Below are 72,089 nucleotides of genomic sequence, written 5' to 3'. Positions count from 1 at the left end.
GTTATTTGTGCATGGAAACATGAGCCTATATGATCTTGGTATGGTGTGTCCGTTAGGAGTGATGAACATAATGCCAGCACCTGAGCCATGTTGAGTGTAGGAACCATCAAAGTATAGGGTCCATTGCTTGGTGGTAATAGTAAGAACATCTCTATCTGGAAATTCGATCTTCATTGGTTGTTTATTTGGTAGTGGTGCATCAACTAATTGATCTGCAATTACTTGTCCTTTGATAGCTTGACACTCTGTGTAGTGGATATCAAATTCACTAAGAATCATTACCCATTTAGCCAATCTGCCTGTGAGAGCTACTTTGCTGAGTAAGTATTTCAGAGGATCATTTTTTGCTACTAGCTTGATTGTATGAGCTAGCATGTAGTGTTGGAACTTTTGAGAAGCAAATACCACTGTGAGACAAGCCTGCTCAATGAATGTATAATTGAGCTCATATCCATTCAAAGTTCTATTAATGTAATAGATAGCTTGTTCCTTGCCTTCTTGATTTTCTTGTGCTAATAGTGCCCCCAACGATATGTTTGTTGTTGATATGTAGAGAAGAAGTGGCTTCCTTTCTGTGGGCGGTACCAGAACTGGTGGGTTCGTTAGATATTGCTTGATTTGATAGAATGATTCTGCACATTTGGCTTCCCATTTGAATGGTACATTCTTATGTAGCAAATGATTGAATGGTAGACTTTTATCTGATAATTGGGCGATGAATCACCTAATTGACTGGAGCCATCCCTACAAGGATCTAATTTGGCTGATGTTCTTAGGTGGTGGCATCTCCATGATGGCTTGTACCTTTGCTGGATCTACTTCAATGCCTTTTTCTAAGACTATGTAGCCTAATAACTTGCCTGATGTTACCCCGAAGACACACTTCTCAAGGTTGAGCATGACTTGAAATTTCTCCAATCTTTCAAAAAATTTCTCTAAGATGCCCAGATGTGCTGCTCGAGTAAATGACTTAGCTAGTAAATCATCCACATAGTCCTCCATGAAGGTATGCATAATGTCATGAAAGATTGTTGTCATTGCTCGTTGATAAGTTGCCCCCATATTCTTTAAGCCAAAAGACATGACATTCCAATAGCACATTCCCCAAGGACAGGTAAACGATGTTTTATCTTGATCCTCTGGAGCTATCTTGATTTGATTATAGCCAAAAAAACCGTCCATTAGTGAGAGCATTGCATGGCCTACTGCGAGGTCTACAATTATGTCGATACTAGGCAAAGGAAAGTCATCCTTTGGACAGGCTTTGTTGACATCTCTAAAATTAGTGCATATCTGGATACTGCCATCTGGTTTTGAAACTAGCACAATGTTGGAAATCCATTCAACATAGTCGATAGGTCGAATAAATCCGACATCTAATAGTTTCTTTAGCTTAGCTTTGACCATGAGTGTTATATGTGGATTCATCTTTCTCAATTTTTGCATAACTGGCTTGGCTCCTAGAGCAATAGACAAGTGATGCATGATTAAATATGGATCAATCCCGGGCATATCTACGTATGATCAAGTAAAATTGATTTGCTTTTCTTTGAAAAATTGGATAAACTCTGATTTTTCTTCCTCTATCAAAGATTCTGCTAGGTGTATGTTTTTGGCTACTTTTGTTGTACCAATGTTGATTGATTGAGTGGGCTCAATCAATATGGGTGATCGCTCCTAATAATATTCAGGAAGAGTGTCAAGTCTCCCATCTTTAGGTGCCTCAAAAAGGTTTTCACTTGTAGATGCGTCCTTTATTTTTACTTTTTTGTGATCTAGTGCTGCCATTGATTGGTTTTCAGTAGTAGATCCTTTATTTCGTTCATTTTTGTGACTGAGAGACTTGGCACTCCCTTGATTGCAGATGTCGTTACTTTGTTCACTGGTAGAGTCCGTTTTCGGGTTGACGGTACATAAGTAATGGATAATAGAATTATCATTTGGGAAAATTGGTATGTCATGATTTTTAGGTTCATCCCAGTCTATGAGGTCAGGAAACATAAGTGGTAAAGAGTCATTGGGTGGGTCGAGTTCAACCACTGTAAGTGTTAGGATGGAGGTATCATCAAGGTTGGTCAGGATATTAAATAAGTTAATGACTTTGTCGAGGTCTTCGATGGTATCATCTTCCATGTAAACTTGCTCGTAATGTCGTTGCTCATTTTCCTTGGCGTCATAGATATTTTGTGGACCAAATTCAAGTAGTCCAAGCTTTGTGTCGTGTTCTTCTTGAGAAAGGGGTGTATGACCAACATTTGCAACAATATCTTTAGTAACATTGGAACAACTGCCCCATTCATATTCATTGAATCAGTCTCGAAGGTATTATCCCATATTCTTTCAGTGTTGTGGACTGGTATGTTGTAGGTTGAAAACAGGTCCTTGATGATTGATACTAGTCTGATAGTTTTCTATGATTCTGTATCAGATCCTGCTTCTACTCTTTGCATTTGTTCATATACTGTCTCTCTTCAGGGAGTAGTGATGTTGTCAGGGGGTGATTCTTCTTTGTTTGAAACAGGTTCCTAAACATGATGTACTTCTGTACAAGGTGTTTCTTTTGTTTGAATGGATGACTCCTCGTGTTGTTTCTCTTTTTCCTGGTATTCACATTCCTTTCGTATTGTTTCTGTTGATTCCAATAGTGCCTCCTTCCATGAGTCTTCCTTGTATTTCTTTTTTGCCTTCCACTGAGTTCTTTGATATTTATTTGGTGTCTTCTTTGGGGGTAGAGTGTGTTCATAGTCCAATCCTGTTTTTTCTTTAGAAAAATGTGAAGGAGGATCCAATGGTTTTGTGACACCTTCTTGACGCTTGCTGATAGGTCCTTTGCCATTGTACCCCATTTGTTGCATGATTAGGTAGCCTTTTCCATATAGCTGTGTTGGTATAGCTACTTCCATAGTAGTTTCTCTGTCTTCTTCTTCATCTTTGTATAGCCAACTAAGGATGTCCTTTTCTTTTGATTCATGAGCTAGTGCACCTAGTTGAACAAATTTGCCATCAAACTTGGTGATGGGCTATGTTGTTTGATGGATTGATGTTGAAGGTTGCCCATGAGATTTAGGTGATGCTGGCATGTTGATTAGACACAAGGGTTCCAAAGAGTATTCTCCCATGCCTTGTTCTTTGATTTTCATCTTCTGTTTGAAATCCATAGATAAAGATTTAGGCTTTTCTTGTTGAAGATCTGGTACTGAGGAAATTTTTTTTTCTCTATTATGTGGAACCAAACTATCTTGGGCTGCCCCCATAGCATTACAATGTTGAAAAGGGTTATGATCTGTTGATATAGAAATTTCTTGTCCATTGTATGGGAACTTCACACATTGGTGATAAGTTAAGGGTACTGCTTGCATTTCATGTATCTAAGGTCGACCTAATAAGATATTATATGTGAGGTCTATGTCTAAGACTTGACACATAGTGTCCTTTTGTATTGGTCCCACTTGAATTGGCAACAACATTGTTCCTTTGGATGATCTTTCTTCATCATCATATGCTTTGATAGTGATCTTTTTGTGTGGATCAATAGACAACTCAGAGAAGCCTAATGCACAGATAAGTTTTAAGGTACAAATATTGAGTCTAGCTCCTCCATCTATTAATACGCTTTTGACTCAATGCTTGTAGACTAAGACTTCAATGTGGAGTGGAGTATTGTGTGGATGGCTTAATGAAATATTATCCTGTTCAGAAAAGGTGAGATTATGAGGCCCTGTCATGTGAGCCACCATGACTTGGAATTTGTTAGTATCCAGATCCTGGGGTACATTTGTTTCCAATAGTGCTTGTTCCAAGATGTCCTTGTGTTTTGGTGAAAGTTTAAGCAACTCACGTATAGATATTTGAGCAGGAGTTTTGCGCAGTTGACTGACCAGGTCATATTGAATCTTGGGTATGGTGTTTGCCGCTGACGTATGCCCCTTCAAGACATATTTTTCAGCTCTGGTGGTTACATTGATTGATTCATTTTCACGTTTGTCCTTGATTGTAATGATATTTACTTGATTGTCATCGGTTGATATATGATTGATGGTGTTATTGTATATGTGATTGATACAAGCTCCACGTGTATCGTTTGAGGTTGAAGCTCCATCCTTGTTGTATTTTGGAAGAGGATTCGTAAAGGTGTCATGGTCACCATTTGTCTTGAGAGCATCGACTGTTAAATCACCTCTATCAATCATGTCTTGAACAATGTTTTTCAGCCTCATGCAATCATTTGTTTGATGTCCTTTGTTTCGGTGAAAATCATAAAAGTGTGAGTCATTCCACCAAGGTGGTTTGACTTGTGGTTCAAAGTTGTTTATTGTTGGTAAGGAGATAACTTTGTTTGCTAGGAGCTCTTTGAATGCGGACTCCAATGATTGTCCTAATGGTGTGTAGACACGTTTTGGAAAGTTGTTGGTGTTACCTCGTGAGTTTGTATTAGGTCCTCGATTGGTGTTATTATTTTGGGCATTGTTGGTGTTGTTTGTGTTGAGATGATCTTGATTGGTAGTTGGTGCATAAGTGTTAGTACCTTGGTTAGCACCCATTTGATTCTTGGTAGTCTGAGGATTTCCTGATAAAGCTAACACTGGTTGTTTGCACTTCACATCATTAGCTTCGTTTCCTCCTTCATTTCCAGTATTTTTGTTTCTGGTCCAGAACGTGGATTTGTCTAATTTATTGTTGTTTTGGTTATTGTAATGAGAGTTAGATGAATTTGTTCCTTCTTTGAAGAACTTTAATGTTCCTTTCTTGACACATGCCTCCTCTACTTGGATGCCATTTTCAATCAATTTGGCAAAAGATGGTATGCATTGGAGTTTGAGTATGTAACTCATTTCGCTATTCAAATTGTCGATGAAAATTTCCATCTTTTCCTTTTGAGGCACATCCCGAGGATATCTCAAGACCATTCGTCACCAATGTTGAAGGAACACCATGAATGTTTCGTTGTTCTTCTGTTTGGTATTGCAGACATCTAGCATGGTGATGGCATGTTGAATGTTGTAGGAATATTGAGTGATAAATTTGTTGACTAATTCATCAAAGGATCTGACAAGAGGTGTGATTTTGGATAACCATTCCATTGTTTGCCCTCCCAAGCTTCTTGGGAATAATCTCATTAAATAAGTGTCATCATGGGCAAATTCTAGGCTCATGGTACAAAATTCTTGGACATGATCACGTGGATCGCTTTTCCCATCATATTTGTCAAATTTGGGAATATCTGAATTTGGGGGAAAAGGTACCATGTTTAACCTTCTGTCAAAAGGATAAGGACAAATTTCATTCAAGGAATACCGTACTGTTGATCCTTGTTGCATGTCTTGCATTTGTTTTTGCAGCATTTGCATTTGTCGTGTAAGAGTAACCAAGGGTGCATTTGTTTGTCGAGGGAAGAGTTCTTCCCTCTCATTGTTTCTAGTTTGGAATGGCGTGTGTAGCAGTATGTTTTGCTCGGGGATGTTTTGCTCGGGCATGTTTCGCTCAGGGATGTTTTGCTCAGGGTCACATGCGTCCTCTTCTCTTTGTTGTTCTTGATAAGTATAGAGTCGAGACCTTGTTCTAAAAGTGTTTGAATCAAAGTCTTCAGGAATTTTAACTCCTTTGCTTGCAAGCATGAGTAGGTATTTTTCTTTGTCAGCCTCTATGAGTCTTTCCACAAGTCTTTGGAACAAGGCACTTTCTTGGCATTCTTGAAGGAGTTCTTCAGTGATCTCTGTGTCTTCTAGATTTGGATAGTCGAAGGGATTTCATAATCGTCGCCCCATACTGGACTCTGGTTGTGTTTCCCTTTGTTTGTTTCGTTGAGAGCGAGTGATAGCGGGTACCTAGTAGAAACTCTTTGTGATGAAGGGAACAAATTCCTCTTTTGTGTCTTGTTCAGGTGTTGGTGGCTCTACTTGAGGTGTGTTGTAGGTGATGCAAACTTTTGGGAAGAAAGCCAGATTGATTTTTCCTTCATGATTCAAGCGTTAGCTGAATGTCGCTTTTTGACATAATGCTCGACTCCTCAATGGTTCCTCGTCAAATTCATTTGTCTTGTCTTGAAGATATAAGCGCATATGACAGAGGAATGTTCAATGAAATTTGAAGAGCTGGTGATTGATGTATAAAAACTTATTCCATTTAGCAAGTTTTTGAGAACTAGGTTGTTGTTTCCTTAACTTGGTGTTGTGATAAATACTCTTTCTTCTCAGAATATGTGGATTAGTCATGCACGTGTGATCAATGATTTCCTTTGATTTGTTTTGGATTCAAGATATCTTGTTTGGGAACTTAAGTCTACTTTTATCAAATGAAGGTTTAGATGCCCCCTCACGACAAAGTGCGTCAAATGTTATGGAATAAGAGCTTTCCCGATATGGAAACTCGATTTGACAACTTGGAGTTTGAAACGAGTATGTTTTTGGAATAAAATCCATTTGATTGGAGGAGCTTTTGATACATGTGATGTTGTTACCTGATTTTGATAGGAAAGAAGTGTTAATCCTTTGACTAGTTTTTGGCTTTTGACAACTTTGTTCTTAGAAAATCTTGCTTTTTGAGTAGTTTTGATACTCTGGTTTTGAATTTCTGCCTGATGGAGTTCGAGTGAGGAAAAATGGCTTCCTAAACTATTTTTAGAATTTTCAAAAAAAAGTTTCTGTTTTGCTCTCTGTTTTCTCAGTTTCGGCTATGCGCTAAGCCATAAACCCAATGTGCTACCAAATGTTTTCAATGCGCTAGAGAATGATCTCAACGCACTAAGCTGCCCTTCTGATGCACTAACTTGGATTGTTTGATTTTGGTTTGGTTTTTAAAAGCTATGCGCTAATATGTCCTATCAATGCGCTAATGTTTGATCTTGACGCGCTAAGCTATTGCTCCAACGTGCTAGGCTGTTTTCAGCAAACGCTAAGGTTTGAACTTTTGAATGTTGGGATTGTTTATGCGCTAAGTTGAAGCTTGTACATGCTAAAAGATGGTTTAAAAGCGCTAAGATGTTGCTTTTACGTGCTAAACTGCTCTGGTTATTTTGACTTGGTGGTTTTTCTGTGATTCTTGAATTTTTCTCAACTATGATGGATGATTTTCTGAAGTATAACATGAAAACACAACATAAAAGAGATAACCATTTTTCTTAGTCTAAAGAAAGAGTGTATATTCTGCGAGGATGTGTTCAAATCCCTAGTATTTTAATAGGCTTTGACACAAATAATACAATTCAGTCAAACTCTTTATTCAAGGGTCATCGACAATACCATAGCCCACTAGTCTCGATACTCTGTTAGCTCAAACAACCTTGTCACCCCCCAGGGGGCACCCATTTTTTTGCCTTTTGCTAGAAATTAACTCAAAGTGAATTGCTTCACAATTGAGTAGTTATTTTGGGAGATATATGGTGAGTAATCTTGGGGGCAAATTCTTCCTCGCCCTTGCACTATGATATTGCAAATGTCTGGATACTAACTCAGCTCAAAGTTTCTGTAGACGTATAAAAATGACCATATTCCTAAATGAATATTTTATGTTCATTTCTCTATTCAATTAAATCCAATTTAATTAAATTACCCGCATTCCTCTATTTAATTAAGTAAATTCTTCAATTTATTTAAATTAAATTCACTATACCCATTTAATGAATAAATCATTTTATTCAATTAAATTCCCCCTATCCACTTTTAATTAAATTCAAATTTAATTAAATAGTTATCCTAAATTAAATAAATCTAATTTATTTAATTACAACCAAATTGAATGAAATTCATTAAATTCAATTAAATCCTATTACCCCTCCATCCACTTGCAAAATCCTACATCTCCCACTTGCCTTCCTAAACCCCTTTCTAATCCCTTCTAGACTCTTCTAATCGTTTTTAATTAGCCTAACCCATTTTCTAAACTTTTTCACATCCCTAAGCAAGGGGAGGTCACTTCTCAAATCCTCAAAGTCTTTGATAACCATTAAAGGCTTCAAGCTTTCAACCACTTAATTCCCCAAAGTCTTCATAACCATTAATGGTTAACTCAAACCCTCTTACATGGTTAAAGAATTTCTTTTAACTCAACCTTCATCTAACCCAATGGTCTCATCAGGCCTTTAATGCTTTGACCATGATTATCTCTTAATCATTTGTACAAGGGTTTATCTTGGATTAACTCTTAATCCAATGGGTAATCTTAATTTAGACTTGACCCTTACCCTCTAGATAACCATAAGGTCTTCTCAGGCATTTAATGTCTCCAACCCCTTCTCTCAACCCAACCCTATGTTGACATTTGTCACAATTTCATTGGTACAAATTGCAAACATGGATCCCCAACTTTCAAACTCAACCCTTGATCAACTCTTTCAATCTTGGCCATCCATTGCCCTATTTTTGCTATAAATAGAGCTCTCATTCCTCCATTTGAAAACATCCTCCAAATTTGTAGTATCACACTTATGCTCAAATACATTCAAGCTTTTATATATCATTTTTATGCTCATCATTTTAGCCTCTTTTAAATCAGGAATTAGTCTAAATATGCATGTTTAGAATATTTTCTTTATCATTTAGCTCAATCATAGACTAATATATCATGTTAGGATAGTACTCATACTAACCTTGTCATCTTATCATCTAGTTTATTGCATTTCTAAGATCATGCATAGCTTAGGATGCATTTCATTTTAAAATCTATCAAAGCATCCCTCGTTCTTGCATTTGCCATCCCTAAACCATTTTGCTAAGTGATCTGAGAGCAAAAACATTGGTTTGAGGGACATTGTGAGATAGAGAACCATGGGACCAACCTTGGGAAGCTGAGTTATACTTCATGACTCCATAGCTTGCACCAAGAAGTCCTGTGTGTGTGTGTGGACAAGTCTTTTAGAATATTTTCACATATTGAGTTCTATCGACCCACTTTTTCCGCATACAGTTTCTAATGCTAAGGTTCATAATCAGGCTTCTTGTTCGGCTGTCAGTGATAAACTCCCTCAGGAGGCTTCCCAACTTTTAGAACAAAGGCTTTACGTATCGTAAAGATACTAGGGGAAGGCTAATCACTGCGTGCAACCGTTGAAAATGACTTTCGTCACCTTCCACTTTTGATTATAGTGGGTTGGAACACTTGGCGTCAAAGTCATTCCGCACTTAGGTCGTTCCCCTCACACTGACCAAAAAATGGCTTTAAGAGTTGTTAACTTCTCAGGAGGGTAGACCTGCTAAAGGATTTAAATGTTTTTAAAACACTGAAAGCGTAAGAGTGGTTTGGCTTTTTGATCACCCAGTTAAGGGGAGAGCATATACCTTCCACTTTCAAAGCAAGGCACACAAGTGTTCTTTTTACCCTTTTATCGCAATGATTTGTTAAAGTCTACATGGAGGTATTGCTCCACAAAAACATGGTGTTTATTTTACTTCCCCAAATCAGTGATTGTCTAATCTAGTGAAAAGAAACCTAGTCAACAAAGCAAAGATTTCGACTTTGGTCAACAAAAGAAATTGACAAAGGGGAAGAATTCCCCTCTTTTACTTTGAATAAAACTTGACAAGTCAGGTTCTTTTACCTTGCAAAATTTAAAATTGATCCTTTTAAACACCAAAGGATGGTGAGGTTCTTTTTAAAGCCTTTTGCAAAAATGAAAATTTGTTGGTTCTTTTTAGAGGCCCAAAATGAAAATTTTCTCCTAAGAAAGCAAGAAAGATTTTTGTTGTTGATCTTTTTAGGTGCCCAAAACGAAATGTGAGTTCAATTTTAGTTTGACAAGGAATGAAAGAAATTTTAATCTTAACTAACTTAGCAAAGTTGGTAAAATTTAAACCACTTTAATCCTAGCTTAAATAAAATAGATTGCAAACCTGCAATCAAACTGTTAGTAACCTGCAGAAAATCAGTTAATCAGTTAGCAAAAAAGATGGTTTCGCAGACTTCCACAAGTCTATTTTGAGGTTTTTGTTACAAATTATTTCCTGCTTTCTGTATGTGATGCACTACAGAATGCACTGGATGCGCTACAGAATGCCCTAAATGCGCTATCAAAAATACCCGTCGTGCTGAACTATTTTCCAGATGCGCTAGACTGTTAAATTTTGACGCTGAAAGCTACAGTAAATATTAAAAAGTCTATGCACTAAAGAAGGGTTCCCACATGCTAAGAGATGAGTCCAACGCGCTAAACAGGAGACTAGATGCGCTATGGAATATTCCCCACGCGTCGATTCTCATTTCCCGCGTACCTGCAAAGTTGGTCATATTCAAAAACTAATTTGATTAGTGGGGTTATGCCCCATAGTGGGCGCCATAAATGTATGCGGGAAAAGCGATGCAATGAAACTGAAATTATGAAAATTATTCAAAGACTCGCCCACACACCAATGAGACTCTTGGTGCAAGTTATGGAGCTATGTGGAATAGCTCAACTTCCCAAGGGGTGTTCCATTGTTCTCTATCTCACAAGATCCCTCAAGCCAATGCCTTTTCTCTCAGATCACTGAGCAAAGTGACTTATGGATGACAAATGCAAGAATGAGGGATTCTTTAGATCAAATTTAGTATGAATGCATCTTATCTATGCATGATTCTAACAAATAAACTAAACTAGATGACAAGATTAGTAAAAATACTATCCTAACATGATATACTAGTGATATGATTTAATCTAAGAGGGTAGAAATGCTTCTAAAATGATTATTAGATTTATTTATATTGTAAAGAGAGGGCAGATGCTTGCTAAAATTGAGTATAAGTATGATGCTAAAGACTTGGATGATAAAATGGAGGGATGAGGACTCTATTTATAGGAGAAACATGGCAATGGATGGTCAGGATTGGATGATCCTAGTAAGGATCAGGATTGAAAGTTATTAATCCATGTTTACAATTCTCACCAATGAAATGGTGACAATTGTCAACATAAGACTGCTTGAGAGGAGATGTAAGAAGCATTAAATGCTTGAGAAGACCTCATGGTTACCTTAGGAGGGAAGGGTTAAGGTTAGGTTAGGGTTATCCATTGGATAAAGCCTTTACCCAAGGGGTAAACTCTTGTGCAAGGGTTAAGGAGATAACCATGGTCAAAGCAATGAATGCTTGGTGAGACCCCTGGGTTAGATGAGGGTCGAGTTAGGCAAAAAGTCTCTAACCATGCCACAAAGGGTTAGTTAACCATTAATGGTTTGAAAGACTTTGGGGACAAATTTGTAAGAGTCCTTCCAAATTCGGGGGTATTCAACAAGTTAGCTTGTTGAAAGCATAAAGGCTTTAATGCCTTTGGATGACTTTACTCCAAATTTGAGAAGTGACCTCCTCAAATTTAGGGAAAGGGGATAATTGAAGGGTTTAGGTTAATTGATTAGGATTAGAAGGATTCTAGAAGAATTTAGGAAGAGGGATAGGAGGCAAGTGGGAGATGTAGGAAAATGCAAGTGGGTGAGGGATAATAGGATTTAATTAAATTAAATTGCTTTATTTCAATTTGGTTGCAAGTGAGGGATTTAAATAAATTAGATTTATTCATTTGGGGTGAACTTATTTAATTAAATGTAAATTTAATTAAAAGTAGAGAGAAGGGATTTAATTAAATAAAATGATTTATCAATTAAATGATATAAAAGGCTTAAGTGAATTTTAAATAAACAAATTGAATAATTTATTTAATTAAATAGAGGAATGTGGATGATTTAATTAAATTAGATTTAACTAAATAGAGGAATGAGAATAAAATGAACATTAAATATTCATTTAGAAATATGGTCATTTTTATATGTCTACAAATCTAGATCAGGGGAAACCTGCAAGGTTATTCATAAAAGAAAGCAACATCAAAACCAAATCATCAGACATAACAATAGCCGAGCCACAGGATGGAAATATGGCCAAAAAAAAAGAAATCAACACTAAATTAGTCAAGCAATTTAAGAATGAACACGTTGAGATGGTTGAGTCGAACACTTAATTTTTCAACATCACTAATGCATTATTATAGATGAAAGTTTCAGTCCCTCTATTGGAGATGATGAAATTCCTTGAATACATAGAAAAAACCATGAAGATGATATCTGCAGTTTCCAGGGATTCGTATAAAGAACAAAACCACCAAGGTCAAACAAAGGAGCAAAAAGAAGAAGTTGCAACTGTGGTGTACTTGGGCACCATAATAACAAAAGATCCTTCACAAGTAGACCCCTTTTATATGACATTAATGATTATTAATAAATTGGTGAGAAATTGCATGCTAGATTCAGGAGCTGCCATGAATATTATGCCTTTTGGAGTAATGGAAGAATTGGGGATGTGGGTGGATACTACCTATGGAATTTATTATGCCATGGACAATAGGTTTATCCTAGTGGTGGGTGTCATGAAGGACGTAGAGTTTAAAATTGTTTCTTGTCCTGAGGCTTCATACAAAATAGATATAACAGTAGTGGATGTTCCTCCTAACTATGGGATGTTATTTTCTAAACAATGGTCAAGCCTGGTGGGAGGTCATGTTCAATTAGACCTATCATATGCTACTATACCAATGAATGGGAAGGGAGTAAGAGTAGATAGGGAGCCAAGATCCTCTTACATCATTGAAGACATAGACCCTAACCAAATAACTTGTCTTTGTCATTCAGGCATGGAAAACTTCACAGTACAATTAAGAAAGCTCGAGATAAAAAATACATAATCCATTAGCTTTGGTGCCCATGAAAGCATGAATCAGATATGGCACATGTATTTTGATGGAGCTTGTAGCAAGGAGGGAAATGGAGCAATAATTGTTTTTATTTCAAAAAAAATCAAAATATTCATTCCTTCTATCATTTGATTGCACCAACAATACAGTTGAATATGAGGCTCTTTTGTTAGGATTAAATTTGGCATCCAAGTATGGGATAAAGCTCCTCGGTGTTTATGGAGACACAAAATTGATCATTTCATAGGTCAAATCCAAGTATACCACTAAGACCACCATACTAAAGAAATATAGAAATGAAGTTTGGGATACTATTGAATGTTTTGATGCCTTTTCAATAGAGTGGGTTGATAGATCCCAAAACATCATGGCGGATTTTCTAGCTAATGTAGCCATCAAACAAGATGATATGACGTGTTCTGGTATATCCAAGGTGGAAGTTAAAACTAGACCTTTTGTCCCAAATAACATATGTAGTTGGCAAGTTTTTGAAAATGATGAGGATTTACTGAACTTCCTACGTTGTGTAGATAAATATGAATCCTAATAGATTGATTTTAATGCTTATGTGGAGGAGATTGATGAGAAATAAGTAGTACGACTGAGAACAAACAAGATCCCTAAAGGTCTTGTTGCCTTGGAGAGGATTTTTGACAAAGATGACAAGATAGAAATTAAGGCAACACCAATTAAAGATGAGGATGTTGAAGCAATCAATATTGGAACAAAGAATTCCCCTAAAATTGTGCTCATTGGGAAAAGGCTCACACCAAAAGTAAGGGAGGAATTAATAGCATTGTTGAGGAAATATGGACGTGTATTCTGCTGGTCGTATGATGATTTAAAAGTTGATAGGGAGGACTTATTTCAGCATGAGATCCCACTAAAGTCTGATGCAAAACCATTTAGACAGAAGCAAAGACCTATTAATCCCACTTTGTTGCCTAAAATGCATGAAGAAATATTAAAAATGAAAGAAGTGGGAATAATCAAGCCAATTAGATACTCAATGTGGGTTTCAAATCTTGTGCCAGTACGAAAGAAGAATGGTGACATTAGACTATGTGTTGATTTCAGGAATCTAAACATATCCTCCTTAAAATATAATTACCCACTACCAAACATGGATGCACTATTGCAGAAGCTAACAATATGTGAGCTATTGTCGATGATGGATGACTTTTCTAGTTATAACCAGATAAAAGTCAAAGACTCATAACAGTTTAAAATTGCATTTACCACCCCATAGGGAACATATGTGTAAAATAGAATACCTTTTGGTTTGACAAATGCAGGAGCTACTTTCCAAAGAGCTATGGATGTAGCATTTGCAGAATTGATCAATGTGATCGTGATAGTATATCAAGATGACCTGATCGCACACTCAAAGAAAGATGAAGATCATTGTAGCCAGCTTGAAAAGATATTCATAAAAGTTCTAGAATACAGTACCTCTTTAAATCCCAAGAAGTCTCATTTTGGTGTCACAAAAGGGAAACTACTGGGACATATAGTTTCAAAGGAAGGGGTGAAAATTGTTCCAACAAGAGTTGCTGCCATTGATAAAATTCCCATTCCTAGAACAGTCAAAGCCATACAGTCATTTTTTGGACAAATAAACTTTGTGAGGAGATTTACATCTAATTTTGCAGAGATTGTGAAGCCTATATATAAGATGTTGAAGAAGGGTGCAAAATTGGATTGGAAGTGTGAAGCTAAAGATACATTTGTGGGTACTAAGAGGGCAATTAAAGAAGCTCATGTGCTAAAATCTCTTGATTTCTCCAAGTCATTCTAAATATTCTCTTTTGCCTCTTATCATACCATTGTTGTTGTTATGTTGTAGAAGAATGATGAAGGTCATGAACAACCTATTGCATTCTTTAGCAAAGCCTTGTAGGAAGCTGAATTGAAGTATGACATTAATGAAAAACAAACATACACATTGGTTAAAGCAGTGAAAACTTTCAGATCATATCTAGTAGGGGCAGAAGTGGTGGCATATGTTCCTAATCTAGGAGTCAAGGACATATCCAGACAATCAGAGGTGACTGGTAGGAGATGTAGATGGATAAATTAGGTACGAGAATTCAATATAAACATCCAAATAACAAAACTAGTAAGAGGACGAGGACTAGCCAAGTTGATGGTCGAATCAAATTTGGAAGCTGTACAAGTTGATAATGTCAGCCTAGAAGATGTTGTTATGAGTATAGAATAGGTTCCTTGGTACTCAAATATAGTCTATGATTTGAAACACATGCAATGTCTTGAAGGTCTAGATGAAAATCAGAAAAGATCGCTCTAGTTACAAGTAGCTAAGTATGTCTTAATAAGAGGAGATTTGTATTGGAGAAACATAGATGGTGTGTTGTTATTTTGCTTAGACCAACATCAATCACAAGTGGTATTAAAGGACGTGCATGATGAAGTGTGTGGAGGATATTTTGTAGCTAAAACTACTACCTACAGGATCCTTAAGGTTGGTTATTATTTGCCTAATGTCTTTACAGATTCTTTTACATACGTGAGGAAATGTGAAGCATGCCAAAAAAATTCAAGGAAATTGAGATATCAAGGAACCTTGCCATTAAGACCAATGCATGTTGAAGATCCTTTTCATTAATGGGGGATTGATTTCATAGGAGAAATTACTGACAAGTCGAGTGGAGGTCACAGATGGATCTTAGTAGCCACTGATTACTTTACTAAATGGGTAGAAGCTATTCCTACTAAACATGCAACCAGCAAAGTGGTAATCAAATTTTTGATGGAAAATATTTTGACTAGGTTTGGTGTCCCTTCTAGATTTATAACAGATAATGGTATGTGTTTAAATTCATTGAATTCAATAAGTTTTGTGAGGAATATGCCATTACAGCGTCTCATGCTTCACCATATCATCCTCAAAGAAATGGTCAAGTTGAATCAAGAAATAAGAACATTTTAAAAATCATGAGGATGATGCTTGATAACAACAAAAGGGCTTGGGATTCCAAATTGAACTTAGCTCTTTGGGCAGACAAAATTACCACTAAGAAATCCATAGGAAAATCCCCATTTGAACTAGTATGTGTGAAATGAGTTGTGCTACTATTGGAAAATTTGTTGCTATTCTACAAGTTTGTGAGTGAGGAAGACCTCCTGGATCCAATGGAGGAAAGGTTCATACAATTGGCAAAACTAGATGAAATGAGGCGAGAAGTGCAAAAGCTAAATCTTAAGGTCCAAAAAAGTAAAATGAGGGGAAAAGCCTTTTTTGCAGCTTATATCGCAAAGAGGTTCTAACCAAAACCCCTTTGCCACGCGATCGTCACGTGACTGCCACATTGGTCCGATCGGAACCATTCCAACTGGATCGTACAAATTAGCTCTAAGTGCGACATAGATATGTACTTTTACCCCTCTTCTTCATGATAGACCTATTCACCCTCCTCATGGTGGACCCGTTCTCCTTGCTACATCATCTATTCCTCCATTATATGTTGCACTTCCACCTCCTACATCTTACAAAGGAAAGCGCTCAACATCTTTTATCTTTCAACCTAAAAAACCTTCTCTCGTGCATCCTTCTTTAAAAGAAGATAAGAAGCCTATTCCCATTGATCCTAAACCTTCACAACGCTCAACTAAAACTAAAAGAAATTGTTGTGTGAAAGGACATCGATGCAAACATTGTGCTGAGCCTTGTGAACTTGCTTCTCAACCCATTTTGTCCCCAAAGACTCCAAATATTCATACGATCCCATTTATCCAGCCTTCGCCTAACCTTAGGGAGGAAGTTCAACCTAAATGTCCAAGACATAAAATGCTCAAGAAAGATGATGGTTCATTTCTATTCCAATTAAAGATCCTATTTTTATTAATCTTGATGAAGAGATAGATGAAAACGATGTTCATGCTGATGATGTTAATGATAATGATGACAAATATGAATATGTTGATGTTGACACTGATTTATCTAGAAAATTTTCACAAGCATTAATTCTAGCTCCTAGAAATAGACAAAGTGATCCGTCATTAGAGCATGGTCCTTGTTTGGAACTTGTGGTAGATCTATCTTTCATTCTCAAAGTTGATCCTCTTGCATGTCATCAACCTTCCCAAAATAATGTCGAGCGAGATTGGGAGGTGGATGACTTGCTTTTAAGATTAGCTTCATCTGTGTCGTGGATTCTCTCTCTCTCTCCTCTCTTGCTTGTTAATAACCTTCCTTTATTTGTTTCTCAATTCTTCTATTTGTTGTTCTTGGTGTTGTCTACTTGAGGACGATGCAAAGCATTGAGATCTCTTTTGGTCTCTCCCATGTTGACTCAAAAGACACATTTGCCCTTCTTCCATCGTGGCTCCACTACCTTTGGGGATGAGGTCAATTTGATGCAAATATATACATTATTTATCATAACAACATATTGACCCCAGAGTTAAGTATAACCCTGATGTGCTTTGTGTTTTGTGATCATTATCCTTTGATGCATCCTTCTTGGGGGCACATCATTATGATTATGTACTTGTCTTTTGGATGAATGTATACCACCTTAAAGCAATTACTCTCATTGTGGCATACGCAATCACTTTAATGTGGGGGCATACACTCCGCTCAATGTTTCTCTCTTTCATATCTCGATGCTTAGGTTACTTTGCAAATTTATCCTTTCGCTTGGTAATTTTGGTATTTTTCTTTTCATGACTTATGGTAAGTGAACATTACTAGACTAGTAGTCATGGTCCTCTTTTTCTCTCTTTCTCTTTGTAAAGCGGAAAAATCGAACCCTAGTTGTTCTCCCCTCCCCAACTCCAAGGAGAGAGAAGGGAGAGTCACTAGGGTTGATGGTTTTCACTTAGGAGAGACTTTATATTCAAAAGAGGGGTTGAAACCCACAAGATCCAATCCCACACAATGCAAGATTGGATTCTAAATGAGTTTCAAGGGTTGTGATAGCAAGGATACCCTCTTTTGTAAAGAATGTAGATAGAAAGATTGAACTAGGAATGCATGTAGAAGCAAGAAAGATTCACTTATAAACAGAGATAGGGATATGGGATGAAGCTGCGGACTTGGAATTAGCAGTAAAATGTCGAGACGGTACTGTTCTACAAATTTGAGCGAAAGTTGACGGGACGATGGCGCCCGACGTGCACACGGTCCTCCGAAAAATCCATGAAACGAAGGTGGATCTGTTCGTCTCTGCACAAGGATTCCAGATCTTCAATTACAGCTGCGTACCTGCAACCTACACACAGAAAAGAGAGGACGATTGGGGGGTTAGGGATTAGGGGTTTGCCTTTAGGTCAAACCCTGGTTTTGGAATTAACCAAGAAATGAGAATGCTGTAAATGCAAATGTTTGTAATGTAAACAAGTATTGATACCTTGTTGTAAGAATGTTTGTATTCTTACATGCGAAGGTGTAATGTATGTAGTATGTTGTATGTTGTATATGATCTCCTCTTCAATGGTTGAATCCTTGTCTTGAATGCAACACCTAGCCTTGAATAGAGACTTAGAATGCTCAATTGCTTGAAGGAATGCTTGAATGCTTGAATGCTTGAATGCTTGAATGCTTGAATGTTTGAATATCGCTTCCGCGTCTTGCTCTTGCTTATTTCCTTCCTCCCTTTCTAGGAGAGGAAAAGTAGTTTATATACTTGTCAATTAGGGTTGATAGACTGATTTTTCCGACCTTAGGCTGACCAGGAAACATTATTTCCCGAATTGCAAACTTAAAGACCCGATGCCCAAAAAAGACCGGGCCCAAAATAGGGCCAGGGACCAGGGCACTGGGCGCCATGGTCCCACCTCCCGGGACAGCAGGTGCAAGGAGGGATCATGCCAAGATGCAGAAAAATGCAGTTTTTGGTGTTACAAGCAGGTTTCGGGGTCTCCATTCAGGTTCAACGTTGCGCCGCCATCGTGAAGACCCAAATGCAGTCGAAATTGCAAGTGTCGCAATTTTAGGACGCTACACTCTTATGATGTCCCTTTTATCTTGATCTCGAAGTTGTAAGATACGTAAAGCCCATTGGGGGCTTAGTGTGTCTTGCCTCCTTAGCATCTTGATAAAAGCTTTTCAATGTGAACATTTGTACTTTACCAAGAGTATGCTTAGTCTCATACTCCGGGTAAAGTGGGGACTAAATGTAGCATCCTAAATTGTACTCCCTTACAATTTTGTTCGCATTTCGGCCCTCACCTTGGCGTTTGTGCCCCGAGGCCTAAATAGGACTTGATTTTGCTCACAATATGCAAATTTATCACCATTTTCAATGCACACATCATCCTGCCCCTTGATTCTCGTCTCTGATTGGGCAGGACCATGGCGTGATGCCCTGGTCCCCTCAGGACTAGAGCGCCTAATGCCCTTGTCCTCCTAATTAGGACCCCTTAACGGTCATGAGATTTGGGCAGGAATTATGGCCCCATGTCGACTCATGTCGGAAAATTAAGTTTTTTTTCGACGAGCAAGTATGAAAGGAGGCATACAAAGTTAGATTGAATCCTATGAAGTGTGTCTTTGGTGTAACATCATAAAAGTTGCTTGGGTACATTATTTCATGCAGAGGCATATAGGTTGTTCCAACAAAAGTCAAAGCAATAAAAGAAATACCTCCTCCTACCAACCTGTCTCAATTACATAGTTTGCAAGGAAAATTATAGTCCATCGAAAGATTCATTGCTTAATGAGCGGATAAATGTCAACCATTCCAACATTTGCTACATAAAAGATGTCACATTTTGATGGGATGATAAGTATCTAGAAGCTTTTTGACAGTTGAAAATCTAATGTCACCACCAATTTTGATGCTTCCAATGCATGGGAAACCATTAGTCTTGTATATCTCAACCACATCATCAACACTAGGAGCTCTCTTAGCACAACATGATTATTCTAAGAATGAAAGAGCTATTTATTACATTGGTCATACCTTGGTGGGGAATGAACTTAATTACACACCCATTGAATGAGCATGTCTAAAATTTGTCTTTGGTTCTTAGAAACTCCGACACTATATGTTAATTCACCAGACAAAGCTCACTATAAAGATTGATCCCCTGAAGTACCTATTGAGTAAACTCGTACTTATAGGAAGATTAGCTAAATGGGCCACGATCCTCAGTGAATTCAACATTGAATATGTAGAAACAAAAACAATCAAAGAACAAGTCATAGCTGACTAGTTAGTAGATGCACCAACAATCTCAGACCTTCCATTAGTATCAAACTTTACAGATGAATCGGTTTTTACAATGACATCCTCGACACAATGATAGTTGTACTTCAATGGATCATTTGCTCAACATGGATTTGGAGCAGGAGTCTTATTTATCACACCACATGGGGATTGTATTCCTAAGGCTTACCAATTGACATTTCCTTGTACCAACAACATTGGTGAATATGAAGCCTTGATTACTAGGTTAAGAATAACTTTGTAATAGAACATTCAAGAACTTCATGTCTATGGTGACTCATATTTGATCATAAAACAAGTCAACGATTAATATCTTATAAAGGATGAGGAGCTTATCCCACACAAAAGAATGGTTGACGATTTCAAGTTGTAGTTTTCCTCCATTGAGCTTGGCCATATACCTAGAGCAAACAACAAAGAAACTACCGTTATGGCAACAATTGGAACTCTATCAGATATGTCACGAGGTGTTCCTCATTATTAGTTTCTAATGGAGCACATGCTTACTTCTAATTTTGAGGTTCTTCATATTGAACTTGCGTTCGAAATTGTTGGTCTTAATTCCCCTTAGTATCAAGACTTTTACAATTACCTTTATGGTCAAGTCCTTCTGCTTGACCTATCTACCAGCTAAAGAAATAAATTTATCTATCAAGCCTCCCATTATGCTATCATTGAAGATACCCTATATCGAAGAAGTCTTGATAGTGCCCTCCTTAGATGTTTAGATGATGTCAAAACACAAACTGACTTATGAGAAGTGCGTGATGGTATATTCATTACTCATTCTAGTGGTCTTACCTTGGCTAAGAAATTAATGCAGACTAGTTACTATTGGCCTACCATGGAATGTGATGCTTATCGCTTTGTCAAGAAATGTCACCAGTGTCAAATTCATGAAGATCTTATTCATGCACCCATGCAAGAGCCTCATCCTATCACAACACCTTGACCTTTCTCTTAGTGGGGACACAACAAAGTGGTAAAAGGATAGATTTGGGTAATTGTCACATTGAACAAACAAACAATATTTAGATGTCTAAAATGAAGACAAATTATAACAAATAGTAAAAATATAAATTAAAATAATAGTAAAGAAAACCCTCATACAATGTATTAACTAAAACTAATATATATTGAATCCTACCCATGTAAAATTATAAAATGCTACAATCGAGTAAATCCTAGTGTGAAAAAATAGTTGTAAAACCATTTCGAAACAATAAACCCATTAAGTAAGTGACAATGATGCTTGAACAAAACAATTTATTTTGTAATAAAATTTAGTGTGTTTATGAACACAATATTTTATAGTGTTCACAAACACCCTAATGTAGAATGTTGAAGTATATTCATTATAAAAGCACTTACAAAGTGACAAAACCTCTAAGATATGCAAACCCAGATAAATCATATAAACTTTCATTAGACATAGTAGATGGCGAACTATTCGATTGCCATGCGACACAAGGATCGAATAACATCACGGTGCCATGCAACTTGTGGAAGTGGACCTCGATTCATTAAACAAACAAATTTTAGACATGCTAAACGAACCAACAATTTACACATGACATTACATTCGACGATAATAAAAAATATTTTAAAATTTTTTAGCACTCCTTATATGCCATGATGATATAGAAAGAAAAAAAAATATTTTAATGTCCACGAGACTTAACAAAGTCTATGGGGCAGCACATCAGATCTAACCGATTTCTGCAAATCTGTCTGCTTTTTGTGTAAAATGCTAACAAGTGGCCCCAACCTCTCGACAAAATCCTTGTTGAAAAAATCATACCAAGATCCCTCAGTCAATAATTTATTATACTTGTCCCTAACATCTTTGGAGGCATTGCACTCTAAAATGAAGTGTTTTTCGGTTTCAACTTTCCCAAATGTGCAAAAAATACACACTCTTTCCTCCCAAGTTTCTTTTGGTCTTTTCCAATTACCAGTTTCACTGCGGAGCTGATGAGAGTTAGTTCTTACTTGAGCAATAATATACTTAGCTTTCCACGAAATATTAGCCCTTATATAAGCTTTTTGATGATGATCAAAAGTAGGATTGAAATCCGTGATATAATGTTTTTTCTTTCTCGCTAACTCATTACCCCAAGCCCACTTGTGAAACTTATCCATAACAAAAGCTTTTATCTCTTTACTATTTGTGGGGCACAAATTTAGGTAGATATTCCATTTACTCAACCATTTGATGTTTTGTTGCATCCAAGTCTTCTTTCTTTTGCACAAGGTGTCATTGAAAATCGCTTTAGGCCATCTATCTTCCTCCATTTTGCCAATTCTTTTGAGATAACTAATGAGACGAACCATAGCAATAGCTTCAATAGAAGCAGCCCCGATCTCACTCAGCATGACATCATAAGGAACTGTATTTTTAATCTTGAACTTGCTTGTTATCAAGCGCTTTTGGATTTGCTTGATCTGCTTCGACTGTGAACCTAAAGTGCTGCTGACCCATAATTCACAACCATAGAGAATAACAGGAAGAACTAAAAGCCCAAAAAGAGTTTGGGAGGCCTTCCAATCCCAAAGCTCCGCTTCTCTACATCTGTTCTAAAGAGCATACCGAGCTTTCCAACCACCTAGGATTCTCTTCTTCTTGCAACCATCCCAATTTAGATTTTTGTTGAAGTCAATCCCAAGATATTTATAGTCTGAAACTTCTTCAAGAATAATGCCTTCAAAGTAAAACTTATGCTGGTTTTGTTTCCTCTTATTAGAAAAAAACATGATTTTTGACTTGCATCTCGACCGTTCTTCAAAAGTGCTCCAAAACATACAAATGCTCTTGCAAACCAAAAATTGTTTTAACAATAAGAATGAGGTCATCCACATAAAACAAAAGTTTAATCACAAATTCACCCATAAGAACACCATCACCATCCTAGAATTTAACCACTCTTCCAACTTGTCAATGTATATATTTTCTTTTTATTTTAGATCCACATGACACTCCACGTATAACCCCCCTAACCCCTCCAAAATTTACACCACCGACAAAGAAACTAGTCCCACCCAAGAGTCCCTTGAAAGGTACAGTGCTCATAAATCCGTTACAGACCGGATATTTAAGAAAATAAAAAATGCCGAAAAGGCGGTGATAGTAAAGTTTATAGTCGTCGTGGTCTACTTTTCAAAATTTCAAACCATCCCACAATGGCGGACCAGTGAAGAAAAAGAAAAAGCTTTCTATCTGCTCTCCCTTCTCTCATATGGTGTACAAATGCGTCGAGCGAGTGCCTATTAGTAAGGTTCTTCCATAGACTGCCTGCTCTAGTAGACGTTATTATAAATTTTCATTTCCAAGTAATTCAGAGGCATTTACAATGGCACGTACAGACTACGAAGAAGCTGAAGAAGAAGAAGAAAACATATTGAATTCGCAATCCTCGGATAACAATTACATGGTGGGCTTTGTCATAGCCAACATAGTAGGCCTGCAGTACTACACGGGTTCAGTAAACGGTAGAGAAATGGTGGGCTTGATCCGCCAGCCAGAGAATCCCTACGACCCAAATGCAATTAAAGTGCTCAACATGAGGGGGTTGCAGGTTGGTCACATTGAGCGCTCAGTTGCAGGCGCCTTAGCCCCCCTTGTGGACCAGGGGCTAATTCTGATTGAAGCAATAGTGCCCAATGGAAGGGGCTTCAAGAATGCCTACAAGATGCCCTGCCAAATATACATTTTCAGTCAGAGGGAGCTCATGGGTGTGGCCCTAGAAGTCTTGACAGAAAATGGGCTCAATGTCATCACTACAGCTGATCAAGAATTCATGACTACGCAGTCGGTGGCTGCAAAGGAGAAGATTCAGGAGGAGCCCGTGAAGAAGGCCAGGGATTTGGATGAGATATTTGGAGCGGCTGTGGATGGAGGGGCAAGAAAAAGGCAGACCATGGAACCGTCGAGTGTTATTGTGGCGGAGCTCTTGCAGCACCAGAAGGAGGCGTTGGCTTGGATGGTGCAGAGGGAGAATTCGCTGAAGCTGCCTCCATTCTGGGAGGTTTGTAATAATCAAGGTAAAAAGGTTTACAAGAATATTTTGACAAATTTTGAGTGTTTCGAGAGGCCTGACCCACTCAGGGGTGGAATTTTGGCTGATGATATGGGGCTTGGGAAAACTCTAGCTTTGCTTTCATTAATTGCCACAAATGGGCCTGGTGCCGAGCTTCCTCCTATTGTGGACATTGAGCCCTGCCCCGGAAACCCAAATCCTGAGAACTCTACTTTTGCAAACCCACATTCTGAAAACCCCAGTTTTGGAAACCCATGCCTTGAAAACTATAGTCTTCAAAACCCACATCCTGAAAACCCAAAATTTGAATATCACGAAGCTGGAAGCTCTCAATCTGGAAACTACAATTCTCGAATTTCTAAGTCCTCTTCACAAAACCCTAAACCCTGCCCCGAAAGCTCTAAGCCAAGGGAACGTAAGAGGAAAAGGGATGGCTCAAGAAAGAAGACCGACACTAATGCAAGCAGAGAGTCAGCATTCTCTAGCAGGGATTTGGCTGGATGCGAATTTGACCCACCAGATCCCCATGGGCCCAAGACCACTCTTGTTGTCTGCCCCCCTTCGGTGATTTCCAATTGGGTCACTCAGCTTGAGGAACACACCAAACCAGGAAAGCTGAAAGTTTATTTATATCATGGTGATCAGCGCAATAGGGAAGGTAAGGAGCTTTGCAAGTTTGATATTGTTTTGACAACTTATAGTACTCTCGGTTCAGAATTGGATTGTCCGGGTTCCCCCATGAAGGAGGTGGACTGGTTGAGAGTTATCTTGGACGAGGCTCATTTCATCAAGAATGCTACTACTAAACAGGCCAAGGCTGCAATAGCTTTGAAGGCACAAAGGAGGTGGGCAGTTACTGGAACTCCAATTCAGAACACCTCATTTGATTTGTTTACTTTAATGTCCTTTTTGCAGTTTCAACCGTTTTCAATTAAATCTTACTGGAATAGCTTGGTCCAACGCCCTTTAACTCAGGGCAATGCCAGTGGCCGTGCTCGTCTCCAGGTTTGTTGCCTATCCTTAACTCCCGTTTGCCATCTTTGTTGGTTTTATGATAATCTTTAAATGTTTTTCTGGTTTTAGGATTGTACTTATCTTGGTCTGCCAATTATGGTTGTACATCATGAATTGTGCACCTTAGGCCATAAGTAGCTCAAGGAACTGGTAGCCATTCTTGATTTACTCAGCTTATATGAATTATCAAGTACTTATTTGCACCTGACGTGTAAATTGTAAGATATTTTTTGATATATGGATACAAATTTTTGATTGATATTAGTTATTTTATAAGATGATAAATCTAACCAATAAATTGCATGTATCATATGCTACTTGTGAGATGTTTCAATTAAAAATTATGTGAATGTTATGGATTGCCTTATTGGTACCTTCATGAACCAGGGAAAACATAACATCCCTGATTAGGCTTGTAACATGCTCATGGTAAGGTGTTATGAGGAATCTATGAGAAATTTCCTACTAAAGCCTTGAAGAATGTCAAGAGATATTGGCTTCACCATAGAATTTACACTAGAAGATTTAACAAATTAAAACATTGCATATTCATTAATACAACACAACCCACATGTCTAAGTATAATGTGCATAGACTACAGATTCAAACTTGATTGGACAAATTCCTAATTTCGGCTGAAAAGAAGAGTATCAAGTGGCATCAGCAAACAGTGAGGCTTTTCGAATCTGATTTATATGTATTATTAATGGATTTGAGTCATTTCAGTTTTAAAGGTGATGTTCACTGATTGTTAATTGTTGAGGAAAAATACAGGAATTTTTCGCCAAATATTTGATGAATTGTTAAATTAGAGAAATTGAATGGCTTAAAGTCTTGCAAAATGTTGCTAGCTGATACTAAATAGATGCATCTGTAGATTATCCACTTTATGGGGCAATATGGCAGCTATTGCAAATAATTTTTGAAATTGATTAATTAAATTCCAAATGGAATAAAAATGTTTAAATGGCATTCTTACCATGTGACTTTTTTACATCAGCTCAAAATCTTTCATTTGTGTTTTTCTTTTTTCTTTTTGATAGATAGATGATTTTCTTTTTTTTTTGTTCTTAAAATTGTGACCTTGGGGGTTGCTGCCTTTTATATTAATGATAAAATATACAAAGTCTATACAAAAGGGCTATACAAAATATGACTAAGCCCATAAAATAGCCAGGTCAATCACAAAGTCTTGGCAGTAACATTCTACCATCCTTCGTCCTATTGCTAGCAGCCAAAAACAAAAGGAGACAAATTGTCACTGTTATATTGCCAAGAGGGGACAGAGAAAATTGTTGTTTAATTCTTGGAGGATTCGCGTGAAAGCCCTCAACGATTCCACACCATCTGAGGCCACCAAACCCAACACTTTCTTTAGGAAATTAACCTCTTTGGTAGTCTTCTGGTGCTATTGAAGAACTGAGGTTCAATGGGAAGAGGAAATGAATGGGAACTAGTCTACCATGTCCTTGTTGGTTAGGAGTCTAGAGAAGCTTGACAAGACATGGACTCTTGTGCCATATTGCACCACTTCTAGCACCTCATTCAAACCTCCTAGAAATTGCCTTTTGATTAATGCTGTAGCCATCCTCTTCATCATGTCCTTGAGTTCCTTGAGATCTCGAAGAGAACCCATTGGATTGCAAACAAAATTTAGACCATGGTGAGTCTTGAAGATGCACTGTAAACTCTTTTCTGATACCAGCCCCATGAAAGCCATTTGTCATTGAGTGCAAACCAGATGGATGGGGGTATCCATGGGGCAACGACAGAGAGGAGGGAGTGAGAAAAAATGAAGTGAATGCATTTTCAAACCCTTTGAAATGGGCGAGGCACAAATGAATTCACATGAATTGAGGTGGTGAGAAGTGATATACATGAGTGTTTCATTATGATTCACCACACAAATTCACACATTTGCTAATGAGAGGCTTGCCATCAAGACTGTCTAATTAGTAACTGATAAGTCCTTGCCAACACCACATGATTTCTACTTATGCTCCAGGAGTGCAGACATGCCCACAACCAACTTCACATCCCATTTGACAATGGAGTTGGTGAATTTGTCAATAATAGTGTATAGCTTCCCTATACACACGACTTATAAGATAGGCTTCCGAGTTCGAGAGAAGGGAAAATGCTGAGATTAGAAAGGAATTTAGTTTCCACCTGTGTATATTCTTTGACCTGATTCAAATGACCTGATTCAAAGAAGAAGAAGAAAGTTCTCTCCCACATCCAATGCTTTAGATGTGACAAGTTTGGTCACTTTGCAAGAGATTGTTTGACAAGGCCTAAGCAACAAGTGGCAAACATTAATGAAGTCTCTACTCAAAAGGAAGCAGAAGACAACTTTAATGGATTCCTCTTCATATTTGTCTTATCAAGTAATGTTCCCATGGATAGTGACACTTGGCTAATTGATAGTGGGGCCTCTCGACACATCACAGGCTATCGAGATCATCTTTCAGATCTGGTGGAAAGGGAGTCTAACCTTCAAGTAATCATTGGAGATGATGCACACTATTCAGTGAAAGGATTTGGTGCTACATCACTCAATCTAGAATCTGGAATTTCTCTTCATCCAAGTGACGTTCTATTCGTGTCAGAAATCAAGAGGAATCTAATATCTATTTCAGCCTTGGAGGATAAAGGTTATCAAGTGGCATTTTCAAAAGGGAGAGTTCTTGCATGGCCAAAGAACTCCAACATCAAGACTGCATGTGTTATTGGGAATCGACATGAAAGTTTGTACAAGCTTTCCACTCATCCAGTTCAAGCCTTCCTTCACGACTCTTCCATTTCAAGTGAACTATGTCATAGAAGACTTGGACATCTACATTTCAGGGCTCTTCCATCATTGGAGAAGACGGTGAAAGGTATTCCTAAACTTAGTCATGTTCATGATAATACATGTAAAGATTGTGCTATGGGTAAAAACACTAAGAGTCCATTTCATAGTAGTGAAAGTAGGTCTAAAGAAATTCTAGATCTTGTACATTTTGATTTATGCGGGCCAATGTCAATAGCATCCCCAAGTGGATTTTTTTATTATGTAACTTTCATAGATGATTACTCTAGGAAGACTTGGATTTATTTCTTAAGGTGTAAAGAGTCTGATGAAGTCCTAGGTAGATTCAAAGAGTTTAATGCTCAAGTAGAAAACTTATCTGGGAAAAGAATTAAAATTTTAAGATCTGATAATGGAGGTGAATACACCTCGGGTAGCTTTCGTGATTTCTATATTGAGGCAGGGATCAAGAGGGAGTTTTGTGTCCCTTACAACCCTCAGCAAAATGGGGTTGCAGAAAGAAAGAACAGATCTATTGTTGAAGCTGCAAAAGCCATGATCCATGATCAAGACCTTCAAACCTTTCTTTGGGCAGAAGCTTCTAGAATAACAGTGATTGTTTAGAACAAATGTCCTCACCGGATATTGCAGAATAACTCTAGAAGAATCCTTTTCAGGGATTAAGCCTGATGTCAGTCACTTGAGGATTTTTGGTTGTCTAGTGTATGTTCATATACCCAAGGACAAAAGAACCAAATTGGAACCTTTTGGCAAGAGAGGAATATTTGTGGGCTATAGTGAAACCTCTAAAGCCTATCGAATTTACATTCCCGGTTAGAAGTGAATAGAAGTGAGCAAAGATGTTACATTTAAGAAAGATGTTGCATTAAAAAAATCTAAGGGTTCATGTGTGGAGATAGATGATGAAAATCATGAGACTCCTCAAGGCATGGACATTGATCATACTCTTGAGATTCAGAGAGAGTCCACTGAACCTGTAGTAGATGATGATCCAATTGAACCTTTAGATCCTATTGATGGGCCTAGAGATATTGTTGTGAATCGAAAGATACCTCTTTGGGCAAGGAACACTATGCAGGAAGCAGAAAAGTTCGAGGCTCCTAGAGGCACATTTAGAGAAAGTAAAAGACCACAAAGATTCTCTAGTTATGTTGCATTGATGTGTATTCTTATTGAGACTGAACCTTCCAGTGTTGAGGAAGTCTCAAAACAACAAGTATGGAAAGATGCTATGGATGAAGAGTATCAATCCATTATCAAGAATGACGTTTGGGATGTTGTTCCTAGATTTGAGGGGAAGTCAGTTGTATCTTCCAAGTGGCTATACAAGATTAAGCATGCAATAGATGGAAGCATTGAGAAATACAAGGCTAGATTTGTGGCTCGTGGCTTCCCTTAGAAAGAAGGAATAGATTATGAAGAAACATTTGCTCTAGTTGATCGATATACTTCCATTAGGACCATCATAGCCATTGTAGCAGCTAAAGGATGGAAGTTACATTAGATCGATGTAAAGATAGCCTTTCTCAATGGTGTAATTGAAGAAGAGGTCTACATTGAGCAACCAAAGGCTTTGTGATTCATGGGAAAGAGTCTTGTGTGCAAATTGAAGAAAGCATTATATGGCCTTAAGCAGGCTCCTCGTGCATGGTATGAAAGGATTGACAAATACTTGGTGAGTTTGGGTTTTTGCAAGAATGATGTGGATTTAAATCTTTACTTCAAGGTATTCAATGGTGAAGTTTTAATCTTGGTCCTATATGTTGATGACTTATTTCTTACTGGAGAAGATCATCTCATCCTTAGATGCAAGAAGGAGTTGACTTCAGAATTTGAGATGAAGGACCTAGGACTTATGCATTTCTTTCTAGGTTTGGAAGTATGGCAGAGGCCCAACGAGATAATCCTGAGTCAAGGAAAATACACCATTGACATCTTGAAGAGATTTGGAATGTTAGACTGCAAGTCTATGTCTACACCGATGTAAACTAACTTGATGAAATTGAGAGAATCTGCAACTAGTTAAGATCTTGTGGATAGTACTATGTACAGGTAGTTGATTGGATCCTTGATGTATCTAGTTAATGCTAGACCAGATATTTGCTATGTAGTGAGTGCACTTGGTTAGTTCATGTGTGAACCAAGACAAATACATTCAGTTGCAGCCAAGCATATCCTGAGATACTTGTGTGGCCCATTTGGATATGGCTTGAAATATTCTTCCAGTGTGGACCTAAATCTGGAAGGCTATCTGATTTTGATTGGGTAGGGAGTGTTACTGATTGGAAGAGCACCTCTGGTTGTTGCTTCAGTTTGGGATTTGCTATGATTCCCTGGTGTAGCAGGAAGTAGTCTTCAGTGGCACTGAGCACTGCAGAGGCAGAATACATTGCAGCATGTGTGGCAACTCGTGAAGCAGTGTGGCTTTGGAAGCTCCTTGCAGGATTGTTTGGACAATCGTTGGAGCCTACAATTATTCATTGTGATAACCAAAGCTGTGAGAAGCTATCTATCAATCCAGTGTTCCACGACAAAACAAAACATGTTGAGATCCAATATCACTACATCAGAGATATGGTACAGAGTAATGCTGTTCAGTTGAGATACCTTTGTACCGAGGAACAAACGACTGACATTCTCACCAAGCCCCTTGCCAAAGTGAAGTTTGTGCATTTTCGAGACAAGCTTGGAGTTGTGGAGAATGAAGCACTTATGTAGAGGGAGTCTCAGCATCAGTAATTTCTTGAGATGTACTATAATGCATTCTTCTCTGTGAGAGAAGTTTGAGGTGCAAGCCTTTGTTAATGAATTTTTCTCTGTGAGAGAAGTTTGAGGTGCAAGCCCTTGTTAATGCATACTTCTCTGTGAGGGAGAAGTTTGAGGTGGAAGCCCTTGTTAATGCATTCTTTTCTGTGAGAGAAGTTTGAGGTGAAAGCCCTTGTTCCACCCTCTGGGAGTAGCCATGGTGGATCCACCCTCTGGGAGTAGCTATGGTGGATGTCATGTGAGAGACTCCATGACTTAGCACTTGTGTTTATGCACCCTCTGGGAGTAGCTATGGTGAACGTCGCGATGAGATGACGACATCATGTTGAGTGATTCCGTGATGAGCACTTGTGTTTATTTGCATTTCCATTCATGGGAGTAGTCGTGATGGACCCATCCTTTAGGAGTAGCCATGGTGGATGTCACTATGTGACTCAGATATCAAGAAGGATTCCTCCCTAGCTAAGAGGGAGTGTTAATGTTATAGCTATGGTGGGATCCTTCAGGCCGACATAGCAAATGAAAATGTGTGTTTGGCCTATCGGCCTTACACATTTAACATGTTCGAATTCTATCTATTGTCGACTTTCATATTAAAACAGTTTGTTGACAAAACATAACTAATATATGACCCGCCACCTTGAAAGATGTGTTAATGAAGAGACGTGCTGGTTGATTGGATGCACACTTTTGTGGGTATATATATTGTTGGTCTCCCTCTTTCCAAGATGATCGAATAAGTTATCATCAAGCAGATTAAGCATCAAACATTCAGCAGATCGTATTCCTCTATCAGCATATTGATATCCTTCAGCAGTTCGTGTTCTTCAGCAGATTGACTCCATTCTTCAGTAGTGTGCTTTCATCTTCAGGCAAATTAATTGATATAGAAGATCGATCAAGATAGATCATCATACAGCAATTCACATTCCTACAGCAGTTCGAATTGCATACAGCAGTCTAGGGTGAATCTATATCATCATACAGCTTCAAAGTGTGAAGCAATTCTTTGTAAAGATACTTATCATATTTGAAATAATAGAGATATACTTTGTTGCTGGGTTTTCCCAGGGTACATTCTGTGCAATTATGTTTGAATTATTGTCTATCTAATCTGATTATAAAACTTAACAGGATCACCTTGGATCTCGACCTTGAGCAAGTTGAACTTGATTCGCAGTTGCAAGCCCAAAAGGGAGCTTGAAATTTTGCCTCGTTATTTGTTCTAGGTTTGAGATGCTTGGAAGCCGCACACACAATCTCCTCATTCCAATCTCAAACAAAACATCTCACCCTTGACTTCTTGGGGTTTCCTTTGGAAGCTCCGTTGAAATTAAATTTGTACCATCCCTCCTAAGGTGATTGCCATTTCGCATCTAGATGGTTCTTGAAGGAATCAACTCTTCTAGTGCCATTAATGGGGGAATAGATAGATGAATTTTATTGTCAATAGTAAGGCATCAAATTCTACTGTCAATAGTAAGGCATCAAATTCTACCTTCTAAAGAAATAGGATTTTGTATTGTCTTGGTTAAATTTATACCTGGGTAAAATTTAGTACACTTTGAACAAAATTCATACTATTTTTTTTCTGATCATTAATAGTTATTATTGTCAATATAATTGCAAGTAAATTACACAGAATTCAAATTAGAAGAAAAATGTTAAACGGGATTATTTGTTTTGAGACAACATATGGATATTTGGTACCATTCCAATAGGAAATGATATTGAGTCTTTAATAGCTTCTCTTGTTTGGTGATTTCATACTACTTGTGTGCTCATCTAATACTACTTTCAGTGATTCTTGTAACAAGGTGAGAGGGTTAATATAGAATGTTTAGACAAATTTGTGAAAGCTTTGAGAGCCCCAGCCTAGTTGGGGGAGGAATTTTAGCAGATGATTTGGGGTTAGGAAGACTTTGGCTCTATTTTTGTTGATTGCCTCCGATTAGCCTAATCTTGAGCTTTCACCTGTTGTGGATGTTGAGCCTTCTTTTGGAAATCCAACTTCTGGAAATTTTAATCTTGAAAATTCAAATTTTTAAAACCATAATTTTATCCTGAATTTCTACTAGTTCAAAATTTGGAAACCTATTTCCCAACTACCAAAAATTTTAAGACTCTAATTTTGGAAGTCTTTAAAACCATGGAACCCAACTACCATGTTTAGAAAGCCTTAATCCTATTATGAAAGTCCTAACTGTGAAAAATTCAAACCATGGATCCCTTTTGTCAAAGCCTAATCTTTAAAACCTCAAAGCCTCTTCACAGAACACTAATCCTGAAAATTCTTTAACTTTCACTTGAAATCTTTAAATCTAGAGGATGCAAGAGGAAGGTTTATGGCCCAAGAATAAGAGCCAGGTTCATCAATGAATGAAAGCACTGTCTAGCAGGAATTTGGGTTTGACTATTAGATTCATGGGAATCCAAGACTACCCTTGTGGTCTGCCTGTCAGTGGTAATTACTAATTAGTAATTTTAATTTCCAATTGGGCTATGCAACCATGTAGAGCCAGGAAGGTTGAGGGTTTGTTTGTACCATGCTGATTAGTGCACCATGGAAGCTAAGGAGATTTGCAAGTCTGCCATCGTTTTGATGACTTGTAGTATTGTTTTGCACCATCGTTTTGATGACTTGTAGTATTGTTTTGCACCATGTCTTTAAGTTGTTGGATTTCATTTGATGTTTGCCTACATTATATGTTGTTAGGTAAATAATGCAGTCTAGGAAAGGAGTCAACTGAATAATCACCTTGTCCTAACAGCCTGAAAACTTAACAACCAATTTATATGCCAAACAGAATCAAATAAGATATTTATGGCATTACATTTATGCAAAATCTGCCTTCAAAAAGGCTTGCAGAAACTCACAGAAGGAATTTAAAAGTTGTCGTGCAACACTAAATTGAGCCTCTGATGAATCCACAGTCCTCAAGGCATCAACTTAGGCCCAAAGGAATGCTATCCAGACACCAAGCAAGGTAGAATGCACCAATTTCTGATTCTTCATGGACTGTACGTTTGATTTTGGCCTAATTAACACTGGAAATTAGGCAACAGACTGTTCTTTGCTGCAAATGGATGAAATCTTGTTCTCTCAATCTCTATAGATTAAACATTTTTCATAACATTTGAAAGCAACCCATATCTCTGAATTTTGCCATTCATTTCCCAAATGTTCCAACCTGTATGCCTGGGCATCTTCCTTAAGGGAAAAGATATATTTTTCCTTTTATTTTTATATCTGTTTCTTCTGCAACCAATGCCTTGTCTCATAGTGGCATGCATATTCTGTTTTTCACACTCACTCCTCCCATTTTTCTTCCTTCTTGGCTGAATATTTCTTTTTTCCTCACATTTCTGGGCATGACTTTGCCCAAAAATGTCCTGCCTGTGTATCTGATCATGTCCCTTGTTCTAGCTGAGGTTTTGGCTTTGACTTTTGGCCCTAAATGATCTTGTGAATTATTGGATAAGCGATCCTAATCACTGAACCATGACCATTCGCCTTCTGAAATGGTTTTGGCTTCTTGCTAGGTTGTTTTAAACAAGGTTTGCTTGAGTTTGAAATTCCCATTCACCAGTTTTTGGTTCCAAACGAATCTTTCTGCATCATCTTGAGACAAAACCCATTTAATCCACATGATTTATTTTGCTTGAGGTGACCTAAGGATTTCCAACCACCACTATGCACATGTCAAGTGTTTGAGACGATGCCTACTTGAAACCTCATGCATAGCCATTTGAAATTTTTTCTCAGCAACTGAAGGATTTTGTGTAGCAACTAGGATTTGCTACAGCCACTAAGAGGGTTTGCACAACAAGGATGTCTCATACCACAACTTGGATTTCCTTGAGTAGTCACTGAAAATTTATTTTTATATTTTAATTTTTTGTGATGCAAGATTGCTTGCAGCAAATTAAACAACGGGGACAATATTGCTCCACTACAGATAGAAAAAGTTGAATCAAAAGTCTCTTTCACTTCACACTAAATAAATATGCACTACATTTCTACCAATCATTGTAATTAGCTAATTCTCTAGATTTCTCTTTGTATGTTTATATAATGCTATTGAACAAGAAACAGATATGATCTTGTTAAAGGCAAAATGCTTATCTGTTTGGAGTAAATTGATTCTAGCTGAAAACAGACTGTAAATACTATAAGCTGCATGCAAAGGTTGAGTTCTTATCATATTGATGTCGCGGACTACCTTAGTGATATGTCCACCAACTATTAAAAACAGCAATCCTTTTCTAGATGGGAGCAAAGTTGCATAGACAAAGATACTGATACAAATACGGATACGGATACAGCCATTTTTTAAGATCCCCAATATGGATACGACTGGATACGTCATTCATAAAAAACACATATACATATATTCAACACAATTTTCTAAGTTATTCGAGGAGATTTTGATTACTTCAAAACCAATATAGACACATAATTGCTACATAAATAATGATAAGTTGATTTAACATTTTACAATATGAAAAAAAGTAGAGTTGCATTGGAAGATAACCCAAAAAATGGGTCACTGAAATAGAAAAACATTTCATTTGGTGTAGGTTTTGTTAATACCAATTTTTTAAAAAAAGAATGCATGAATGAAGGTTTTAAAAATTAAATTTAGGAAGATTTATGTCAATTTAAAAAAAAAATCAAATCACATAGTATCTAGCATGGTTGGTAATTGAGGTTTTTTGGGCACACATGGGTACAATATTTGAGGTGTATCCAGGCTGTATCGGATATGTGTCCGTTTCGGAAATAGGAACGGATACGGGGATATGCGTGCCCAGGGAGGGACAAAGGAGTTTCTGACTACTTTGGATGGGAGACATTCTACGCTCCCGTCAAGCATTATGAAGAAACGATTAGCAATTCCCTTTCAAATCCAACAAAATCCAAAAGATAAAGACATTTCATATTGATCTGCCGTCTAGAAAATAAGTATTAACAAATTAAAACAGTACATAAATGGTTATCTATGAGAACATCTGGGGAATGAATTATGTAGATTATTGACTATGCTGGACACATTACTGACTAGATATGTAAAAAAGATCATTGATAAATGCATTTCAAATGTATACAGAGGTTTAAATGGCCTAGTCACCATAAGACTTTTGTAACTATTGTCTATACTTAAAATCAAGGCACTCCCAAATTAGAAGCTCCTCCTTTCACATTCTTTTGATAGTTTTAATGATTGTAAATCCACAAAGTACACTAATTGTACCCTCTAGGGTACAAATTTTTTCTTTTCTTGGATTTGGATTCTGATTTATACTTGGGGGTATAATTCTTTGCATGTTTCACAAAATTAGTATTATTAATTATCTGATCGTTAATATTTTTAATACCATGTTCCTAAATAAACCATAGAGAGAGCAATGTAGAAATATATTGAGCAATGAACAATATGCAAAGATGGGACCATAGAAAGAGCAATGCAGAAATGTATCGAACAATGAACAATATGCAAAGTTGGGAAGCACTTGCTTACTTGAGATTAACACATTTGCAAATTTGAGTGTAACTCAAATTACTCAAATAATGGCGGCTTATTTTTTTTATTCACCTTATGTTTGGTAGAGATAAGAAATACAATTTTTAGGGCTTTCCCTTGCAATATACTCAATTAAAAATTGTAATGTCCCCTTTTTATTTGGCCTAGAAATATAATTAAGTAATTAAAATTTTTAAATTATTTAATAAGGTCATTGATTCCTAAGTTAAGTGACCGCATTGTGTCAACAAGAAATTATAAGTAGGCCACTTTTTCCCAAGCTAAAGTGAGAAATTAAAAACAAAAAGAAATATGAAGAGAGGGAACTTGAAGGGGTGGATTTGAAGAGTTTCCTAGAAGGTTATAAACGAGTAATGAAAGGCTAAATGGAGATATGTTGACTTCATTCCTTTTCTTTGTTGCAACCCTTATGGTTAAGGAGTTTGGAAATTGTTCCATCTCGCCTCCTGAGTACTCAACCTCTCTTAAGAAGATCAGCTTTGAGGGTGAAAGATTCCTCCCTAGCTAGTGTTGGGCGGAATCATTTAGATTTCATAATTGGAGTTCAAAGATTGGTTTCAAAAATTGTAAAGTCTTCAATGAAGATTTTTTGAGTTTATCAAATTTGGACAAGGTTGCATGGGTGCGCATACCTAGTCCCTTGGGACACATATCCCGCACTGGAAACGTGGTGGGAGTCCTCACAGAGAGGAGACGTCTCCCTTGACGTATTCACTTGTCTCCCTTCGTCTCTTGCAAAAGTGGGGGAAAAAATCCTAAAAACGTCAACCCTTGCAAACACGACCCTAAAAACACGTGAAGAGGAAAAATGCGACGTGACGCATGAAAATAAAGAAAAAACACTTGCAAATACCAACAACATCCTCTTTAATAGCACACACCTAAAAAACCCTAAGAAAACGTGATTAATAGCTTCATACACTGTAGTTTGTGCACACCTTATAGCCCTGATTTGCTAAGGTTTTGTTGAGTCGATATTAAAAATTACAAGGTGAAGAATATTTAATATCCTAACGATTATATGCACAACATATTACAAGGATTATATACACAACAATATTTAATATCGTAAACTGTAGAGTCCCTTATCCTTAAGTAATCATTCTGCTTGTAAGTCTGTGTGAAAGATAAATAGTCTAAAATATTTGTATGGTATAAACAAAATCATAAAAAACCTTCACATATTTTATTGTATAAAATATAAATTTTCTATATTCATATATTAATATTTATTATATTATATATTTTATATTATTTTATTATGTATTATATATTTAAAATATTATTTAATTATTTTTAATTATGCCGTCTCCAACTACCCCCGTCTCCTATTTTCAAAAATAGTTGTACCAGTACCAGTACCAGTGTTTGGAGTTCCAAGTAACCTTGTTTCCGTGCAACCTTGAATTTGGATATTTGATTTATGAGAAATTTGTTTGAGCTGGATGCTTGTAAGATGTTTGATTTCATAAATTAAGTTAATTTTCAAAGGAATATATTTTTTTCTAGAGATCAAAAAGTTTGCCTCTAGGAGAAAAGTATTATTATATTCATTGACGAGTTTCTCTTGAATATCATATTTTCTAATATTAATGGATTTGGTTTGGCATGAAAACTTATTTGTTGATCGATTGCTCCATTGAAAAGCTGCGCCAAGTTTCATATATAATAAAAAGTATCAAAGCTATTTTATCTGCCGTTGTCATTAATGTCTTTGGTGTTGGGCGAGCTTGGAGGGTTGATGGTTATTCCTTTGTCTTAGCCGATAGTTATTTTTGCTCTTTCAAGCTTGGGAGCATGGAATTTTGTTGGATGCTTTGGTAAGATTTTGAGGATTTTAAAATAAGTGATTTGATTTTATTAAAAAAGTGCAAATGCTTCTTCCATATCGGTGTAAGAAAGGAAAGGCAATATTGGGCTATTTTATCTATCTTATTGGGTCGTAGTTTTTTATGGAAATATTAAATTTAATTGCTGAAACACCATACTTTGTAGGTGATTTATATTCAAAGGATAAACTTGGTAATAAAGATTTATAATTTATTTCTACTGGCACTCTCCTTAGGCATGATTCATTCTTCCCACGAGTCTTCTTTTCTTAGCATGAACTTTCCATTTGAGTGGAGGGTTATTGGGATGAACTCCTTGTTTGGTGTGAATTGGTTGAGATTGGTGGCAACCATTGCTCCTTCTTGGTGTGTGAGCTCTCCATTGAAGTGTAAGCTCCAGGAAAGAAGTGTAGGTCCAAATAATTTCATTGTTGCTGTCAGGTAAACATTATTCTTGAACACACAAATACATTGAGAAGGGGGCGTTGAATTAGTGTATACAGAAATTGCTTTTCAAACTTCGCAAGAAATTAAACATATACTGCAGAAGAATGAAAAGATCAATAACACATCACACAACACCAGGATATACCTGGAAAACCCAGAATGGGAAAAACCACGGTGAGAAAATTGCTGCTTGGAGCTACTGTCCAAATCTAGCCTCACAAATGTTTCAGATGATTACAATGAGTTTGAAGGCACCAACCTTTAGGTGACACCAATCCCCCAGATTTTATGAACAACAATCCTTTTACAATTACAGAATTTGAAGGCACCAACCTTCAGGATACACTAATCCCCTACACTAACTTGCAAGACTACAATCTTGAAGTAATACAATGAAAAATTATGAACCTTTAGTCGTTCTACTTTGCTCCTTCAGAAAATTGGTTCACACTCTTTTAGCTCTGCAACTCTTTCTTCTTCTCAGTCCAACATTCATTAGCAACAACAACTATATCATTCACCTTTCTTGTCATATATATATATATATATATATTCTATATTCACCTCCATAAGGTCGACCATAACACAATTCATCACAGATCAAAACAAAGACAGTTTGCATCGAAATCATACAATCATGATTTAAACAATTTTCTATGTAGAGTTAGAATCGTCCAATTAGTCGATTTGCTCTTTTGATCTTATCATCTTAGCATAGAAAATCTACTTCATTCTGTAACTAACAAATTGCATTCAACGGTTAGCTTTCTAAGCCAATTTGTGCAAGTTCCTAGAATGCTTTGTTAGCGCACCAAAAGAAGTTCCTTGAATTGGACTGTCGTTCTTTTCAGCAGCCTGACTAACACGGGGGTTATATGCATTGTCTTTGTGTGTTATGTGTACTGCATATCATCTACCCGCAGGTTCTCAAGTGTCTTGGTGCACATTTGATATTGACTGTGGAGTAACTCATTCGCTTTTCCGCGCTTGCACAGATGATTGGGCTGCCAAATTGGGTGGACTTGTGGAATGTCGGAAGCTGTCCAGCCTGGCCAAGGCTGGGTCCGTCAGTATCTTCCTTACCACACGCGACAGGTGACGTGGCCGAGGTTGGGGGTCCACCCTTTTCTTTACTTACCGCACAATCATCGCCATCTTTGCCGAAGTGGGGTCTGCCCTTCAAATCAATGGCTACCATCGTGTCGTGGCCACTTGGTCTTTTGACATATATTCTCCCCATGGATGAATGCATGATTTTAGATTTGCTATTGTCCAACGTGGCCTATATGGACATGATTTTAGATTTGCTTGGTCTTTTGACATATATTCTCCCCACGGATGAACGCATGATTTTAGATTTCGCACAACCATTTGCCAGCTTGGTCAAAGTGGGATCCACTCTTCTAATCAACAACCATCGTTGCATTGTGGCCTCGTTGTCCCTGATAGTTAATCTTCTCTCGAATACATGCCCACCGTTAGATTTGATGCCGATGGAGTCGAAGTGGGATCCACCCTCGCGGATGTGTGGGGACCGATCAATGACTGTCGTTACGTCGTGGCCTCCTTCCTGACAAATATTCTCCCCATGGATGAACATCCACCATTAGATCGGTTAGCGATAGACGATGCGATATACCACATGGATAACATATGCAACTAACACGATGTGAGCGGTAACACAATGTGTTATGCTATACCTGTAATTGTGTGCAACTAACATAGTGTGTTATGCATGATTGTAATAGTAGTTCTTTGAGTCTTCATTATTTGCCCAATGCTTTACCACTCTATTGCACACATACAATCAACTCTGCTCTTCATTTCCACTTGCACACATACAATCAACTCTGATCACATTTGCCAATTTGGGACAAAACCATTATTATCTAGTACATCTGGCCAACGGTTGACATCAACGACAATCTAATGCCAACAATTATTGCTATGGTGTGAGAAAGGTTCAAATAGAGGTGTGGAATTCTCCATTTATTTTTTGCGTGAATAAGTATAGATGCTTCTAGTTTCTGCATGTTACTAATATGCTTACATTATGACTGATGTATCAATGAAGTCACAAGACATCATAAATAGAAGGAAAAATATTATTTGAAGGTGGACATCGTGATCACAAAGAAGCTTGAGTCTATCTAGGGTTGTGGTATTTTAAATATTTCATTTGTCTTGCTGTTGTGAGAAGCCACATAAGTATTGAGATTAAAGAGTATATGAAGGTGAAGCCACATAAGTATTGAGATTAAAGAGTATATGAAGGTGACTCCAATATGGTTGATTATCTATCGCTTATTAAGTCATATGTATTGCTAGAGATTGTTTGGATTGTTGAAGCTGGACAAATATGGTTAAGAATGTCTCTACGGGTTTGAGAAATTCCTTCGTTGATAGTGTCTTGATGAGAGCAAGCGAGGTGTGATGGTTGCAAATAAACATTTGAATATTTCTAGCCTCTACAACTACCCGCTACACCAAATTATCTTCCATATGTTTTTCAATGCGTTGTTCGACGCATGAAAACAACAAGGGGTCCAAAAGATGTGTTTGTAAGAACCCTCCACCATCAAACCAACTAATTTGCACAGGTGTGAAATTAGTGACCACTTGCACAACATTGGATGCCCCAACCTCCTCTATGGCATCTCTCAAAATATGAAATTGGAATTCCCTTGCACAACCTAGAACAATCAATAGCTCTAAGGAAATATGAGCCAGCTGAACATGTGACCATGATGTTGATAAGTGGGCGATGTCCAATATTGGTCTACCCATCTATGACAATAGAGCAACCCGTCCTATTCCAACATTGCCTCATGTCCTCCATCACCACATTCATCTTGGAATATTTTTTGTCAAGGATTGTAGTGCATAGTTTATGTTCTCTAGAGGGGGTGAATGAGGAACCGATAAAAGCTACATCTTTGAACATTTGTTTGAAGTAAGGAGAATGTGCTACATGGAATGGATGACATGGGCATAGAAAAAATTGGCTATAGAGGACCCTGCCTCATCTTGTGCATGCACATTGAGCAAAATTGCAATTGTATTAGGCTGCTCACTAGAAGTAGTCTTCCTCTTCCCTCTTGTGCAAACATAAATATCACTACTAGTACTACCACTAGGACAACCAAACATAGAGGGCATATGCATAGCTGATTGTGTTTGCATTGGCAGCCCCAAACCCTCTCATTGTCTTTTATCTCTTTACAAACTTTGACCGCTTGGCTCATAAAACGGGCAATTGAGGAGAATAAACTCGTGTAGGTCCCTTAAATTTTTTTTTTTTAGAAATGTAACACAATGACAATCTACTACCCCTTGAATTTCTCTCTTTATCTAGGGTTGTCACCAATTGAAGAAGAGTTTTTTTAGAATTAAAAGGGCCTTTTGCATGTCGCTGTAGAGCTTTGGAAGGGCATTCAAATGGATTTCTTTCAAGTTGTCCTCCTTGATGCAAGTGGTGTTTATTTTGTTCTTCCCTCTCATCATGCCCACTAGTTTCACAATTGCTGCTCATTTTGTTTTGTTTTGGTATTTGCAAACTGAAAATAAAAAAAACACAAAACGTTGTTTTGATGGTGTTTTTATGCACAATCGAACATAGAATAAAGTATTGAATACTCTATCATCTTTTGAACAAAAACTTCTCAAATGCTAAAGATTAGCAAAACGTATCACTTGAGACGACTCCAAGGTTCTCGATGTTAGGTCTTGACATGTTCGATAGCTTCAATGGTATGATGTGATTTGCTGTACCTGTGAGGGGACTTACGTAGTTTTTGTATGATTGACTCAATTCAAGCTTAATGGAATGACATTCCTCTAATGACGTTGCAATATCGCTCGCTCCTACTACTAATGATCTTGGATAAAAATAATGAAAAAGGAGTAAGGTTCAGGGATGCTACTCTAAAGTTAGGAATGCAAGACAATAGACAATTTCAAGTGAGCTCAACTAAGCTTTGCTTTGACATGCTATGAACATATCCACAATGCTAGTGCAATCTTCTAGGGATAGGTTGGTAATTTTTAAATCACTATCACAAAACATAGATGGCTTCAAGATGAAGCATACCAATGATCAAATAGTAATTGAAGTTAAGCTTTGGCTAAGATAAGTTCAGTTGACTACGCAAGATACTTCACCATCGATGGAGTACTAGTAGTATGAACAACGAGCTTCACTTTCAATCATGCACATGCATCTTTCACTCATCTTAAATACTTGAAACAAATTCTACTCTAATTTTTTGTTCTTTTTAAAATATTAACTTCTCTCATAAAAGGATGAAGAAACAAGTAGATGCTCCAAAACTCAATAATTCACCGACACTTAAATGATTTTATTAATTTTGGTAGCATAGAGGAACAATTCTTCAAAACTCTTTTAATTAGTCCCTTACAAATGAAATGAGTTGAACTTATATAGTACTCAATTACAATGAATGGCCAAGATTAAACTAGAATTAAGGGCCCAAATTTTGCCACCTAAACCCTAATTACGGTTTATAACATCCAAAATACCTAATTATTGCAAAACATTAAATATCAGCCAATGGGAATGTGACATCCATTTGTCACAAAATACGAGGGATGCCACATAGGATCATAACAAACTATCTTCTAGAATCTTTTTGTCTTTATCCTTTTCTCTTTTTGCAAATTCAATGAATCTGGACATCATGGATTCAATCTCGGTTATTGGAGTCATTGGTAGGTTCTTCAATTGCTCTTCCAAGTAACTGACTTCATCCAAGCTTGAGACGAAAGTTGTCTCCCATCCTGGCTCGAAATCTCTAGTCGTGTTGGCAAGTACGGTGAATGAATGGATATCATCCAACTTCTTCTCGGAAGGTGATTCATTGTTTCCAAAGAAGATAGTCTTCACTTTCTCAATTAGCTGTTCGACAACAAATATCAATTACTTCATTCTTCTTCTCAAGAATGATCTCGGCTACTTCAAAGATCTTTTCATGTATCAAATTTATTGCTTAATCAACTTGGGTGCGTCCACCGCTGATATGTTAAAAAATGAGCTTCCTCATGCGAAGCAAATTACACCACTGCTGGAAATCAGGTGGTTGTCCACCTTTCAATATTCCTTCACTCACTAAAGTCTGCCTTGACGTGCTCTTTATTACTTGCAATATAGGTATGGTGAAGTCTCTGGTGTAAATGAAAGTATCATATACTGTCATGAGTGCTTGAGTTCTTTCTAGGATCACCATAGCTCTATCAAATATCTTCATTAATTCTCTTATGATGCCTTTGCCTTTTTGTAAGTCTCATCGATCCAAGCATCCATCAGCTGTGCCAAGGCTTTCATCTTCTCAAAATCATCAATTGCGTCTGGAGGAGGTAATGGTGGAGGCGTATTTAAAGGATCATGCTGCCTCAACGGTATCTTGAACTGCTGGAGGTGACTTCTCAATATACCATTTTTCTTCTCCAACTTCTTATTCTTCTCTACTTCCAGCTTAAGCATGTCATGAAATGTCTTCATCGTGTCATTCATATCTTCTAATACTTGATCAGTGGTAGGAGGACCTAAATCAATAGTTTCCAAGTCATACTCCTTTGCTGTGATCTCATCTTCGGGCTTGTCTACTCTTGGAGTGTTAATCTAAATTATTTTGTATCCATCACCATCTCTTGTCATCTTTGACATCTTCATTGCTTTGTTCTTCTCGATTTCTTGAGTTCTATCCAGGTAGTTGCCTAGATCAACGAGATCCTCTTCTTCTATTATCACTTCTTTTGTTAACCTCTCTCTAAGCCATGTGGGGATAGCCAATCTCTCTTCTTCGACTTGTACTTCATTTTATTGTTAATCCTATCGGGGTGAAGATTTCGCTTCATCATCATCTTCAACGCTCACATATGCATCACAACCCGCCTTGTCATTGACTGGCTTAGGTGAGATTGTCCTGGCCTGAAGTTCACCTTTATCTACTTTCTCGCATTTGTTATTCTGAATTGTGGATTCCATGGATTCATTTATTCCATGATCAATGTTTTCCCTTGGTTGATGATCTTCTTCAATGGCTGTTTGATTCATTTCCATCTCGTGGATGGAAGAGGTACTAGTAGAAGGATGGCCCAAGCTTGACTTATGTTTCTTCTTTGGAGGCTCCCCTTTGTTGGCTTCTTTCCTCTTGGACCCTTGGAATGAGTTGATTGAGCAGCACTTCCACTCTGGGTTTCACTTGTTGTATCATCATCGGAAGGCTCTGCTTCTTCCATCAATTCATATGTCATTTGAGTACCTTGATTGTTCAACTTGTGGATTTGGGCATCTACCTATTGTTTGGTATATGTGAAGACCAACTTCATTAGTTCTTTCAAATCAGTGATCTCCACTTTAATCCAATTGACTTTTACCTCTTTATCTTTCTCTTGTTCATATATTGGCAAGAGAGTCTTCCACTGTCTTGTACTTGATCAGGAATATCGAAGATCCTAGATGCTTTGACAATGTCAATAGGTAGCCTTGAACACATTCTTCTTGTCATGTCGAGATCATCAAGGGCGTTCATGAAGTATTCTTTTAATTGTATCTCGTGCTTATGGCTTTCTCACTAGATTTTTGGATGTTGCCATAAGGAAAAGCTATCTCTGGAAAATTATGGAATAAGAAGAAGAGATTTCAATTCCTCTTCTACTGTCTTTGCCGCCTGTAAGGATGGACACACTTTGAATGGACGTCTAACTGAGTTGGAAAATGGAATTCTTGACTTGTGTTTATTCTTCTTCACTTTGTTGTATGCCTTTACCTTCAATTGCCTTACCAACTCGAGCAATATTAGCTCTGTCAGTAGGATATCTCGGTAATGTGTAGGGCGGTCAAGAGCACCCTTGCACTCTTATGTAGGCAAACTTGGGAAATTGAATAAACCAAGCAAATTTCTCTATTAGCTCCTTCGCATGTGGGGATATTCTTTGATGGATATCACCTTGCAATGTTCTTGTGATGTGCATAGTGGAAGCATCATTCACTCTCCTGTAGTGTGTCTTGCTAGGATATTGTGATTGTGTGTATGATTCACATGCTCTCAACGCTCCAGTTCTTGTGTCGACTGGACCTCTATAGATTAATCCTACATATTCATGAGCTGTGGCAAGTGAGTATATGATGTATGAGCTCATGTAGAATGTCCTGGTTTGCATAAGTCTCTTGAGCTGTGTATCAATGTTATTGCTTAAAATTTGTGCCCAATTGATTCTCTCTTTCCTAGCTGATATAATTTCCATGAAGTAGAACATGCAATTTTCAAACTGTGAAGCATGAGGGCTTCCCATATTTCGATGAAGCATAGTGATCAAGTCATTGAATTCTTCCTTGAAATCGATTCAATGGAGTTTGGTGGGTAGCTTGGATATATCGGGCCTGCTCTTCAATAACCAATACTTGTTGATTATGCTTAGGCATTTGTCAGGGTCATCATCATAGAATGTTCGTGTTACTTCCTTGTTCTTGTAGATCATGCCACTGAATTTAGGTATATGGAATGCTTCACCGATAGCCTCCTTAGAAAGGTAGGTGAGCTCTCTTCCGTCAGGTGCCACTATCATCCTCTTACTTGCATCATAATGCTTGGCACACTTGATGATCAACTCAATGCACTGTATTGTTGGAGGGAAGCCTGCGTCTTTCACTAGCCCACTCTCAATCATCATCTTTGAATATCCGGAGGGCTTGGTGGTGTATAAAGTTTCTTGGAATTTCTTCATGTTGATCTGAGCGAGGTTGGTCTCTTTTACATTGCCCCAAAATGATGTAATCTTGGATTCCATTGCCTCTCCCTTCGATTCTTCCTTGATGAGAGCTAGTCGTGCTCTTGCCATCCTCTACCTGTGAGAGTTGTCTAAATTAGTCTTATGATATGGTAATAATGCTTACAAGTGGAAATCAATTGCTTAAGCTAACAATTTCAACTCTAGGGCCGATAATTCATCTTAATCATCAACATTGCTATAAACACTAGGTGCTTATATAAAAAATCCCGACCTTGTGAAACTTGATTCTAACTGCACATAACCATCTAAATTAATGAGTTATGCCTTGAAATATGCTTAGATGATTAGAATGTCATGGATTACAGCCTCCCTATGATCAAAATCAGTAAATAATAAGGTATTCCAGCGCTAAATAAAGGTCTGACTTCAATAAAAATAATCAGATACTAGTTAATTCAGACCTGTAAATCAATTAAAATGAGCTGGTAATCCTTAAACAAATCGTTCTTTTAACAAAATCGCCCCTCTTAAGGCCTGGCTAATATGAAAGTGATAGTCTTGCCTCCAAATTTGCTGTTTGATCAGTGACAAGATCGCTGGTAATGCCGATGTCCTTGATGACAAATCTGTTGATCAAAGAGGTTGGTTTGCTGTGAAAAGTGATCAAGATTGATACCTCCAGTGACTTCACCTTAGTCTTGATGAAAATCGCCATCCATAAAGAATGAATTTGCCTTCTAGCAATAATAATCTTGACTGATATGTATGGATATCTCATCACAAGGCCGATTTGTGATCCAACATTAAATGATTTGCAATTAAAACAAGAGGCCGACTTGAATTTTTAAACTGAAATTTGAATAAAAACGTCTCTTTTGATATCGTGGGGCCCATTCAATGTATCTCACAATGATTTGCTTTAGGTCACACATCTTTGGGGCAATGACCATTGCTTATTTCTTTAAATCGCCTACTTCCTTTGCATAAGGAAGTCCTTCATGTCTTGGTTGCTGATTTCCTTAGCCTAAGGAAGCCATTTCCTTTGCTTTGATCGCCCATTTCTTAGCCTTAGGAAGTATTTGCAATGCTTGATCACTCATTTCCTTAGCCTAAGGAAGTATTCCCAATGCTTGATCGCTCATTTCCTTAGCCTAAGGAAGGGTTTCCAATGTTTGTTTTGGCAATCAAATTAAAAGAATGAAATGTCAAATTGCTGATTTATCCCCTTCATTGGAAGTAACCGATTCCCTTCCTTACCTACCATCAATTAAGCTTCTTGAAATCCCCTTGCCTTAGCCGAATTTTCACTTCATTTCAATTAAGGAATCAAAAGGTGAATTGTTGACTCTCAAAATGCAAGTATGAGATCACCTCAAACTTATTTATTCTAAAGGAAGACGCCCAGCAATCTAATCTAAAACCTAAAAACTGAAAATAAAAGAGGGCTCCCCATTTGTGATGGGGCGATGTGTGAAATGGTCACAAGTCGTACATTTCATCTTTTAAACTTGGAAAAATTGAAAAAAAAGGGATAAATGGAAGCTTAAGATACCTCTTTCACTTCTCTTGTTGGTTGCTACCTCACTCCTCTTTTTTGTTGCTAATCAATGCTGGTTTTTCCAATGGCATTTAAAAAACCCTCCTCTTTGTCTTTCTATCTTGGCTGCAATTCTTTATCATGTAAAAAATGAAGTCAAATGCCTAAGATGGTGTGTTTTGTGATTGCATATTAGGGTTAGGGGGCCGTGGGGTCCACAAAGGCAAATCATTTTTTTTTGAGTGTTTTTTAAAAATTCTATTTGCTGTTGGAAATGCGGGGACAGCTGGGACGGTCTAGAGACGTCCTAGATGTTCCCTCTGCATCCCGGGGATAGCTGGCTGTCCCCACCTCGTTCCAGTGCCATTTTTTTGTTTTGGGGAGATTTCCAATTTTTTTTTTTGGGACGACTAAGAAATTCCCTGTAGCTGTTCCTCATCCTTGGGATGTCCTCGTTGTGCGGACAAGGGCTAAAGACATATATTTAGCTGGTTGTTCATACGTTATGATTTATTCATTCAAATAAAAATAAGTGTAGGCAATGCTTGTTATTTAAATTGTGTGAAATTTGGAAAAAAAAAAAATCACATTGTGAAATACAAATGGAAAATATTTACAAGAACTATGGAATTTTTTTTAGGGTGCTGTTGTGACCTATTCACACATCGCCCCATTGCAAATAGGGACCCCCTCTTTCCTGCTTTCCGGTTTTGTTAATTAATGGTTTTGGTAGTCAAGCGACAATTTTGAGCTCCAATGTCCGAATCTCGCCCTTGGATATGGTCATGTTTCTAGGTCTTTGTTGATGTGTATTTTGTACACGACCAAACACAGAATAAAATACCTAAAGGTACCTTATCCTCTCTTGAGCAAAGTTTCCCGACTGCTGAAGATCTCGCCGAAGGATCAGTCGAAGCAACTCCAAGGTTCTTGTATGTAGGTTCTCTACACGTGGATAAGCTCTTTGTGGTATGATGTGATTTTGCTGGAATCACAAGGGGACTTACACTTGACGACCTAAACGTCTGATTTGCTTTGAATATTGCTGGAACACAGGATTTCACTAGCCTAGATTTTTTGAAAAAAGGAAAAAAGGATGAGGGCGAGGAAATGATCTAATTCTGAAACTAAGAATGTACGAGCAATGAATGATCTTTGATGAAATTCTAACTAAGTCTTGTTTTGACATCCTAGGACCATCTCCACAAGGTTAGTGCGATCTTCGGAGGAAAGCTTTATGATGTTTAGATCATCGCTACAGGCATAGACACCATCAGGTTGATGCATATCAGTGAAGAAGCGACAATTGAAGTTAGGCTTAAGCTAAATGATTCCAGTTGACTACACAAGGCAAGTCTGCAATCAACAAACTGCTAGTAGTATGGATATACAAATTTCACCATCAATCAAACACATTTCTTCCACTCATCTAATAACATGAAATCAAATCTGAGAAGTATAGAGACCATGCAAATTGTTGAATCGACCCATAGATTTCACCATTTCTTCAATGAAGTTTACAAGTCTTTTACAACAACATCTTGGCAACAATCTTTGCCTTCTCTTTCTATTCTACTTTAATTGCTATTCTATCAACTGACTATTCACTATTTCTAACTATTCACCTTCTAACTACTGACTAACTATTCTCTGACTATTAACCTTTACAAATGAAGAGCCAAGGCTTTATATAGGGAGCTCTTTACATTTCAATGGCTCAGATTGATTTAGAATGAATGGCTAGGATTACAAGATGAAAACCCTAATTAGGGTTTGTTACAACAAAACCTTTTAGCCAATGAGAAAATTACATTCAATGCATGAGAACCAATAGGAAACGGAGGTAGGTGCCTCGAAGTTTGTGTCATCATTGATAAGTCAGGTACATTGAATCTGGACATGCTGATGTGGACCTATCTGACTGGAGGAACAGTGACTGGGATGCCACCTTGTCTGGTACTTCCTTTGTGATGACTTTTGTCGATCCTCCATCAGCCTTGATATACTTGATGAATGATGTACCCTTCCTTGACTCCCTTGTGTTTGCCTATGAGATCCTCTTGAAGAGGTCTTCCTTTGACCTTGATGTTGAAATATTCTTCTTGAGATCTTCGTTCCGATCTTCCTCCAACCTGGTCGTTCTGATTTCTTTCTTTTCCTGCTGCAAAACAATCAAATGAACATCAAACACATGATATATAGCTTATACAATCTCTGATTTGATGTGATTTGCAGGTCTGATAGGTGCAGGTTTAGGGTAGATTGTCCTTTTCTTGAGCAAATTTGCTCTTGCTATGATGAATTCAGTCCTTCCTTTATTGAATTTTGCTGTTGTTAGGATGTACTATGCGCCTTAAAGTGATTGATCTCTATAAGACCTGAAATTTGCCTCCTCAATCACCAATCTGTCTAATGAAATCTGCTTTTGAAATTCGCCTTGATGAATTCAATTACTCCTCAAATTCGCTCTTGTCGAATTCCGCTTGTGAAGATTGTTGACAAATCTGGAATTTGCTTCTTAACTGCTGAAGGATTTCGCTCTTTGAAGAAGAATGTTTGAAATGAATGATGAATAATTTAAGAATCAACCTCCTTTATATAGGCGCCTTTATGGGAGAATGCACTTCTTTGATGAAAGCCGACTTTGTTTGGATGAATAAATAAATTTTATTTCCCTTTAGCTGGCCGACTTCTCTTAAAAAATTTCGAATTTGCTTTTGTCACCAAAGTGAGATTGGTTTATTAATGCATCAAATGTTTCTAGGTTGACTTGCACTTAGTCTTCTCTTGATCTTTTTGGTTTTTTACCATAATGCAATTGCCTTTAATAGAATTTCGCCTTGGTACCTTAGAGAGGGACATGAGCGAGCTAGGATATAAGTCAAATTTTCATCAATATTTGATGAAGGCAAGCTTAGTTCTCACGATCTGCATGAAGTTTAGGATGCTTGGACACTTGAAACCACCATGAAGAAGACTTACAACACACCATCATTAGCATATTACTCATCCTCAATGCATTTCGCTCCTGTACCTTTGGAAGGTACCTGAGCGAACTAAGGTCTGATCTTAGTTTTCTTACTCACATACTCAATTTTCATTATCATTAGAAGGCTCATGCTGCAACAAAGGCTTAAATTGCCTTCAAGAAGGCTTGTCTTGATATCTTGATTAACAAAACATTCTTCTTCAAGAGATTTCGTTCCTGTACCTTTGGAAGGTACATGAGCGAATTTCTTCCTCTTGACTCAATTCACGCTTCATTCCTATCACTTTGCCTTAGACTTGATTTTTGAAATTCTCTTCTCATCGTGCTCAAGTCAATCTACTCCCAACTTTGCTTAAAACAAGATCCTCTTGGTGCTTTAGGTGAGATAGGAGGTCCTTCCAAGAGATTTCGCTCTGGACCCTTAGAGAGGGACATGAGCGAAATTCTTCTTTTGATTCAATTCCTTCACCATCCCTCAATACTTCACCTTGAACTTAGCTTTTGAATCCTTCTTCCATCATGATCAAGTCGGTTTGTTCCCTAATAAGATCTGTTCAATTGCTTGAGTGAGAAATTAGGTCCTTTCAAGGATTTCGCTCCTGTACCTTTGGAAGGGTCAGGAGCGAAATTTTGCTTCTTGGCTCAGATTCCTCATGTTTTGCCATTCAAACTTGTTTCAATTCAATTTCAAGGCATGCATACATCATTTCCTCTTCAATCATGCCATAGGAGCAAGGATTTTGGTCCAACTTAGAAGCAATGGAGGGCTCTAAGAAAAATTTGCTCCCGTACCTTTGGAAGGGTCAGGAGCGAAATTGACAATATTGTTCAAATTCTCCAGACTTCACTATTCAACTTGGTTTGAATTCACTTCTAAAGGCACACATAACTCAAATTTCCTTCAATCAAGCCTTGAAAGCGTGAGTTTGGATCCAGGTAAGGAGCAAGAAGGTGTTCTAAGAAAACTCGCTCCTGTACCTTTGGAAGGGTCAGGAGCGAATTTGATGCCCTAGCTCAAATTCCTCATTGTTCATGATCAATAACTAGTTCAAACAAGTCTCTATCACTCCAATGTGAAAAATATCAAATCAACCTTTCAAAGAAGGCCTTAGCAGGGATTTCGCTTCAAATTGGGAATACTGGACAGTTTCTTCACTTGACGAAACTCATTCCATCAATTCAGATCCTAAGTCTTAGTCATCCATATCAGTTTAACCTCAAGAAGACCTTTGAAATCCATTTGCTTTCCAAAGCTTCAACCAGATTTAGAAACTAAGTTCATCAAATTTTAATCCCTAAGGCAAATCGGTCATTACATCAGTCAAAACTTCATCTTTCGTTGTCAAAACCTTCTTCACTGAATCGGCCATCAAAGGTTCTTTTGTAGCAGATGATTGATCAATCAAATTCACTTGCTTGCACAATTGAATCAGGCCGGATTTTCATAAGCTTTGGTCTGATTTTAGGACTTTCTGTATTTGCAGGATTAATTCTATTTGAGTGCATTCTTCATGTGGAGATGCACAGATCAGATCTCTTCCCTTATGTGGAGGATTCCCCATTCTTGGTTTATCATCATCCTATATTCCTGGTGCTCCATTATTTGTTTACAACCATACCTGCAAAGACACAAAACTTGAATTAATTATCATGTACATTAATCATATTTCTGAGTATGAAATAATACTTAGATCTGATTGTGGTCTAAACTCAGAGAAATTAATCCACTGGAAATTGCATTTAAACCAAGAGTGAATGAGGCCTGATCTCTTCCTGAAGATCTGATAAATTTTCCCGTGATTAGGAACCAGCCTGCTTGAATTTCTTCTTTCACAGCTTATCCCTTATTTTTCACCTCATTTTTGCTTGAAAATCTTCTCTCCTTTGGAGCCAATCAGTGATTAATATCTCCCTTCAAGATGGATCTGTAGGTACAAACCTAGAAGTTTTGAATCAACTTTGAAGTGAATTGCTTTATATTTTTTATCGTTGAATCTTAGTGGAGTCCAAAACATGCCCACGAATGTGAGAAGGGATGAAAGGTGTAACAACAAAGAGGATGTGGTGGCAAAGAGGATGGGGTGATGTTGTAAAGAAGTGCCACGGGGGAATAAGGTGGAAGAGTAGAGTGAGGTGGATGCTCTCCCTTTTTAAAATTTCTATTAAAAAAAGAACTTTTCTTTCATTCCAAAAATTCTGGTGGTGGTGGGGCTCGTTTAATATGAAAGACAAAAAAAAACATTTAAATTCCCCAAACCAGTGGTTGGTGGGTCCTAACAAGAGTCTTTAATAAAAAGTTAATTCAATTCTCCATTTTGAGTTTAAAGTGGGGCCCAAAAGGGTGATGAGAGGTCTTTAATAAAAAGTTAATTCAATTCTCCATTTTGAGTTTAAAGTGGGGCCCAAAAGGGTGATGAGAGGAATGTGAGGGAAGTGGTGAGGGAAGCTGCTACGTGGAGAAAGAGGGGAAATGGGATGTTGGAGGAAAGGGGGACATAAGGGATATAAATGATGGAAGTAGGAGAGGCATCGGGTTAGGAGGTATAAGAGGTAGTGGATGGAGTTAGGGAAGGTTAGGGAGTAAAATGTAATGGGAGGTATGAGGGGGTAATGAAAGGGTAGAGGGGTGTAGGTTATAATGGGATGAGGTTTAGGCTAGGTGAAGGAAGGTGGGATAGATGGGTAGGAAGGTTAGGGGTAGAGGTAGAGGTAAGCTTAGGGAAATAAAGGAAGTGAGACTTATGGGATTTAGGTTAGAATAGGTGATTTTAGGGGAATAAAGGGGAAAAGGAAGTTAGTGTGGATGGTAGGCTAAAGGGAGTGTGAGATAGAAGGTATGAGGGGAAGGGAGATGTTAGGATAGAATAGGGGTAGGGGTAAGGTGGAAAGGAAGTTAGTGAAGGGAGGTGAGGGTGTAAGATGGAGGTTAAGGGGTGTAGTGGTAGGACTAAATGTAGGTGAAGGGTAGTAGATGAGTACGTTAGGTGAAGGTGATAAAAGATAAAGAGAGATAGAAGGTAAGGGATATGGAAGTGGAAAGGGTAGGGTGAAATGGTGATGGTAGGAAAGGGGAAGTGGAAAGCCGTCAAGATGGAGGGTTATGGAATGAAGAGAGAGACGAAAGGATGAAAGGGTGGAATGGTGATGGCGAAGGCAAGGAATGGAAATGAGAGTGATCGGGCCTGGGCACCCACGGGCAGTGAGACAAACTTGATCAACTTTTGACCTCTTGACCCCTATACCTCTTCAATGCAAAGGTTCACAGTGAAAGACTCAACACTAACCTAGAACTAAGCTAAGAGGACCAATCCTAGAAAGCAAAAATGTAGGGGTCCCCATTTGTAATGGGGCGATGTGTGAATACGTCACAACAGTCTTCAAGATGCAAGCAATGTTAAATCTTTAATTTTTGAATTCGTTAGGATCAAAGTGTTGAAAAGATGTTAAAATGGTCCCGAGCATTAGTTTATTTTTCTAAGTGTTGAAGTTGCAACTTGCCTTAAAATGTGAGCAAAAAATGTTGAAAATGTTGTGAATTGGTGTTAATTTTGTGCTAAACTGTTAAAAGTCCTTGTAGGAGTCATTTTTCCACCCCTAGGAGGTGAAATAAGTAAAAAATGCACAAAATTCCGATGGACATCTATTTTTTACCCCTCCAATCTTGAGAAAATGTTAAAAGGCCCGATGAAAATAGAATTTCCACTGCATAAATTAATGAAATTGGGTAAGTTTAGACTTTTAAAGTGTGAAAATCAACTTAGTCCTGATGGAAAATGTTTTTTCTCCAAGCAATTATAAGGCGTAAAACCAAAACTCTCGATGGGAGGCGTTTTTCCAATGAGCAATAAAGATGAAATCAACAAAGTCCAAATGGAGCGTGATTTTCCACTCCATTTTGAGCACGAAAGTGTCAAATTTAATGTTGAGGATTATGAAAGTCCTGATGGAGGTCGTTCTTCCACTCTAGGACTGAGTTTGCAAGTGATTTTGTGGAAAGTCTCGATGACTCAGAAATTTCTACTTAGGACAAAGATGAGTCCCAACGGAGGTCGTTTTTCCACCAAGTCCACAAGAATGAAAATACATAAGGAAAAGTGAGTCCCGATGACCTTCATTTTTCTACTTGAAGGTAAAATTTGTGTGTTCTGATGAGGTTCAATTTTCCACTTGACGAGAAAGTGATTAAGTGATTTAAAAGAACATGAACAATGTGTCTTGATGAAGGTCGATATTCCATTTGGGTAAATGCAAACATTTGAATGAGTTTATGCGTCCTTATGGACATTGAATTTCTACCATGAGGTATTTTGCTATGTTTGATGAGATTTTAAAGGGAAAATTAGTCTCGATGAAGGGTGAATTTCCACTTGGAGGTAATATGTCAAGATTTGATCGAATTTATGAGTCTAGATGATGGTCGAGTTTCCACTTAAGACATAATTATCAAGATGGGGCAAATTTAATTGAAAGTTTTAATGTTGCAATGCCCCACGATTTTCCACCAATGGCTGGAATCAAGTTCAAATGAGAGATTTTGGGGACAAATCATTCCCGATGGGGACCGATTTTCCACCATTGCATTTGGTGGACAAATAAAGTGAAAAACAAAGTTAAATTTTGTTGTCCCAATGCAAGTCGATTTTCCTATGTGGCTGGCAAACACATTTTTATCCCACATTCGCTGTGTGGTGAAGGTTGAAAAGCTGGGAAAGGGCATATTGAAGATCGCTATAGCTGGAGAAGGGCACAATCTTGTTTAAGGCATTGAATGCATCCTTATTGGGTTCGCCATTGTTGAGAGATACGACTTTGAAGGGCGCCATTGTTGACTGAGATAACATTTCCAGACCTGAGATAACATTTCCAGCCATCATTCTCAACACAAAACATTGCTTCCAGCCATTGTTTCAGGCAAAACGTGGTGGCTTCCAGCTGAATAAAGGGTAGATCACTTCCATTATGAGGACAGCGCCATGAATGTGATCATTTCCAGCCATTGAAACACAGTTTGCGGAGGTGTTCTCAGACATGTACATTCAGAAATCAGACGTGGAACTGCATATTGGATTGCAAAATCAATCATTGGAAGGGTGTATTCAGACTTAGACATCAAAACCACACTTAACCTAAGTCTGAAAATCAGGTTTATTGAGGAGAAATTTTCCAGATTTTGACTAAGATCCTCACATTTTTGAGAATTTCTGTTACATAATGTTGAAACCACCCTTCTCGTTATTCGCGGCAGGCTGATTCGAGAAGGAACTCGAGACGCCCTACTATCGCTTTAATTTTTGATTTTAATGAGCTTCCATGTCTGAAAATTATTCGAAATGAGAACTTAGAGCAATTATGAAAATTAATCATTAAAGTTATTTTACAAGACATTGACTTCTAGCTTTGTATAGGTACCATGCCAACGGCAGGGATAGCTGCAAGTATGACTCAATTGAAGAATGTACTTGAAGGATATTATCCGGAGTTGCAGATATCTTCCAAATGGAAGAAAGTTGGAGATACTAACATGGAGTACATAGATAGGAAGATGATGAAGTGGAGAATGTATGGAACAAAGAACCATCTACCCTCTCCCTTGGCGGTTAATATCATGAAGAGTGGAATCTGCCATGTAGATGGCTTCCCACCATCTATACAAGGCAATGAGCTAAGAAGTCATTCATACCATTCATAAGCTTGTCCGTATGTCGATCATTTCTTTGTGGATGTATACTATCCCTTCTATCCTTCATTGATGGACTTGTTCCGCCTTTATCCATTGTTGTAACTTTTTTTACACCTGCTATATGTGACGTTGATTTCGGAAGGAAAGTAGGTGGCAATCTTCCATCTATAATTCTACCCATTGTTGTGACCTTTTATAAACTTGTTGTATGTGGCTGAAACAACTGAGTTCAAACTAATATGCAACTGATTAGAAGCAACATGCAACAATAATTTTTGACATGCAGCTGATTAGAAGCAACATGCAACCTTAAATTATGACATGCAACTGATTAGAAGAAGTATGCAACACTCAAAATCAACATGCAACTATCTGGGCAGTCGCCAAACTGACATGGAAGATCTAGGTAGTCGCCAAAACTAACATGCAAGTTCACTAAATTGACACGCAAGATCTGGGTAGTTTCCAAATTGACATGCAAGTTCACCAAATTAACATGCACTAATCTGGGTATTCACCAAATTGACATGCAACGCTGAAACTCCAACATGCTCGCTAGATCACCAGCTTTGATACCACTGAAAGATGCCAACTGAGAATTTGATCCAATCTGAAGTTTTTTGGGTTGCTTTCAAATCTTTGACCAGCAAATTGTTTTATTGGTTTGAGGTGAATTTTGATGTTTTTTTCGTTTTTGGGGTTTTGTTTGCTTATGCCAATGAAAGTTTGCCAAAAGAATGCAATACATAAAAGAAACAATTGACTGAAATAAAATTTTAGAACTCAGATTTTATTGCAACAAATTATAAATTCAAGAGAATGACTATTTAAGACAACTAGAGCCAAAATTGGCCTACTAGGTGTCCAACGCCTTGCCTGGATGAGCTTATTTTGATGCTGGAGGTGGTGCACAAAGCAATACAGGAGCCTCCAGGTGCTGCAATTTGTTCCAATGTGTTTTATTCTCCTTAAAATTATCAAAAATAATTTAAAGAAGAAATAGCAGATCATGTGCTTTTTCCAAATTCTTGCCAGGAGAAACCTCCAAAATTGTCCCTTTTTCCCCACTAAAATGCTGATGTAGCCCAAATGTGTTAAAATTTCTGGGAAGAGCCACTGATCTGTCTTTATTTGCTGCCAACAATGAATCTATACAAATTTCTGAGTCAAAACCTTCTAATTTATTTTATTGGCTTCATAGGAGAAGCAAAGAGGGTACAGCCAGCCTGGGCATGGTATGGCCAGCATTAAAAGCACAATAACTGTTGGAAAATATTCCCCAATCTGTTCCAATCTGCTCAAATGTGCTATAGATGATTTATTCTTGCTGAAAGTATGAATTTTCCTCCAGATATTGGCCCCAAATAACCTGAAAGAGGATTCCTTCAATGCAAAGGTGAATGGGTTTTCGTCCACATTGAATAAGGGTGAGAGTTTTTGTTCTCAACCCGAAACTCCAATCAAGCTTGTTGCTGCAGAGCTCTCCAGGGAAGAAATTGTCAAATATCCAATGAATAATGAATAAAATGTTGCCTCCAATGTTTTTTAAATATTCCTCAAACCCTAATTCGAATTTGGGGTTAGGGTTGTACTTTTGGCATAAAAAAACATGTTAAAATGTTTCTTTTTATTAAAAAATAACTTCCCCTAAGTGGTTTGACCCATTGAGGGTCTAATTCCTCATTAAAAGTGGCCATATTATTAAGTTATAACCTTTAAGTTATAACTTCTAGGGAAATGTGCCAAGGGGCCATTTTATAATTCATCATTAACTTTTATTAATCTCCTTTTTAATAAAGGTACTTTATAATTTTTTTAATTATAGAAAAAGTAACTTTATAATGAATTATTATAAAGTCTATGTAACTTAAGCTCACCAAGGCCAAAAAGTGACTAAGTATAGACTCCTCTTGGTAAAGCTAATCATCCCCTAGCCTCTGTAATTGCTTGTAGAGATGGCTAATAGGCAAAACTATGCAACTGAGTGATCACAGGAAAAATGGGGACATTACAGTCCTCCCTTCCCAAGGATTGCTTGTCCTCACCTACACAATGACAACTAATTCTTGGATCCCATACCAATATAAGAAACGTTGCTCCACCAAACCGCTACACTACTCTGATATAAACATCTGTATACCTGAGTGAAGCAACTCATCATGGATCCATCGAAGGAATGCACCAAGAAATGCACCACACCTGTCAATGCCAGGATCCCAAATCTCTATGTTATCTCATCCATCCATCATGTCAATACTCATCATGCTGTTGCTGTGAATCTGGACATCACCTAACCAGCTGAGAACTTCACTCCAATTGAAGCCACAAGTACCACCAACCATCAATGTTGTTATGAACCCATCAATGAACCAATTTTCAACAAGGGAAGTGTGATGGAAACCTCTCCAAAACTTCTGATCAGCGGCTGCAACTTGCCCAATTTCTCCACAAGTTTGTATGTCTTCATTGGAGGATGCCAAGTAAATATTTTGTTTGTCCATGCACCAAATGTAGTCTCTTACATGGTGATCTTCATAGCCCATTGTCAAATCTAAGAAAACTAAGTCACCAATCAATAATTACATCGCTGCCCTATCATATGAAAGAGGTGACAAGTCCACGGATGAATGGTAGATGTTTTCGTTTTGCAACATAGACAAACCTTTAGTGACTGGTCCACTATGAACACCACCCAATATCTCATCAACTCTAGGCAGGAAGGAATAAACTTCACAACTAGCCATCCCAACTTGAATGTTTTCAATGCAAGGTTTCAAATTTGATTCGTTTGATGAAAGAGAATTGCTGATTAAACTGAGAGAATCAGACTTATGCTTATACCTCTTCAATATATCTTCGCTGTCCTCTTCTTCCCTTGGAATAAATATAGATCTAATTGATGATTCCCTTTGTTTATTTGCATCATCTAGCTAATTGTGAGGCTCTTTGACTCTTTGGAGGTGGTGTCTTGCTTGGGCAACTCTATGTAACCAATCTTCGTTCAACTTTTGGCAATATTTTATATCAGCTGCCCCAAAGTACACAAAATCAGACTTATGGAGAGTTGTATTATTCACATTAGCATAACCTATGCTTGCACCATGTGTAACCCCAAATGTAGAATGCAAATCATTATTCTCTTCATGACCAAAGGCTGCCATATCTTGAGGAAGAGAAGTTACGTCACTACTGTTATGAACTTTAGAATTATGGTCATACCTTGGTGACAAATCTTCAGATTCATGCAAATGAGGAAATGAACCTCTGCTGTCCAAATTCAGAACTTGGGACTTTTCTGCCCTACTATCTTCGGATTCACTACACCATCAAATTTAGATTTTCCTCATGGTCTTCCCAATTGAGAAGAGGAGGTAGTGTGACAAATGAATCTCATAACCTGAATCTGCTTGTTTATCAAATTCTTCATATAGATTTTTGCAAACCTCAATTGCAGCCTTCATATCTTTTACACTCCCAATATTTTCCTTGCTATCTTCTGAATTTTCTTTCAGCTGATATGAACTTGTGGATACCAAATCATCTTCATCATCTGGTATATCCATAAATTGTGTGAATGAGAGCATGTCTTGTATCTCCTTAGGAAGAGAATGATGCTTATGGTAGTTGCTCATAACTGCATCATTCAATGCCTTGGCATGAGGCATCTTACTTGTACTTGTTGATGGAGATGAAACCTTCGTTTTCCTTGAATGTGGAATATCTAAACGCTGCAATTCATGGCTAGGTACTTTTTCCTTCATTGGTGAAGCAGGAAAGAAGGTAGGTAATAATCTTCCACCTTTAATTCCGGCCATTGACGTAATTGGCAATTGAAGCATTGATCTCTACCCTCAGGTTGGCAGAATCATGCTCTGATACTACTGTAATATCCCAGACTGGAATATTGCTTCAAATCTGATATGGGTTTTCATTTTTGCTGTATTTTGTTCATCATAATATAATATTGTGACATGCAAACATGCAGATTGAACATGCAAGATCAACAATACAGATTTTCAAGGAAATCAATCAATGTAATACAGAGAATCTAAATAAGCCAATGGTATTCTTTGATATAGAAAAGTCTTACTGTTTACAAATGCATGTTGCTGTTACAAATCAAAAGATGCCTAATGCCATCAAGTAACACATACTTGGAATGCCTCCATACATAAAATAACAAACCTTTTGAAAATCTGCAAGATAGATCATTGAATCTCCATGGAAACTTATCAATGATGTGCAACTGTGAATCTTGAGATAAATTCACCAAGTGGGCTGATCTGGGTTTTCGTCCAAATAGCCGAAATCTCTGGGGTTTCCGTCCTAGGGTTTACTAAACCTGCAAGCTAAAGCTCTTAAGCTCTCAATGAAAAGTTTCTTTGTAAATAACAACTCAAGAATGAATCCTCATTGCACTTTTTCCTCCTTTTATAATACTTTTCCTTTTTGAAAGTAATACTTTATTTTATTTCTCTTAATTTACTTTTCCCCTCAAAAGTGACTTTACTTTATAATTTGTCATTGACATTGTTATAAAGTCACTTTATAAAATAAAGTATGTCCAGCTGCTGATTAATTAAATTTAAATAATCCCTTAAGACTTAGGACTATTTAACATTTAATTAATTATTATTACTCGAAGAGAAGGGGACATTACATAAAATTACATATAAGGATAATGAGAGCTATGAACTGATGAAATACTAACAGGTTAATTATATAATTCTGGACTAAACATATTGTACATTTCTATATTAATAACAGTAAATAGAAATAACAATCTACATTTACAATGAACTTATTAATCTACACTTAAATGAATACCATTCCAGGGAGGTTAAGGGATTTGTCGAGGGGATACTGTCCAACCAAGTAGGCCACCTACTGAATCGTATTAAATCAGTAGGCCAGGAGGGCAGGTGACCGCTATTGGGCTTGGGTTTGGCAGAATTAAGCCACCAGTACCATCTACTGGCTCCCTGGCATAAGAAAATTACTTAATTATGAAAGAAGGTATAATCAAGGAGATAAGACCCACACCATAATGAGTAGGCCACCCTGGTGGGTGATTAATCTGCTGCCAGGGCCAAAAGGGCTTGAGGACCGCTTTTGGGCTCAGAATGGGATGGTTGGGCAAACTGGGTCATACCTTTGTTTCCAGATCATATAATAAAATGAATTATGCTTACAATCCTTTAACATACAATTGTATAACTTCAAAATATCTGCTGCGTATCTAATGATTTACGAGTACAGGTGTTTTGTAGGACTTAAACAGAAAAATTCCTTTTGGTAAGATATCTCTCTGTTTCCGATTTATTTTCCTATTTGTTAATTCTGGCAAACATATCTGTGCATATATTTTTAGTAGGGAACATTACATTTTAATTGATTTTTAACAATGAATAGCAACACTTGCATTCTCCACAATTTTGTTCAGTGTATTGTCTCTTGCTGCTTCATGGCCACTATTTATATTGAATAAATCCTCTTTGCTTTTTCAATAAATAAACTCAAACACACGTATAAATAACCTTCTATAAATATATATATTTTGGACTTGTCAGTGCGACATCCTAAGGTTTCTAGAATACTGTCCATCTGCATCTGTATCTTGGTAATTTTGGTAACCTAGCGTCTAGCCTTTGATATTTTTATAAGTTAATAATAAATTGCAGTGTCCCTGAGTGTATTGTGGTCAATTTGGAGATATATGCAACTTTAATAAATTTGGATACTTGTTTATTGATGATTTGTCCTTTTGATGCATTGTTTTTTATCTTTTGCAACATATAGTTGACCCGTTTTACAGGTTTGCCAATAATTTGGTCACTATAATGTTTGTCTAAAAAGATGTACTTAAATAGATGCTAGACAGTTTGTTGTTACATTTAAGTCTTATAAGTTATGTTTGATATTGGTATAGGTTTGGAGTTATTTTTTTCTGTATATTCTAATTGGTCTTATGGATATATTTTATGCAGGCCCTGATGGAGACCATTGCACTCAGAAGAACCAAAGACATGAAAATCAATGGACAGAGACTGGTGGAACTTCCACCTAAATTTGTAGAGATCCATTCAATAGAACTTTGCCATGAGGAACGACAGCTTTATGATCGTTTAGAAGCAGAAGGCAAAAAAGTTGTTCAACATTTTATTAATTCAGGCACCGTGCTAAATAATTATTCAACTGTGCTTCAAATACTTTTGCGACTACGTCAACTTTGTGATGATCCAGCTTTGTGTCCATCTGATGTGGAACTACTTATGTCATCTTTAAAATTGGAAGGTAGAATACACATATTTCTGCATTTCTTAATGTTTGTAAACATTTATTTGCTGAAATTTTTGTTGTTTAATGAGCACGGTTTCAGGCTTGCAATCGTTTGAGGTAAACAAAGTAGATTTACTTTTATAATTTTATTGTACTTTTAGAATGCTGAAGGAAGAATCTGGAAACCAGTATCTACTAAATCTCTTATGTCTGGACGTTCTGTTGTAGATCAGCATCGTGTAATTCTTTTGGTAATGTTGCTCTCATAATTTAATTAGGATCCCTTCATCTCTTCCCTTGCAGCTGCGAAAATGCTACTTGAGCTTAGATTCACTTGACCAGATTGCAATCTTATGAATGTTTTGCATTTAATATCTATTGCAGAAGACAAGGTTGTCCGTTAGCATTTGCATTCAGTATATGACTTTCTTATTTGGTCTAACTGTTAGCTATTCTAAGACTAACATCATTAGGAGCTAACCTAAGAAGTTTTGTCTATTTCTTGGTTTCACCTTGCACGAGACGTCAATGATTACTTTGAGACATTAATCAAAACATTAACATATTTGAAGTTTTCATGAATCCACGAATTGATATTTATTATGAAGTTATAAATGCTAGGAAATACATAAAGTGCTGGTGCCATATTGACATTTTTAATACATCTGACTAAATTTTATTTGTATGCTTCTGATGCTTGACTTTATTTTGCACAATAAAAATCCCGTGCTTTAGTAAACATTTTCCTATTTTAAGGTCCCAAATGCCAATAAATGCATGTTAAGCTACTAACCATATTAGGTTTGTGTATGGAAGGCTAATGATTCTAGGTTTTGAAATGATAGATTGAACCAAAGCCTGCGAGTTGAACAGCTTGAGTAGTAACGGTATGTTGAATGGTATACAAATATTCTATTGCTTGGAAGAGTAACTGACCGTTTGCTCTTTGACATTATATCTAGAGATTGGCAGTAAAGCAGGCTGCCTCTCCTTTCTGTATATAGTGCTTATCCTTAATCTAGAGGACAATCCATGCTGCTGCCTTTTAGTAGGCAAATCATTTTCTAAATGACTTCAACTGTTGATATTAGCATTGATTGTTCAAAAACTATGCTAAGACTAGATGTTCCCAAATGAATAATATTTTGGGGGTGATTCTGGAAGCATGAACCATTAGAAGACACTAGATCCTGTTTTACATTTAGCTTGAACACATACATCCTTCCATTTGACGCTTAATTTTATTTTCTCTTGCTAGTTGGAACTTGTAGTTGTCTTGTCACATTTTCTTTACCAGACAATCCCAAATGGTTAATGTTTTGGGGGTATTTCTGAAAGCAGGAGCCATTAGAAGATACTAGTTCCTGTTTTATGTTTAGCTTGAACACATGCATCCTTCCATTTGACACTTAAATTTTATTTTCCCTTGCTCATAGTTGAAACATTAATTTTCTTTTGATTTAGAGCAGCTTATTTTGGGGTGACTTTGTTGATGATATTCTTCGTAGTAATTGTTTAGGTTGCCACCATGTATCCAGTTATTGATTCATGCATATTTCTTTTAGAATATCAAATCCTCGTATCAAAGGGTGTAATTTTATCGTGTTTTTACAATTTATAATTCACTTGTCCTTTTGGTGTTTTTATTTGTCATGATTATTTTTTTTTTTTATCATAGAAAAAACATTTCTAGTTCCGGACCTGTTAAATTTTGGCATTTGAACTCAACACTAGAGCCTAGTTTCCAAACTTGCTTCCTTTTTTAATCAGCTAAAACTGTGCATTAAAGATTGAGTGGGAAGAAATACAGGCAGCATTTGATTTATAGAAATATTCAACAACTAACCTGAGTTCAAATACAAAAAATTATTCCAAATTTTCTTATTTTCTATTTTTTAAATCATATATTGAATAGGTGATGAGAAAAGAGAACAGTGAATCCTGGTCAAGAGTTGCAGTAAAGATTAAAAAAAGATAATTGTTGCTTGCAGTTTGATGCAAATGCCCACTTGTCTCTTTGTTAGTAAAGATAACCTAATTTGTGGAAATTCCAACTACACCTTTGGTAAATGTGGGATCATAGTCGGGCTTATATCTTAGCTAATAGAACAAAGTTTGATACTGTTTTGGTTTGCATGTTTTTGCAGATGCTTCAAGCAATCCTGATTTGCTTAAAAAACTACTGTTGATTTTGCAAGATGGAGATGATTTTGATTGTCCGGTGTGCCTATCACCACCGACAGAGGCTATTATAACTATTTGCTCACATGTATTCTGCAAGAGGTGCATTGAGAAAACACTGAAGCATGACAAGCCACGGTGTCCAATGTGTCGCAAGGAACTTACAGAGTCTGATCTTTTCAGTTCACCGAAGGCTGCAGAGGATGATGTAATACCAAATAAGTCAGCAAATAGCTCAAAAGTCAAAGCACTAATATCCTTTTTGAAAGAGTCCCGCAATGATGATCCAACAAAAAAATCTGTTATTTTCTCACAGTTCCGGAAAATGCTGGATCTCTTGCAGGAGCCTTTGGAGAGAGAAGGCTTCAAGTTTGTTCGTTTAGATGGGTCTATGGCTTCAAAGAAGCGAGCAGCAACTATTACAGCTTTTGCATCAACAAAGCCGACGAGCCCAACCATTCTCTTAGCAAGTCTAAAAGCTGCAGGAGTAGGTATAAATTTAACCGCTGCTTCTGATGTGTACATGTTTGACCCATGGTGGAATCCTGCTGCTGAAGATCAAGCAATGGATCGAGTACATAGAATTGGGCAGACAAGATCTGTCAGAGTGTGCAGACTAATTGTGAAGGACAGTGTTGAGGAAAGCATATTAGAAATGCAAGAGAGGAAACGGAAGTTAGCAAGTTCTGCATTCAATAAGTCTGAAAAGGAGCAACGCCAAATGCGTGTGGAAGATGTACAACACTTAATGCGGTTTAAATAGGTGGAAATCATCTACATGTTATTTTGTTTGTTTTGAGATTAAGAACACATCTTCTGCTGAATGGGGTAGTAGTTCAGGTGTTCTTGGAGAAAAGATGTTTCATGGTTGTATTTTGTTCATGGTTGTATTTTGTACCAAGATGAGCATTAATTGTTTAATACTACTAATTTCAGAAGCAATGTGGTTATTTGATTTCAATGGCATTTAGTGGTTTGTTAGAGCTTTTTCTTTTCAAGATGAAACTATTATGGTTTGACATTGTAAGTTTCCACAGGGTTCATTAAATTCCTTGAAATTCTCTTCCTTTGAACTTTTAATCGAACATGTCATCTGTTCTCTTTGTGTCTTAAAAAACTTCTCCACCCTTTTAGGGCGACAGTGGAAACTTAACAATGGCAATTATGTATATGTCTGGCACCAACTATACAAATGTCTTTTGCAAACAGAGCTACCTATTTGTAGCTTTCCAATAGTCAATAATAATATACAATTTATTGTGATCATTTTTTTTCCCTGCACCCATAACGACCTTCTACTTATTTTACATTATTATACCTGATTTTAGTACATTGTTATTAGGCAGCATAGGTGGTGCATGAATTACTTATTAGTTACCCAAAGCGATAAACTTTGAAAAGATCTCTGTGAAGGAATTGATTTTATCTGCTGTAATTGAGTATTGGGTACTTGCATCTATTGAGCTGGGGTATGTTTTATATACCAATATTTTGTTCTTTAGTTTGTTTATGGTGTCTCATACTAAACAATCACTTAATTTTTTATATCTTGTTTAAGACATCAATTTGGTATATGAGATCTTTCTTCTGGCACTGTTCATGGGTTGTTTTTCCCATTTACTTTCTATATTGATCAATGAGGTGTATTATAATGCCCGTGCCCCTGTTTGACTTTGGATACATGACCTCGATTATGAGGTACACATTTTCACTGTTAGGCCACTCAACTTGTGCTCAAAGAATGGAGGTAAAGCTTGAAAGGCCTGATGTTGAAAGAGCTTTGTATTTTGTGGAGGATGTGTTATTTTTTATGGATTGGCTAGGATTAAAACTTAGAACCTTTGATGTGCATGTAGAGCTGCTCTATTAGAGAGCACCATTGAGCCCTTCTGTGACTGAAAACTTTTTGGTATGCTGGTTATTATGGTTTAGGCGTGGCTCATTTCTCCAATGCCTTTGTTGAGCCATACTTTGGTGCTTATGACTCCCAGTCCCAACTCTGATACTATGTCATTTTTTTCATGGATCAGCTGGGACTCGTAGGACCTCTCAACTGTATGTTTGCGTTGCTCTTGCCATTGAATTACCAACCTTAATCATGATTGGGGATTTTTGAGAGGCTCCTTATTACAGTTTGAAGTTTGGGTGGTTCGTTTATCTAACAAGATGTAGAGATCAGATTTAGAGGACAGTATGATACATACACTTTATTGAACGATATAAAGTAATTGGAAAATCAAAGCCCTTGTCACCATTGAAGTAATAAGGGGGTCTCATACACCGATATGGTGTCAACCTTGGCAAAATATCAATGGATGGGAAATGGAAGACTAGCATTTATGATGTACCGAGATCTGCTAATTTATGGTAGCATTTTACAGTTGCATCTTATAAAAAACATTCGACAATTGTAATATAGAAGTGAATGGAGGTGAAACAAAAAATACAATGAATATAAAACTATGAAGACTAAGGGCATTAGTTTTATTTATGCTTCATCCCTACGAAATGTAGAACAACTATGTAAAGGAAGTTCATGAACAGTTCAGACAAGAGTAGCAGCTAGAGATACAGTAAATGATAAATATATCAACAAATAAGGTATATCACAACCAACATACAACAAAACTACTATCAAACACCACCATAGATGAGAGCACATGAATTAGGGGTTTTTGACGCTTCCCAGCAAGCTAAGTCTGCACTCCTCGACAGAGTATTCCAACGGTCAAAAGAGTGACTATACATGCCATTACCAGACATTGGCAGTTGGTAGAGGCAGCATCACTGGACCAGCAGCATTGTCCAAAACGTATAATTTTATCCCTTTGAACAGTTCAACATGCCAAACTAACACAATAATCCTATCCTTCTCCATAACAAGAAGTGTGAAAGCACTCACAATCTCACAATCTCTAAAATCCCATTATGACCGGATACAAAATTCTTCATAACAAAATTTAAATCCTTATTGAACTCATCTAAAGAGCGAACATACTACCTTCGAGCTAATAGGTAAGCATTGGGAAACTGCAAATCAACACCCTTTATTTTCTCACCCGTCGAGATAGATTTGACATCTCCTCAGACTCTCCATCCTCCATCCTAGAAAGGTTGAGAAGAAACTCTTTTAGATTGACCCCAATTTCAACATTCTTTATTGCCAACTTGAGCTTTTGCTCCAAGTCCTCCAAATTGATCCATGTGAATAAACATTGTATTATAAAAATGGAGAAGCCTACTTATAAAGGATTAAAGCATAGAAGACAAAAACACATTATGAATGTGAGATAAATAAAAAGAACATATTAAAGAGAGAGAACATATTTAAGTTAGAACAACTTTATCAATGTGTGAAGTCTAATAATTAATAAAAAAATATATCTTAAAGTTAGAACAACTTTATCAATATGTCAGTCTAATAATTAATTGATCATTATCATTTAATAATCATTTTAACACCTTCCCTTAATGGTTAATTTACTAACTGCACCAAGTTAATCTTGAAGTTTTACATTTGTAAAGGCCCAAAGACTTTGTATGTATGTTTATAGTTTTGTCTCTATTGGACAATACTACAACAAAATAAATCCATCTTTTCTGAGTTGTTTAATGAAGTGACCATGTACTTTAACATGCTCGATATATTTGTTAAGATTGGATTCTTTCGTAAGTTTGTGCATCCCTTGAATGTCAAAATAGGGGTGTAGGCTTTGTCTGAATGATCTTCATGTATGAAAGCATTCTCCTTTAACTACTCTTTGATATTTTGTTTTAATTGAGGAAAGAACTATTGCATGTTTCTTCTTGTTGGTCGATGTGATTGCACCCATTTCAAGACTCAAAACATATTTAGAAGTGGATTTTCTATCATTTGTAAAATTTGCCCAATTTGAATTTTTAAACCCACACAACCTAAAGGTCTTTGGTTTTGTTGTATATAATGCCAAAGTTAAGTGTCCCTTTCACATATCTTATTACCCTATTTGTTGCAGTCCAATGTTATATTTTGGGGGTCTTGAATATGAAAATGAAACTCACAATGTAGCTTAAATTAGGTTGAGTGATTGTAAGGTATGCTAAAATCCCCACTAGTTGCCTCTATGTTGTCTCATTAATTGTCTTAGAGTTAGTCTTGGTTGGAAGCTTTTGTAATTTCTCCATAGGTATAGATGAGATTTACAATGTGCCATTCTTAATTTGTTGAGCAAGCACTTGGCAAATTTTGTTAGGAATTGCATGCAAAAAATATCAATTATATGCAGATAAATATTGAACACAGGAATGGAAAACATAGAAATAATAACAAAGAGACAATATTTAACATGGTTCACCCAATCTCGGGCTTACATCCACCAAACATAGAGTGCAATATTATTATCCAGTAAATCAAAACTGATTACAACCAACAATCCCCTTGCAATTCGACACCGCTGCAAAATGCTACAAAATTCTCTACAGAAAACCCTAAACCTTAGCTTTTTTATCAAGACATGTCGGTTACAAAATTAGGGTTACAACATGTCAGCGAATAGAAAAATAACACCCGACCCCTTTATAAAATAATAAAAAATAGCCCCTTGACCCCATCTTGGGGGCGCTACCCCCAAACCCCCGTTAAAAAATATGGGGGGAAACCGCACCGATAGAAGTAGGGAAAATTTAATCTCTGAGTTTGATTAGGTTCCATATAACAACAAATTTGGTTTGTGTTAAAAAAAAGTTGCCACCTATTTGCTAAACTTCTATGTTTAGGTAGTAATGTAGGAGGTTTATATCACTTATGTCAAAAATTTAATCATTATATGTGCCTTGTTTCAACATCATATGCCTCACAATTTATAGTAACAATGTAATCTACATAGGAATAATAGAATGACATCATTACCTATTCTTTTGATGTATAGATCAGAATTTGAAGGACTCCAATGGAACTCATATTTATTCAAGCACCTATCAATTATTATGTACCATATCTTGGGTGCTTGCTTTAGGTCATGTAGAAGTTTCTTCAATAGAAACACAAGATGCTTCTTCCTTGAAACCTATTAAGATACATGTAGACTTGAGGAAGTTACTCTACATTTCTATTGGATGGGAATCTAGCCAAATTGAGCTACCATGGCTAGGAGTAATAAGATGTTACTAATTTTGTTGTAGCAAAGGTCTCCTTGTGTCAATGCCCTTTATGTGTGAACCCTTCTTTGATCAATCACACCTTGTACCTCTCTAGTGTGCCATTTGCCTTGTACTTGACTTTGTACACCCCTTTACAGTTAATGGGTTTCTTCTTCAATAGATCTTTGAGATTCAAAGTCTTACTTTTTATAAGGCTCATGTTTAGTTGCCATGGTATTTTCTTAGCTAGTTTTTTTTCCCTCCTCGAACATATGTGGCTCAAAAACTCCCCAATTATTGGCCATTAGAGAAAAGTTGACCATGTTCCTCTTACTCTCCTTTCGATGATAAACCCTTGATCATTTCATTTCCTTGAACAAGATCATCTTTATCGAAACTAATATTGTGACCAAGAATTAGATTACTTGTACTTGTGCCATCTGAATGCTAATTTATATGTCATCATTAGACTTTGAGACTACTTGTTGTTATGCCATTTGAATGCTAAATTAGGATGCCATCATTAGAGCCTAGGACTATTACTAGCATGGGAGATTGAACATGCTTAGAATCCTCGCCCCCATAGGGGAATCTATATGAAGTCGAACACTTGAATCCTTAGCCACATCAAGTCATTCTCTAGTACTTTTGATCCTTGTAGAAGTCAGAAAGGCCTAATTTATTCATTAACAACGATATCTTTTCTAAATTTCAATTTGTTGGTGTTACCATCAATCAATTTATAAGCCTTATGATTGTCACCATACCATGTGATCACCAAATTTTTGCTTCTAGGATCTAACTTGTTTATATACTCATTTCTAATATAAGCATAGGCAATGGTGTTGAAGACTTTAAGATTATTCACTTTGGGTTTCCTCCCGAACCATTCTTCATTTGGTTGTAGATTTTTTTAGCAAATATAATGTTGTTAAATACCTCAATCCATTTTTTTTGGAACATTTCTATTCTCTATCATACATGGTCCATCTTTGTGATAGTGTGGTTATTCCTTTCAACCACTCAATTTTATTGTGGAGTGTAGTGTGTGGTGAACTATCTTTTTATACCATGTTTATAACAAAAGTTGTTTATAGATTTTCCCAACAAAGGATGCTTTCTATTTATTTAAGTAGAATATTATTTCATATCCCCAATATGGCTGCTCTAAGATAACATATATTTGTCACCTTGAATGGTGGTAGTCCTATTGTCCTAGCTAAAAGAGTTTGACATACCAATAGCTACCTTGAAAAGTATCCCATACTTTATTGATGAAACAACAACCACAACTATAGAACACATACATGATATTGCTAATATATGTTTTGTTGATCAGACTCCACACCGAACAATCTCCCACTTGGAGACTGAAACTACACGACACCACTATACATGCAACATCCGCTGGATAAAACACTAGGACTTGACTGGTATAAATTCCACAATTATTAATCAAGAAGACCAACAGAAACTGATGAAGAAATCAGCTTCTCCTGTGGAACTGCCTTTGTGAACATATCGACAGGATTCTCACTTGTGTGAATCTTCTCAAGCCGTAACTGACCCTCCTCCAAAATAGTCAGGATGAAGTGGTACCTGAGCTGAATGTGCTTTGTCCTTGAATGAAAAGCAGAGTTCTTCGCAAGATGAATGGTACTTTGGCTATCAGTATACAATGGGCTATCCTCTTGTGTCTGACCCAATTCCTTCAGAAAACATTGCAACCAAATCATCTCTTTGCTGGCTTCTGTAGCAGCAACATACTCAGCTTCAGTGGTTGAAAGTGCAACAACCTTTTGCAGCCTAGAAATCCAACTGACTGCAGTTCCCCCTATAGTAAGAACATACCCTGTAGTACTCCTCCGTGAATCAATATCACCCGCCAGATCAGAGTCAACAAATCCACTTAGAGCAGCATTAGATCCTTTGAAACATAATGCCTTCGTAGTAGTTCCTTTCAAATACCGAAGAATCCATTTCACAGCATTCCAATGTTCCATACCCGGATTACTCATAAACCTGCTCACAACTCCCACTGCATGTGTAATATCTGGCCTTGTGCATACCATTGCATACATCAGACTGCCAACAACTGATGAATACGGGATGTTAGACATTTTATTAACCTCTTCCTGTGCCTTTGGACACATCTCCTTAGTCAATTTGAAATGACTAGCCAAAGGTGTACTAACTGCTTTTGCATCCTGCATGTTAAATCTTTTCAACACCTTCTTTATATACTCACTTTGGGACAAAT

The 72,089-nt window shown here is 37.2% G+C and overlaps 1 protein-coding gene across 1 annotated transcript; it reads left to right on the top strand.

Annotated features, from left to right (window-relative positions):
- Positions 1-22,946: 22,946 nt before the first annotated feature.
- On the top strand, positions 22,947-65,672 carry LOC131048796 (putative SWI/SNF-related matrix-associated actin-dependent regulator of chromatin subfamily A member 3-like 1). The gene is made up of 3 exons (XM_057982865.2): positions 22,947-24,884; positions 62,239-62,545; positions 64,678-65,672. The coding sequence occupies exons 1-3, from the start codon at positions 23,193-23,195 to the stop codon at positions 65,472-65,474; spliced, it is 2,796 nt and encodes a 931-aa protein (XP_057838848.1). The 5' UTR covers positions 22,947-23,192; the 3' UTR covers positions 65,475-65,672.
- The last annotated feature ends 6,417 nt before the right edge of the window (positions 65,673-72,089 follow it).

The sequence above is a fragment of the Cryptomeria japonica genome, chromosome 8, assembly GCF_030272615.1.
Source record: "Cryptomeria japonica chromosome 8, Sugi_1.0, whole genome shotgun sequence".
In the NCBI taxonomy this organism is placed as follows: domain Eukaryota; kingdom Viridiplantae; phylum Streptophyta; class Pinopsida; order Cupressales; family Cupressaceae; genus Cryptomeria; species Cryptomeria japonica.
The sequence above is the reverse complement of the archived record's forward strand: the minus strand, read 5'-3'. Positions and strand labels throughout refer to the sequence as shown.

Bases quoted from the DNA above. Each gene is read 5' to 3' on its own strand.
- LOC131048796 (XM_057982865.2), top strand. From the start codon at position 23,193: ATGGCACGTACAGACTACGAAGAAGCTGAAGAAGAAGAAGAAAACATA. The intron at 24,885-62,238 runs GTTTGTTGCCTA...TATTTTATGCAG, and splicing joins GTGGCCGTGCTCGTCTCCAG to GCCCTGATGGAGACCATTGC. The intron at 62,546-64,677 runs GTAGAATACACA...ATGTTTTTGCAG, and splicing joins GTCATCTTTAAAATTGGAAG to ATGCTTCAAGCAATCCTGAT.